Raw genomic sequence first — 72,089 nt, forward strand, 5'->3', positions numbered from 1 at the left:
TCAGCCCTAGTGATTCTCTTTAAGAAACTTTCACCTTCCTTAGAGTATCAGTCCAAATTTTGTTTGCAGATATCCAAAAGCTTCTGTTTATGCTGTTCCGTGAGTTGTTTCAGTACCCATCTCCTACAAAATTTTCCAGACCTAAGTCTGTCATGGATTACTTCGCTTTGAGATGTTAAACCATCCTCCCTATAGTCCTGACCTTGCTCCATCAGACTTTCACCAGTTTGGTCCCCTGAAAGAAGCCCTATGAGGACAAGGATTCCCTTCTGATGAAGTGAAGACAGCAGTGCATTCGTGGCTTGCAGCTCAGCCTGAAACATATTTAAAAAATAAATTTATTTATTTATTGGCTGCATTGGGTCTTCGTTGCTGTGCTTTGGCTTTCTCTAGTTGCAGAGAGCGGGGGCTACTCTTCATTGTGGTGCGTGGGCTTCTTATTGCGGTGGCTTCTCTTGTTGAGGAACATGAGCTCTAGGTGCATGGACTTCAGTAGTTGTGGCATGTGGGCTCAATAGTTGTGGCTCACAGGCTCTAGAGCACAGGCTCAGTAGTTGTGGCATATGGACTTAGCTGCTCCGTGGTATGTGGGATTTTCCTGGACCAGGGCTCGAATCCTTATCCCCTGCATTGGCAGATGGATTATAAACCACTGCGCCAACAGGGAAGTCCCCAAAACATTTTTTTTTTTTACTCTTGTACCAGTTTTTGAGGTACACCAAGGTCAATCATCCGTATTTATACATATATAAATAGGGAGGGGATATGGGGATTTGTGCCTAAAACATTTTTTTAATGAGGGAATATGAAAGCTTGTTGACAGATGGACAAAGTGTATTGAAAAGCAAGGAAATTATGTCAAAAGATGATGTGTTTGTCTTTTCTAAAAGTTAATTAAAATAAATTCTACAGCCAGAGCATGGATAATTTCTGATTCATCCTCGTATATCACACAGGATATACAAGCTCTTAGTGATGGGCTTATGGGTGATTTTCATTTTCCTGTTTATACTTTTCAGCATTATATTTAAGAATGTATTCTTGGAGCAAAGGATTTCTGTATCTCAGCTTATCACTTTGGCGTATTTTCCAGATGTTTAAGAAAAACTTCTTTCAAATAAATGTTATAATTTTGTGCTGTAGGGAAATAGAGGCCTCTAAAAATCAAATTATTTTTTCCCAGTAATTTTCACATTTAGTAGTAGAAAGCCATATATGTGTAAAAGGGAATGAGAAGACAGAAATATATTCTATGCTGCATCAAACAAATGTCATGACAAATGCTCTTTCAGATGAACTTAAAGATAGTTGATTAAAGATCATTTTCTGCATTTCTAATATGTTCAGTATTCACTCATTTCTGTATGAAGCCACAGGTTGTAATATGAGGAGCACTGAACTGGATATCAGAGGACTTAGGATCCAGTACCACTTCTATCACTCCAGTCCAAGAGAGCTTGGCCACCATTCACCACCTTTGGTGATTCTAAAAGGAAGGATTTTCCACAATATTTATTGATTTTTGGTTGCACCTTTTTAAAATATTTGAAAATATGAATCTTGATTTAATAAAATCTTGGGTAGAATTCATCTTTAGTTCTGCCCATTTGGAGCTTACAGAATACATGCTAACCAGTGATTGTATTTTATTCAATCCCTGGTATCTTTGAAGCTGGGGACATAAATGGTCACAAGAGAACCAACCTCAGTAGCTGAAAAAGCGACATGTTTTTGGTCTGGCAAATAGGAAGTAATCTCCCATTAGAAGCAAATTTTATATCTACATATACACACACACATATATATGTATATGTGTGTATGACAACTTTTCATGTAAAGACGATTGATGGTATTTTTTCTTTTTTCGATTGATGGTATTTTAATGAGCATTTTGATTCTAGGAATGCCGTGGCCTCAAAAACTGACAGCAGATGTACTTTATGAATAACAATGAATCTAGTCAGCACAGTACCATCATGTCATTTGCTCAATGGGAATATCCAGTGCTGTATCACAAACGTTAAATTGTTCTCCCTTAAAGGAGGTAATATCATGCAAGAAATTCGAATCCTGTATTAAATGATCCCTCTTTTCTCTTAATTACAAATGTAGCATCCCCTCCCTGTTTTTCCCCTCATAAGTTGCTTTTTGTTTTGGCTCCCTGACTCAATGAACTTAGTGAATCACTGGGTGCAGTTTGCTGTTTAACTCAAAAGATATATTGATTGGCAGACTCATATATTTTTCCCCTGTTTTACAAACAAAAAACAAAATACAGAAAGAAGAAGAAGGGAAGAAAGGAAACTTTAAAAATCACATTGAAAAATTATCATTTTGTTTGGGCACAAAAATGAACATCCTAGAGCTGTGAGCTAAGGAGAAGGGGAGTGGCTTGGGTAGCACGCTTTGAATATGATGCCACCTTTCAGGTGGCTTGCATTTTCATGGCTGGGAGACGGGCATCTTAAAAAAAAAGCTGGCTATTGCATATAAAGTTTAGAGAATTGAGTATTGTCTACTAAAGCAACAAGATTTACGAGAGACGTCTGGCTCAATTGCATTAGGGGAAAAAATGATTTCAAAAAAATCGCTTCCCTGCCTTTTAAAATGAAAACCATCTGCAATGAAAAATTCAAAATGATAAATCTTTTCCTTTCACACTGCTACTGATAAATGGTTAGTTTTCGTCCTCTTTTTGGAAGGGGCAAAATAGAAATATAGGAGTATCTGATATTTGTATACACAGACCTTTTATTAGATATCTGTATACTCTTTTTCTGGAGTTTTAATAGGATTCTAAGTTTATTGTTATTATTATTATTACTATTATTATTGCTGTTGTTATATGATATTATGAGAGCTATTGCATGGAAACTCCAGACTGTAACTTTTTGGAGTTGACATTCAATAACATTTGATCTTTCTTACCTATGAAGAAAATCTTATTCTGTCTCAATAAATATAGTGATTTCAAATTCATAGGGTGTATTTAACTCAAGATCTGTTCAATGTAATATTTTAAATTAGTTAATTTATACAAGTTTATATTTATATTTGATGTTAAACATTCAATGATAGAAGCTTTTAACCATACAGTATACTTTTCATGTTGATAAAAAAAATCTACAAATTCTAGCATTTATTCAAAGTATAAAAGAAAGAAATCCCTCCATAATCATCAGGTGCTCACATACAGATGGGTGTGAGCAAACATACACAGAAGTAGGGTGGTGACTGAAGTAATAAAGCTGCATGTCAGCCTTTCTCTCTCTCCTTTTCCTTTTGGTTCTCTACTGTAAAAGCATTTAGGCAAGTGTGTGCATTGTTTCATTTTTCCCAAATCATGACAAAGGGTAAGAACCTAATAAACAGCAATGACTGAACTCACATAAAATCATTCTCTATATTCTGTGACTCTCAGTTTATTAATCTAGAGTTCACTGAATCTCATGTGGCTTACTGTGAAGCAATAGTGAGTAGAACTATCTCTAATGGTGGTTTCTTTTCCTTTCCTCAAATATAGGGGCACCCAGGCTTCTTTGGAAAGATGGGAGTTTAATTGGAAATTCTGGTGCCTACTTTACTAGTCATGAACTAGGTAATTGTTTCCTAATGCAACCTGGCAGTGCCATTGAGGGCAGATTATACAGAGCTGCCGTCCCGAGGTATTCTAAACAAGTGACAAATCATTAACAGCAAGTCTCTGGATCTCCGTGAGTGAGCTCTGTGGCTGCAACTGGAGGGAAACAAGACCAGAGTGGAGCGAGGGAGATCTGAGTAGGCAGAAGCTGCTGCATTAATGACTGGCATTGCCAGCACTGTGTGCTGGGGATGACTGCGGCATCCTCACTTTCACCTTCTTCTCAGAGGTGTTGCTATGGGTACCATCTCAGAGATGTCACAGGAAAAAAGAGCAGGAGGTAGACTGATGAACAACATAAAGAAGTAAAGGATATGCAACAGCATAGCAATATGAAGACATCCTTCCCATACAGACGAGTGTGTTGCATACTTCGATAGGGACCCATTAAACATGGAGGATGGCAGACAGAAGAGCTGGTTGAATTGTCAACAAATGACAAATAAAAGGTGCTTTGGAACTATTTTATGGCCCCAATTATCCATAAGATAATAGTAGTACTGGACCATTATCACTCAGGGTACAATCTTTTATCACTAAAGTAATTTATGAGGCCCTGGGAATTGTATGCATGTGTGGTATATGGGTGTTTTTGTGATATGGAAAGACTTGGGAAAGCTGTTCATTATTTTAAAGGCTATGTTTTTCTGCACTCTTCAAACTCCTGCTCCTTCCCATGATCAGAGATTCTATGAAGGTGTCAGCTCCCTAGCATTTTGACCCTGAAACTAAACTTGTTGTAACCTTCCCTCCTGCAGTATGTTAATCATCATTAGCCTAATTCTTTCTCTTTCTCTCTGTCATACATTAGTCTTTGAGTAAAAGTCAGGAAAAAATTATTAGAAGCATTTTAACAAATTGCAGCATTTCAATGATTATGTCACAGTTGTCAGATTCCTTCCTAGCAGAGTTGGAAAAGTGACATTTTCTTAGTCTCCCAAGTTTATTCAACTTATTAAAATAGCATAAACAATGTTGAGGTGGAAAACAGGTTTTTCTACAAACCTTTATTATTGTGTTATAATCATAGCATCCAATCATGTATATATTTATAGGGGACATTTTTAAAAATGCTTTGGTAGAAATGTAGAGCAACTTCCTCTCATAGTTTGTTTGGAAACTCAAAGTTCATATTTTATAGGTCATGTGGCATTCAGCCTTTCCAAACTGGCTGGAATAGTTTCTGTAAAGATATAGCTAGAATTTTTTGTTTTGTTTTGTTTTTGTTTTCTTCCCTTTTCTTTTATTTATTTATTTATTTTTTACTTTTGCTCTACCATTTTAAAATCATGGTAGCTGCTCAGAATGTCAACCAAAATAACATTCATAATCTGAAACCATAGCCCGTTATTTTCACACATATATCATGTAACTGTCATTGGAAACCAAATTCGGGGGTGATTTGACCAAACTCTTGGGAGGCTATTGCAGATACTTTTCTATAAAAAATATGTTTTTACTAAAATCATACAAAAGGACCCTTGGCCCTGACCCTACTTCATATTTATTTTTTGTAGGCATCAATTTACTCAGGCAAAGAAATAGGAGAAGTTTTTAGAGAAAGATGAGGTCCTAAATTTCAGACACCTCTCTTTTTCTGGCTCTAACTTAAGGTATAGATCGTCGTTAGAACTAGAAGCAGATATTTATGGGAAAATGAAATTGAATTTGACTAAGCAGCAAGAACTGACAGATTAGAAAAAATAGAGTAGACCTAGTCTTTACTCATTAATTTGTTCATTTATTCAACATTTAAGGAAGAGCTCTCATGCACAAGGTATTATATTTGGTAGAGAGAAACAAAGACAAATAAAACACAGATCTCTCCCAAGGAGCTTGCATCTAGCAGACACAATCTTTAAATAGCTTATTTTATAATACTGTGAATAGCATGTGTGTATACTAGTGCAATCTGAGATGTCTAGAAATGAGTGAAGTAGTGAGGAGTATAATTCACAGAAGGATTTCCAGAGTTTCAAAGAAAAGGAATTATTTCATTTTCAAAGACTTTTTAGGTATAAAAAACAACTTGCAGTATTAAACACAAGATGAGCACATTGAAGCTGGTATTACAAATTTATTGCTAGACAGGGTATATGGGAGCCAATGTAAGGAATACGATTGGGAGAACCTTGGAATAGACCTCAGAATTTGGGATAGTACATATTACTGTTTCCACCTTGAAAAGAAAATGTTCTTTGCTAAAAGTCATTAATTATTCCTAAGAATTGTGCCATCTGGCAAGTAAACTTTAAGAGGTTCTAATAGTCAGTCCCGGGTTTGTACTGTATGATCTGGACCTTTTCTGTAACAGAGTTTCTTGAAGTCAATGATTGTCTTTTATTACAAGATTCAAAATTATTTTCCTTCCAACTATGATTTTAAGTTGCATCTAGTCCAACAAGAATAGTATTTAGGGAGGAATTGTTTGTTTTGAAAAGCTCAATCATTAGTTAACTTAAATTCTATCACTAAATTTGGCTTTTCTGTTTTGAATTTCTCTCACTTCCTGAGATTTGAAAATTGTCTGAAGATAGTAGAAACATTTGGGTAATATGAAGTTACTAGCTCAGCACTTGTACTTACTGAACAATTAATAGCACCACCTGTCATTATTAGTGACAATAAAAGTAGCACATATTAAATCTTGCAAGATAGCTAGAGGCCATCAAGTCATCCTCTTTAATACTACAAATTTCAGTAAATTTTAGAAAATGATCCAGCTGATTCAAAAGTTGAATTTAACGTATTTACAACCTCCAAATATATTACAAGGTGATTATAAATTGCTTTGGGATTTTTTTTATACTCAGAAACAAAAAGGGGTCAGCTTTAACTACAATGTAAAATTTAGAGCCTTTATTGAAATACGTTTTCAAGAAAGCTGCTAAAAATTTTTATGAAAGCATTAAATATACAAACACTTTTAAAGGACAGTGTTTATATACATACATATGTATATATATGTGTCTGTGTGTATGTGTATTTATACATATTTATATAAAGCATGCGTGAATACACACTCTCATATTTATCTGTACATATGTCTGCCCCTGCATCTGGAAGAATATATTTGTGTTTGTAGAGAGTCCAGTGTTCATATCCAAATGCAAATTTTGACTCTTTGAAGCAAATTTTCATATTTGCATTTCTTCCTTTCTCAGTAGTTTTGCCAGTTGGTGTATTTCTTTGCTTATTTCCACTTTTTCTTACTCTGCAGCATCCCCCATGAAGTGGCGCTGAAAGATCACGTTAGCACAGTTCCATGATGTGAAATACCACAAGTCTGCAATTTTTCGGTCTTGAGAGTATCGCTGGGTTGAGAGGATGGAAATCTTTCAGTAATTATACCAGTTTGTATTCGTCTCACATTTGGGACCAAATACAAATCCGATCCACTCTTTCTCCCCGTGAATATTCATAAAAAACAAAGTGCCAATTCTGGGCTAATCATGTATGGAACCAAACATGTTGGTTAAGTCCTAAGTACATACTGTATGTATGTATACATAAGAATATATATATTTATATACACTAATTTTGCCTGTGTCCTCCACTGTGCAATTTGTTTGTTTAGTATAGGGGTTGCTGTTATAATGTGTTAATAAGCTGCTGAAAGCTTGGCACCTATTACTTGAAATGACAGCTATGTTAGAAGCCTATTAACACTCATAGCAGCAGCTCTGCAGCTACTAGAAATGAATTTCAAAGAAGGTAAATGAACAAAAGTGATTTATATTTCTAAGGAAAGCAAATACCATGCCCAGAACCATATATATATTTTGGAAGTGTACAGTATATAAAATGAAAAAAAAACAAAAACCTCTTCCAGTTAAAGAAACAGCGGAAGAGAACTTTGGAGAAAGGAAAACTGCCTAAAAGATTTCCAAACAACCTTGAAGACATAAATGTTAAAGATACCAAGCATAACTTCCTCTCTTTGTTTCTATTGTATTTAAACTAGAACCATGTCAAACTTAGTTATAGAAATAGAACAGTATAGGTAGAGGAAATTCACTTTTCTCTCCATGAGAAAAATTTAAATCATCTGGATTTAGCTCAAACTTTTTCTCAGTCTCTGAACTTAGAAGAATACCATTTGTTATTGTTCTCTGAGACAGGGCACTTTATGAGTCAGTTCACCCTGCCTTTGAACTATTTTACTTTCGACTGTCACTGAAATTTTACAAGATGGCTAAAAGTCCTGGTTAAACCTTAGCCATGGTAATAAAAATGTGGTAAGTTAGGTTGGGAGTAGGTTTTTTTTTTTTTTTTATGATATAGCCTCTGTGTGTGTGTGTGTGTGTGTGTGTGTGTGTGTGTGTGTGTGTGTGTGTGTGTTGGGAAGGTTATATGCTGATGTTGAAGAGAGGATAGTTCCATAATTTTAGGGTAAACTTAGATAAAACTATTAATTTTTAAGGCCCTTGCTTTTGAAACCAAGTGAAAGGAAAAACATCAAAAGACTTTTACATTTCAACTTACACACAGAAGTTAGATATTTTAGACCACTATAAGGGTTTGGAGAAAACTAGCAGCCAAAGGTTATAATAAGCAGTTTCATCCCTAGAGTAATTTACATTATTACCTTTATCACTTTAATATTGATTGCAATGTCTTGGACACATAGTAGTACTATCTTTGAATTCATAGTATTTGAATCATCTTTCACATCTTTGTATTATCTGCACATTGATCCTCTGTCCTCTAAAAAATAAATCTTGAAAAGTCAAATGAAAGAGTAGCATTGACATATATACACTATCAAGTGTAAAATAGCTAGTGGGAAGCTGCTGCATAACATGGGGAGATCAACTCAATGATGGGTGATGACTTAGAGGGGTGGGATAGGGAGGGTGGGAAGGAGTCACGGGAGGGAGGAGATATGGGGATATATGTGTAGATGCAGCTGATTCACTTTGTTGTACAGCAGAACCTGGTACAATGGTGTAAAGCAATTATATTCCAATAAAGAGCTAAAAAAAAAAAGGAAGAAAACAAGTGTATACTCTAAAAATTTGTATACATGTAAACTCAGAACCATTCTGTGTATGTATGTGTGTGTGTGTGTGTGTGTGTGTGCATGCACACACATGTGTTCATACACTAGTAAGGCTTACGTTTGGGACAGATTACCCTAATGTTAGAGGAAAGAGGTCAGAAGAAGGTCAATGCTTCTGTCACTGAAACGTAAGGCAAAATATGCTCTGAATATTGTCCAAATGGAACTTCAGTTTTCCAGATAGGGAGACACTATAATTGCCCTTTGGGACACTAACTAGAAATGCTCTTATTTTAAGTTCCATTAACCAAAACTTACATTAACCTGACCCTTCTATAGAATTAACAATACAATGACAATTGATGCTCATTATGATTATGCTAAAGGGACTCAAGTAAGGTGAATTTTTGCTTTTCAACTTACTAATGGTTTAATTATGCCCAGTCTTGTTACTATAAAGTGATTTTTAAAAAATGGGTTCTAACATCTTAAAATATATAATTTGTGTATGATATAGGTAGTAACTCTACTATTTAAGGTAGTTAAATAACCCAAATACCCTACTCCATGTCTAGTAGAGAACAGGCCAAAACTTAAATGAAGCTGCATTTATTGGAATTTTTTAAAGACTTGTATTCAGAAATGCCAATGACCAGCCGTTTGTGAGCTGCCCAATATTATAATGTTCTAAAATGATCTATGAAATAGAATCTGGTCATTTAAACGATAGCAACAAAAACAAAGACTACATAACATTAACATTTCCAGTGGTAAAAAATTAATTTTATTATTTTACTTTTAAAAATAATTACTTTGTTTAAGACTTTTATTAAAAATATAATATGTATATGGAAAAATTTATGAAGCAAATGTGTATAGTTTAATGATTTACCATGAAGGAAAAACCCAGGTGGCCACCTCTCAGGTGAAGAAGTAGCAATTGCAGCATCTTAAAAACTTCTTTCCAATCACTGCCTTCCCCTTGCCTCCCATCACGGTAACCACCACCCTTAATTCTTTCCTTTTACTTTTATCACCTAAAGTTGAAGTTTAGTTTTATCTGCTTTTTAAACTTACATAGATACAATCGTGCATTGTGCATTCGTTTGTGTCTGACTCCTTATAAAGTTCTATGTTATTGCAGGAACTGTACAACATTTTATTGAATGGATGGATATTTGGGTACTTTTCAGTCTGGAACTATTTCAAACAATGCTGCCTTAAACCTTTTACGTGTTTTCTGGTATACATGTGCATGTGCTTTTGTTGGGTAGATGTCTATGAGAAGAATTGCTGAGAGATTGGGTGTATGCATGCTCAACTTCAGAAGATAATATCCATCTGTTTTTCAAGGTGGCTGTACCACTTTACACTTCTGTTAGGAGTCTTGATTTCACTACTTCCTTGTCATCATTTGTTATTTTTAATCTTTTAAAATAATAGTCATTCTTGTGATGTCTTATCGTGGTTTTAATTTCCTCTTCTTTTATGAGGTTGAACACTCCATGTATGTTTTGGTTTAGTTTTTCTGAGTGGCAGTCTTTTTGTTATTGATTTGTCACAATTTTCATTTTTTAATGTTTTGTAAAGGGGCCCTTTACATGTGCTCCAGGTATTCCACTGTGTGGTTTGTCTTTTTACCCTCAAATTAGTGTATTTTGATGAACAGGTAATCTATTCAAATTTTTAAAAATTCAGTCACTTTTTTTAAAGTTAATTTTTTCTAGATATTCTATTTAATTAAATTCTCAAATTTATTGGCATAACATTGTTAATATCTGTACCATCCATAGAGAAGTCACTTTTTAATATTGATATTGGTTATTTATGCCTACCATTCTTTTATGTTTTATTGGGGTTTATCAATTTTATTAGTCTTAAAAAACAAATTTGATTTTGTTGATGTTCTCTATTATATATTTGTTTAATTTGCAATTTCTCCCCTTTTTCTTATGTACTTCCATCCATTCTCTTTGGGTTAAATTTCTGTTCCTTTTGTAATTTAAAAAGACGGATGTGTACTTCATTGAGTTTTAGTTTTTCTTTTCTTCTAATATATGCATTTAAAGCTATAAATTCCATTTACAAATAACTTCAGCAACATTCCATAAGTTTTGAGAGGTCATAGTTCATTATCATTTAGCTCAAAATATTTTCTAATTTTCATTTTTATTTTACTTTCACCCACGAGTTATTTAAAGTATATTGCTTAATTTTCAAACATATGAGTATTTTCTAAATTGTTTTCACCAATTTCTAGTTTATTTGCATTGACATCAGAGCATGTAGTCTATATGGTTTCAGTCTTTTGATTTGTTAAAATTGCGTTATGACCCAAGAAGTGGTCAGTTTGGGGAAATTTTCATATATGCTTGTAAAGAATATGTATTCTGAAATAATGGCCATGTTTAAATATGTTTATGATCATATTGTTAAATAATTCTATATAATTTCTAATTTTGTCTGTGTGCTTTATCAAGTTACTGAGAAAAATCTTTCATTATGATTGTCCATTTGTATGTTTGTTTAGTTTTGTCAGTTTTTACTTTATGTATCTGAGGCTGAAAAGGGCATAAACATTTAGAATTGCTATAAATTTCTGCTGAATTATACTTCTAATCATTACAGTGTCCCTTTAGGTCCACCTATGTGGCCGCAAATGGCAAGATTTCATTCTTTTTTGTGGCTGAGTAATATTCCATTGTGTGTATGTGTGTGTGTGTGTGTGTACCACACATCTTCTTAAGCCAATCATCTGTTGATGGGCACTTGGGTTGTTTCCATGTCTTGGCTATTGTAAATAATGCAGCTATGAACATTGGGGTCCATGTATCTTTTCAAATTAGAGGGTTTTTTTTCCAGATATATACCTAGGAGTGGGATTGCTGGATAATATGGCAGCTCTATTTTTAATTTTTTAAGGAAACCCCATACTGTTTTCCATAGTGGCTGCACCAATTTACATTCCCACCAACAGTGTACGAACATTCTCTTTTCTCCATACCCTCTCCAGCATTTATTATTTGTAGACTTTTTTTTTTAAACTCTTTATTGGAATATATTTGCTTTACACTCTTGTACCCATCTCTGAGGTACACGAAAGTGAATCAGCTGCATCTACACACATATCCCCATATCCCCTCCCTCCTGCGACTCCCCCCCACCCTCCCCATCCTGGCCCTCCAACGCATCTCCCATGAAGTTGATCTCCTTTTGTTATACAACAACTTCCCACTAGCTATCTATTTTACAGCTGGTAGTGTAAATATGTCTATGCTACTCTCTCACCTCATCCCAACTTCCCCTTTGCCCCTCACCCCAGCCCTGTGTCCTCAAGTCCATTCTCTACTTCCGTATCTCCACTCTTGCCTGTCACCAGTTTCATCAGTACCATTTCTTCAGATTCCATATATATGTGTTAGCATACAGTATTTGTTTTTCTCTTGCTGGCTTACTTCACTCTGTATGACAGACTCTAGGTCTATCCACATCATGACATATAGTTCAATTTCATTCCTTTTTATGGCTGAGTAATATTCCATTGTATATATGTGCCACATCTTCTTTATCCATTCATCTGCTGATGGGCAAATAGGTTGTTTCCATGTCCTGGCTATTGTAAATAGTGTTGCAATGAACATTATGCTACTTGTTTCTTTTTGGATCATGGTTTTCTCTGGGTATATGACCAGTAGTGGGATTACTGGGTCATATGGTAGTTCTATTTTTGGTTTTTTAAGGAACCTACAAACTGTTTTCCATAGTGGCTGTACCAGCTTACAATCCCACCAACAGTGCAGGATAGTTCCCTTTTTTCCACACTCTCTCCAAAACTTATTGTCTCTAGATGTTTTGATGATGGCCATTATGACTGGTGTGAGGTGATACCTCATTGTGGCTTTGACCTGCATTTCTCTAATAATTAGTGATGTTGAGCATCTTTTCATGTGTTTGTTGGCCATCTGTATGTCTTCTTTGGGGAAATGTCTATTTAGGTCTTCTGCCCATTTGTGGATTGGGTTATTTGCTTTTTGGGTATGAAGCTGCAAGAGCTGCTTGTAAATTTTAGAGATTAATCCTTTGTCCATTGCTTCGTTGGCAAGTATATTCTCCCATTCTGAGGGTTGTCTTCTTGTCTTGTTTATGGATTCTTTCACTGTGCAAAAGCTTTTAAGTTTAATGAGGTCCCATTTGTTTATTCTTGATTTTATTTCCATGATTCTAGGAGGTGGGTCAGAAAGGATCTTGCTTTGATGGATGTCATAGAGTGTTCTGCCTATGTTTTCCTCTAGGAGTTTTATAGTGTCTGGCCTTAAATATAGGTCTTTAAGCCATTTTGAGTTTATTTTTGTGTATGGTGTTAGGAAGTGTTCTCATTTCATTCTTTGACATGTAGCTGTCCAATTTTCCGAGCACCACTTATTGAAGAGGCTGTCTTTTTTCCATTGTATATCCTTGGCTCCTTTGTCAAAGATAAGCTGCCCATAAGCTGCTTGGGTTTATCTCTGAGTTCTCTATTCTATTCCATTGATCTTCCTTTCTGTTTTTGTACCAGTACCATACTGTCTTGATCACTGTGGCCTTATAGTATAGTTTGAAGTCAGGAAGCCTAATTCCACCAACTCCATCTTCCCTTCTCAAGATTGCTTTGGCTATTCAGGGTCTTTTGCGTTTCCATACAAATCGTAAGATTTCTTGCTCTAGTTCTGTGAAAAATGCCATTGGTAATTTGATGAGGACTGCGTTGAATCTGTAAATTGCTTTTGGTAGGATAGTCATTTTCACAATGTTTGTTCTTCCAATGCAAGAACATGGTATGTCCCTCCATCTGTTTGTATTGTCTTTGATTTCTTTCATCAGTGTCTTATAGTTTTCTGTATACAGGTCTTTTGCCTCCTTAGGCAGGTTTATTCCTAGGTATTTTATTCCTTTTGTTGCAAGAGTTTCCTGAATTTTTCTTTCTGTTCTTTCATTGTTGGTGTATAGAAATGCAAGAGATTTCTGCACATTAATTTTGTATCCTGCTACTTTACTAAATTCATCGATTAGTGCTAGCAGTTTTCTGGTAGAGTCTTTAGGGTTTTCTATATATAATATCATGTCATCTGCAAAGAGTGACAATTTTACTTCTTTTCCAATTTGGATTCCTTTTATTTTGTTTTCTTCCCTGATTGCTGTGGCTAACACTTCCAAAACTATGTTGAATAATAATGGTGAGAGTGGACACCCCTGTCTTGTTCCTGACCTTAGAGGGAATGCTTTCAGTTTTTCACCATTTAGGACGATGTTGGCTTTTGGTTTCTCATATATGGCTTTTATTATGTTGAGGTAATTTCCTTCTATGCCCATTTTCTGGAGAGCTTTTATCATAAGTGGATGTTGAATTTTGTCAAAAGCTTTTTCTGTGGCTCTTGAGATTATCATATGGTTTTTATCTTTCAATTTGTTAATATGGTGTATCACATTGATTGATTTCTGTATATTGAAGAATCCTTGCATTCCAGGGATAAACCCCACTTGATCATGTTTTATGATCTTTTTAAAGTGCTGTTGGATTCTGTTAGCTAGTATTTTGTTGAGGATTTTTGCGTCTATATTCATCAGGGATATTGGCCTGTAATTTTCTTTTTTTGTGACATCTTTGCCTGATTTTGGTATCAGGGTGATGGTGGCCTTGCAGAATGAGTTTGGGAGTGTTCCTCCTTCTGCTATAATTTGGAAGAGTTTGAGAAGGATAGGTGTTAGCTCTTCTCTAAATGCTTGATAGAATTCGCCTGTGAATCCATCTGGCCCTGGGCTTTTGTTTGTTGGGAGATTTTTAATCACAATTTCAATTTCCGTACTTGTGATTGGTCTGTTCATATGTTCTATTTCTTCCTGGTTCAGTTTTGGAAGATTGTACTTTTCTAAGAATTTATGCATTTCTTCCAGGTTATCCAATTTATTGGCATATAGTTGCTTGTAGTCGTCTCTCATGATCTTTTGTATTTCTGTGGTGTCTGTTGTTACTTCTCCTTTTTCATTTCTAATTCTGTTGATTTGCATCTTCTCCCTTTTTTTCCTGATAAGTTTGGCTAATGGTTTATCAATTTTGTTAATCTTCTCAAAGAACCAGCTTTTAGTTTTATTGATCTTTGCTATTGTTTCCTTCCTTTCTTTTTCATTTATTTCTGATCTGATCTTTATGATTTCTTTCCTTCTGCTCACTTTGGGGTTTTTTTGTTCTTCTTTCTCTAGTTGTTTTAGGTGTAAGGTTAGGTTGTTTATTTGATATTTTTCTTGTTTCTTGAGGTAGGACTGTATTGCTATAAACTTCCCTCTTAGTAGTGCTTTTGCTGCATCCCATAAGTTTTGGGTCATTTTGTTTTCATTGTCATTTGTTTCTAGGTATTTTTTGATTTCCTCTTTGATTTCTTTAGTGATTTCTTGGTTGTTTAATAGTGTATTGTTTAGTCTCCATGTGGTTGTATTTTTTACTGATTTTTTCCTGTAATTTATATCTAGTCTCATGGCACTGTGGTCAGAGAAAATGCTTGATATGATTTCAGTTTTTTTGAATTTGTCAAGGCTTGATTTGTGACCCAAGATGTGATATATCCTGGAAACTTTTCCATGTGCACTTGAGAAGAAAGTGTATTGTGTAGTTTTTGGATAGAATGTCCTATAAATATCAATTAAGTCGAGATTGTCTAATGTGTCATTTAAAGCTTGTGTGTCCTTATTTGTTTTCTGTTTGGATGATCTGTCCATTGTTGTAAGTGGGGTGTTAAAGTCTCCTACTATTATTGTGTTACTGTTGATGTCTCCTTTTATGGCTGTTAGCATTTGCCTTATGTATTGAGGTGCTCCTATGTTGGGTGCATAGATATTTACAATTGTTATATGTTTTTCTTGGATGGATCCCTTTATCATTATGTAGTGTCCTTCCTTGTCTCTTGTAATAGTCTTTATTTTAAAGTCTAATTTGTCTGATATGACTATTGCTACTCCAGCTTTCTTTTGGCTTCCATTTGCATGGAATATCTTTTTCTATCCCTTTACTTTCAGTCTATATGTGTCCCTTGGTCTGAAGTGGGTTTCTGGTAGACAGCATATAGAAGGGTCTTGTTTTTGTATCCATTCAGCCAGTGTGTGTCTTTTGGTTGGAGCATTTAATCCATTTACATTTAAGGTGATTATTGACATATATGTTCTATTACCATTTTCTTAATTGTTTTGGGTTTGTTTTTGTAGGTCTTTTCCTTCTCTTGTGTTTCCTGCTTAGCAAAGTTCCTTTAGCAATTGTTGTAAGGCTGGTTTGGTGGTACTGAATTCTCTTCACTTTTGCTTGTCTGTAAAGCTTTTGATTTCTCCGTCGAATCTGAATGAGATTCTTGCTGGGTAGAGTATTCTTTGCCGTAGTTTTTTCTCTCTCAGGACTTTCAATATATCCTGCCATTCCCTTCTGTCCTGCAGAGTTTCTGTAGAAAGATCAGCTATTATCTTTATGGGTTTTCTCTTATATGTTATTTACTGCTTTTCTCTTGCTGCTTTTTATATTTTTTCTTTGTGTTTCATTTTCATTAGTTTGATTAATATGTGTCTTGGTGTATTTCTCCTTGGGTTTATTCTGTATGGGACTCTCTGTGCTTCTTGGACTTGATTAATTATTTCCTTTCCCATGTTGGGGAAGTTTTCCACTATAACCTCTTCAAATATTTTCTCAGACCCTTTCTTTTTTTCTTTTTCTTCTTGGATGCCTATGATTCGAATGTTGGCGTGCTTAATGTTATCACCAAGGTCTCTGAGACTGTCTTCCATTCTTTTTATTCTTTTTTCTTTTTCATGTCCTGTGGCAGTTGTTTCCCCCATTCTATCTTCTAACTCACTTATTCGTTTTTCTGCCTCAGTTATTCTGCTGTTTATAACATCTAGAGTATTTTTAATTTCAGTTATTTTGTTATCTAGTACTGTTTGTTTGCTCTTTCATTCTTCTGATTCCTTTTTAACTGTTTCTTGTAGATTTTGGAACATCTTTACTATGATAACTCTGAATTCTCTTTCAGGCAATTTTCCTATTTCCTCTTCATTTATTTGGTCTTGTGTATTTTTACCTTATTCCTTCTTCTGTGGCATATTTTTTTGTTGTCTCATTTTCCCCCCACTTTAGATGGGCAGGATTGTGTTCCTGCTGGGTCTTGGTGTTAAGTTGAGAACCTCTGGGAGACCTCACGGTAAAGGATATTTCCTGGGAACTGGGTTTCCCTGTTAGTCCAATGTTTTGGCCTCAGAGCTCCCACCTCAGGAACGCAGGCCTGACACTGGGCTTGTGTATCAAGATCCTACAAGCCGGTTGCTGCGGGGTTCCTGCAGTCTGCTTGGGCCTCAGGTCCCCCACTGGCCTCCAGTAACTGTTCTATTTGTGGAGAGACGCGATCTCCGTGTCTTCCCACCCCACCATCTTGACTCTGCCCTCTGTAGACTTTTTGATGACTGGTGTGAAGTGATACCTTATTGTAGTTTTGATTTGCATTTCTCTCATAATTAGTGACGTTGAGCATCTTTTCATGTGCCCATTGGCCATCTGTACATCTTCTTTGGAAAAATGTCTATTTAGGTCTTCTTCCCATTTTTCAATTGGGTTGTTTTTTCAATATTGAGTTGTATGAGCTGTTTGTATATTTTGGATATTAAATCCTTGTCAATTGCATTTTTAAAAGATATTTTCTCCCATTCTGTAGGTTGTATTTTTGTTTTGTTGATGGTTTCCTTCACATTCTTTTTAATCATCTGACAATCTTTGTCTTTAATTGAAGCATTTAGTCCACTTACATTTAATTTATTTATTGATATTTGGCTTGAATCTATGATTGTTTGAAGTGGTTTCTATTTGTGCCATTGGCTCTGTGTTCCTTTTTCTCCTTGCTATTTTCTTTTGGAGTAATAACTTTGCATAATTTTACTTTGATTCTGCTGGCATAGAAGATATAAGTTCACTTATTGTCCTTTTGATGATTATACTAGAAATTACAGCATTCATCCTTTTTTTTTTTCAGCATTCATCCTTGACTTACAAATTACTAATATTAATTGACACTCTTATCCTCTTCTTGAATAATTTAGTTTCATTTACCCTCTCCTTTTATATATAAATGTAGATGAAAAATTTAGTTATTTTTGTAGTAAATATTTATTAATATTTATTCTAATATTTGTGTTCTATAGGTTTCCAATTTTTCCTCAGTTTCCAACTTTCCACCTAAGATTATTTTTATTCATATGAAGAAAGCCCTAGACTATTATTTATTGTAGGTCTGTTGGTGACAAATTCTCTTAGTTTGTCTGAACTGTATTTAGTTCTTATTCTAGGTGAATAATATTTATTCTGGAAGAATAATTATAGAAAACTAGGACTCTAAGTTGACAGCAACATTTTTTCCTATACCTTATGGATATTTGTGTGTTATCTTCTGGCTTTCATATGTTTCTGTTGACAAATAGGCTATAATCTTCAGCTTTTCAGTGGTTTTGCTGTTATATCTCTTGGGATACCTTTCTTTGTATTTATTTTTGTGGGGTTCATAGGGTTTCTTTTTCTTTTTAATTAATTAATTTCTTTATTTATTGGCTGCATTGGGTCTTTGTTGCTGCACATGGGCTTTCTCTAGTTGTGGCAAGTAGGGGCTACTCTTCATTGTGGTACATGGGCTCCTCATTGTGGTGGCTTCTCTTCTTGAAGAGCATGGGCTCTAGGCACGCGGGCTTCAGTAGTTGTGTCACATGGGCTCAATAGTTGCGGCTCATGGGCTCTAGAGCAGAGGCTCAGTAGTTGTGGCTTAGTTGCTCCGTGGCATGTGGGGATCTTCCTGGAGCAGGGACTGAACCCATGTCCCCTGCATTGGCAGGCAGATTCTTAACCACTGCGCCACCTAGGAAGTCCCCATAGGGTTTCCTGAATCTATGGCTTGATATTTTTCATCTATTTAATTTAATTAAATTAATTTATTTATTTTAGGGAGTGGTTAAACAGTATCTCTATTTGGAAAAGGGGTTACCACTCAGAACAGGTTTTTAATGACAAGGCTCTGGTCTGTTCCAGCAGGGAAGGCCTTATATGATATAACCTAGATATATTCTATCTTGTACTCCCTTCTTCCCATCCTCTCTTTCTTCTTTCCCTACCTCTTTCTTTCCTTGTTAACTTTTCCTCCTAACCTCCTATATTCTAAGTTACTGCATATTTCTTGGGCCAATATCCCCCAAGGTTATATGTGGCTTATTGGACATCATTAGCTTTCAAACTTTTCTTCAAAGCCTCATGACCACATTGGGGAAGAGCTGGCAGGGTGAGACCCGCTTTCTTCTGAGAGCAGGGGTTTCAGGGTACAGCTCTGCAGTATTTCACATCCTAGCACCACCACTTACAAGCAGTGTGACATTGAGCGATCACTTCATTTCTGTTATATTTCAGTTTTCTCATAGAGTCTGCATACTGGATTGTGAGCTGGGGATGCAGTGGATATCTTTGCAGGTGACTGAAATCGTCCTCCTGTTGGCATTCGCTGGGTGCATTTTTCTTCACTTTTAAAATGCTCTCAGCCATCATGTCTTCAAATGTTACCCTTGCTTCACTCTCTTTCTTCTCTTTGTCAGACATAGAACTGTATATTCCAAACTGAAGATATTTTAACTGTGTCATCTACGTCTAACCAGATCTACAGGATCTATACTGAGCCCTTGTGAGTCTGTTTCTAATGTGGTTTTTACTATTTTTAAAGTTACATTATTTTTGTCTCTCCATGTCCCTCTTTAGTTTTTTTTTTTTATTACATGCAAAAAATCGTTTACGGAAATAATACAAAAGGGAGCAGACAGCAGTATCAAGCAGTATCAGCAGTATTTCGTCTTGTGGAACTGAAAACCACAGCCACAGAAAGATAGACAAAATGAAAAAGCAGAGGACTTTGTACCAGATGAAGGGACAGGATAAAACCCCTGAAACACAACTAAATGAAGAGGAGATCGGGACCCTTCCAGAAAAAGAATTTAGAGTAATGATGGTGAAGATGATCCAGGACTTTGCAAAAAGACTGGATGCAAAGATCAAAAAGTTTGCCAAAGACCTAGAAGAATTAAAGAGCAAACAAACAGAGATATGCAAGATAATAACTGAAATGAAAAATACACTAGAAGGAACCAATAGCAGATTAACTGAAGCAGAAGGGCGAATAAGTGACCTGGAAGACAGAATGGTGATAATCACTGATGCAGAAAAGAATAAAGAAAAAAGAATGAAAAGACCTGAAGACAGCCTAAGAGACCTCTGGGACAATGTTAAACACACCAACATTCGCATTATAGGGGTCCCAGAAGGAGAAGAGAGAGAGAAAGGACCCAAGAAAATATTGGAAGAGATTATAGTTGAAAACTTCCCTAACATGGGAAAGGCAATAGCTCCCCAAGTGCAGGAAGCACAGAGAGTCCCAGGCAGGATAAACCCAAGGAGAAACACGCCAAGACATACAGTAGTCAAACTGACAAAAATTAAAGACAGAGAAAAGTTATTAAAAGCAACAAGGGAAAAATGACAAATAACATACAAGGGAACTCCCATAAGGGTAACAGCTGATTTCTCAGCGGAAGCTCTGCAAGCCAGAAGGGAGTGGCATGATATATTTCAAGTGATGAAAGGGAAGAACCTACAACCAAGAATACTCTACCCAGCAAGGATCTCATTCAGATTCGACAGAGAAATCAAAAGTTTTACAGACAAGCAAGAGCTAAGAGAATTCAGCACCATCAAACCAGCCCTACAACAAATGCTAAAAGAACTTCTCTAAGCAGGAAACATAAGAGAAGAAAAGGACCTACAAAAACAAACCCAAAACAATTAAGAAAATGGTAATAGGAACATACATATCGATAATGACCTTGAATGTAAATGCACTAAATGCACCAACCAAAAGACACAGACTGGCTGAATAGATACAAAAACAAGACCCATATATATGCTGTCTATAAGAGACCCACTTCAGACCTAGGGACACATACAGACTGCAAGTAAGGGGATGGAAAAAGATATTCCATGTTAATGGAAATCAAAAGAAAGCTGGAGTAGTGATACTCATATCAGATAAAATAGACTTTAAAATAAAAAATGTTACAAGAGACAAGAAAGGACATTATATAAAGATCAAGGGATCCATCCAAGAAGAGGAGATAATTATAAATATATATGCACCCAGTATAGGAGCACCTCAATACATAAGGCAAATGCTAACAACTATGAAAGAGGAAATGCAAGGCAGAAATAGAGACACAGGTGTAGAGAACAAACACATGGACACCAAGTGGGGAAAGCAGGGAGGGTTGGGGGGGAATGAATTGGGAGAATGGGATACCAAATTTTACACTCTAAATATATGCTGTTTATTGTCTGTTAATTGTATCTCAAAAGTACTTTAAAAAAAAAAAGAAATAATATGAAAACTAGGATGAAGTCTTCTTCTAGATAAGCTTTTATTTGCTTCTTCCAGATGCCTGGAGGATTTTCTATAGAAATTTTCATTCAGGAAAGTTCATCCAGTGTCTGACATTGGGTTTCTTTAAAGCTGCCATACAGCCATTCCAAAGTCTTATTTAGTTCTAGTTTATCCTTGCTTTTACAGTACAGCTTTTTCAGATCCTCACCCAAAGCAGGGGGAGTTCATTTGAGCCTCTTTCCCTGGAGACCCCTGGACTGATACTGGTCCCTTATACATAAGAGGCTTCCCCTTCTTAAAATTAACAGGTGCCCTCAGAGGAAAAGGGGCCCTCAAAATACACTTGTGTCCCTGGATCTCTGTTCTTCCCTAGATCTTCACCTGATAAGTCTTTGCTACTTTACTAGCTTAGCTATGCCTTTAAACATATATTTTTTGATGTGTATTTTGTTCAGCCTCTGGACTTCCTCAGGAGGCGGTTTAATATGAATTCCCTAGTCCGCTATTACTAAAGGTGGAAGTACTCTCTTTACATTTGTCTGGAATCTTTCTCAGTCTTTTATGTGTTTGAATCATTTATTGGTTAGTGTTTAGATTAAATTTTACTTGGGAAATTATTGATATTTATACAAAGTAAGCTGGAGCACATATGTCAATATTTTATATCTTGTTGATCTAAGTCTTAACCATGATGTGTGTCTTGCCTCAGGTTCAGAGGCAGGTACTCTGATGAAGACTCTTGTAAATGTTTTTTCTTGGGAAGTGTTCTTGGGAAAAACTGGTAGGGACCTAGAAGAGAAGGATGCAAGATCCAAGAACTGCAGCTTTGGCATAATCATGCAGAGGGGCTCTGAAGACCATGGTCACACCTCAGAAGAATTCAAATTGGGGCAAAAGAAGCTAGAATACTTTGACCCATGTATCTCTCAATCATTGTTTAAGAGGTGTCCCCAAGGTGACATAAATACCTATACTTCCTGCTTTCCAGTTACAGATGCAGAGACTGTTTGCAATAAAAGCACGCTGGAAGCTGGTATGCATGGAGTTAATAAAGGAATCTAAGGAGATATGTGCAGGGTAATGGCAGTGGCTGCATTAACTTATAAGGCTCTGTCAATGTGGTTCTATGGATGCAATTCAGAGGGTCCACAAACTTCACTGGGAAGAAAATATACTTGTATTTTTACTAACTTCTAATAAAATTTAGCATTTTCTTTAATTATGAGAGTAGTAATATTATCAGTACCTGTAAAGCAGTATTTGTCCCTAAGTGGCACAGGACCTAGCAGGTAGTAAATTACTCAATATATTTCATTATTTAATGTATAAAATAAAGAATACTGAAATTAGGTTAAAATTAGTCTCTGAATTATCCACATTTCTAAAGTGAACCTTCTATAATTTGACTAGAATGCAAACATGTTGCTATCATCTCTGATCATCCACTGTAGTATTAGGAGTATAATAACAATCTATTTTACTAGTCAAAGATATGATGAGGATTAATTTCAAAAGAAATTTGGTTATGTCCAGAGATTTAGTTAATGTTATATAAAATCATCATTACTAGTGTGGGATATTTTCCTTATAATAATTGAGTATAAAGGGTTCCCACATTATTCTTTTATACCCACTCTGGGGTCACTGTAGAAGAATGGATTAGAGAGTGGATGAGAGTGACTTTAAGCACTTAGTATCTAAGATTCCTTAGATTTTATAGCAAACTCCATGGCTCCAAATATTTAGGAAGGGAAAGAAAAGAGAATCATTTTAAAAACTTGCTTTAACATATAATCAAGCTCTTCTAGTTAACCTTTACATTGCAGTTTGAAAGACAAATATTTTTTAGCTAATTAACATTGGACATTTTTCTAAAATTAATACCTACACAAGGAAAGGATGTCATCCACAGCACTGTAGGACAAAGATGTTGTCCAGAACCAGAAATTTTTAAAAAAAATCCAAAATTCCCTTGTCTCTGGTGAGTCAAATATCAACCCAGAATCAGAGACGAAGAATCCTTTTGAGTGTTATTCTAACATTACTTGTGGAATATAGTTTTGTATCAGGAAAGCTATCATGGATCCCACCTAAGGCAATTGCAATACTGAAGAGCCCAAGCCTAATGTTATAGGTCAGTCAGGTAGTTGTAATGGTTTGGCACCATAAGAAAGCAGCGCAAATAAGCTATTAAGTATATTTGATTTATTTTGTTTCCTTCTTGATATGAAATATGCCTGTCCATTTTATGGAAAGCCAACTTTTTCTTTAAAGTGGTTACTTTAAAACTGTGGAAAGATTCTCAGAAACTTGGATGTTCTGTGAAGACTGATTCCTACTGATTCATCTGTCACCTCAAGTTTATGTTTGCTTGGAGTTAATATGTACCTTCTTAGAAAGACTGTTCAACTCCAGTCACTTCCTGAAGTTAGTAACTAAATCTCAGTTACATTCCTAGCAGACTCTCATTTCTTTCTGGGCTTTCTTCTCTGGGCCAGGAGCTTCCTTGTATATCAAAGGCAGCTTTCTGTAGAGAAGGGAGACGTGAAGGGGCAGAGGAGCCTGGAACCTGACCCTGTGTTACTGCTTCTGCTTGAGAAAGCTGGGAAGTTAAAAACACTCACTAAATAATTCCCTTTAAATCAGAAGAAAAATGATTTTTTACAGTTAACAGTTAGATGCATGATGATTAATGTTTTCAACCTTGAGGGCAAACTCTGCCTGTTTAGTATGAATTTTTTATTTCTGTGTTTCAAGTGAAAAATATCCTAGGGTCCTTTTGAATTTCAAACAATTAGTCCAAATTCAAGATGTGTTAGGTTAATTGTATATTTTTAATCTAATTTTAATGTTCTTTGACTGTGAAATTGGTAAGCTAGCATTTATTTGCTCTTGAAACCTTTCAAAGTTTATAACAATTTTTATCCTTTTTAAATGATATTAATGCTTAATGATAAAAGCCTGGCCTAAGGAAGAGATAACATTTAAGAACTATACCAACTCATGGGGCCAGGGTATTAATTGTCTATCTGGTCTGCTTTCTTCCCATGAGTATGCAATATATGTCATGGAATTTAGTGTGGGGCTCCCTCCTCTGGGGACAACTGACTCAGTTATAAGTGATAGAGTAGGCAGATGTGAATGCCATCATTAGCTGTAACACTAGATTTCACAGAAAGACAAAGGGACTAATTTATATGGTCTTTGAATGAGAGAATAAGAGGTAACTGCCTGTTTTTCCTGATAGGAACATAGGGATAGACCTGAGTTAGGATCCCTTCTCATCTGTGTTACTCTGAGCAAGTATAAATTTCCTCAACTGTTAAATGTAGAAAATAAAACCTACCTTAATATGTGTACATTAAAAAACAAACCTAGAAGGTTATACAACAAAAGGGTAATAGTAGTTATCTTAAGGAGGTGATTTTATTTGTCTTTTACCTTAGATACATTTAAACATTTTTTAAACAAGAAAAAATATATAATAATCTTGTAGGACTATTTAAGGTTTGATTGTTCTCAAAAAATTTTTTTATCAATAGAGCCTCTTTTTGAAAAGGCATCTTATGTGAAACTTCATTACATAAATATATGTGTATGGAGCTACTATGCTGACAAAGGCCCATGCTCTGGCCTTATCTTCCTTCTTCAGGTAATCCCTCAGGCATCTTCATGAAGCTCTGAGCTCCAGTCAATAGCGATAGAAACCCACTTTGATATGGGTTATTGGAGACCATGAAAGTAAAGGACCTTCAACAATGCTAGCCATGTAATATTTACTCAGGTGATTCTAACTATTAATGTTATTATTGTCAACAATTGTTTTTAGACTTTATTCTGGGAGGAAGTAATATAATTTACAAAAGGGAAAATGAGATACCACATCTTTTCCTAGAAGAGCATTTACCAATTCCCAGTCTGTGGTGCTTAACTGGTGAGTCCTTGTTGCTGGTCCAGACTTTCTGTGTTAGGCCTCCTGGCCGATCAGCCAGTGTTTCTTGCTCAGGATTACATAGTTGTACTTTTTCCAGTCTAAGCCATACAGATAAAACAGTATGGGGGTGGCCGAAGCGTAGGCAGCCACGGGGTGTGGAGCTGGCTCACATCTCCTCTTTCCACTGGGGCTTCCTGATGACTTCCCTTAAAAGCTTAGCCTTGCCCTGGGTCTCAAGGTCATATTCGACCTTTAGCATAAAAATGAAGAAAGTCTGGTTTACCATTTGGTGATTCAGCATTGATATCCTGACTTATCATTGACATTCTTGAAACGTCTCCCTCAGTTCTGAAAACCAGGCCTCCTACGACGCGCAGGAGCTGACTTATATTGGCTCATAGAAATCAATTTTTCATTTTTGAGGAATTATGTAAGCTGGTGGATGTTGCATAGTAGCTTGAAATCAGCCATGTTGGGAGTATTTACATGATAGAAATTGCCAAACTCTAAAAAAACAGAACTTTCCTCTAAACAGTCAGTTGAACATCTACCAGAATATCACTGGTTTAGGAACTAGCCATCAACTCTTGCTCTGGTTCTCATAACTGGATTTTTATTCTTTCCTAGACCAAATTTCTGCCTTCACATCACAAAAAGATTTGGATCCTTTATTCTCATCAGATTTCACTCCAATGGCAAGAGGTTGATTCTTATATCCCAGCTATAAGCTGGGACCTGCTCCCCATTATATGCTCACAGATCTCTCCCAAGGCCTGTCTAGCTAAGATTTATGACTATATCACCATTGCAGTAGTCCCACCTTGTTTGCAGTTTTCCTTTCTGTAGTTTCATTTACCCATGGTCAACCACAATCCAAAAATATTAAATATAAAAGTCCAGAAATAAGCAATTCATAAATTTTAAATTACACGCCATTCTGAGTTGCATGATGAAATCTTGCACTGTCCTACTCTGTCCTGCTTGGGAGGTCAGTCATCCCTGTTACCCACCATTAGTCACTTAGCCATCTAAGTTATCAGATCTACTATTGTGGTATCCCAGTGCTTGTGTTCAAGTAACCCTTATTTTTATTTAATAATGGTCCCAAAGTGCAAGAGCAGTGATGCTGGCAATTCCACTATTCTCTTACTGTGCCTAATTTATAAAGGTGTGTATGTATAGGGTAAAACAGTACATAGAAGATTTGATATTATCAGAATTTCAGGCAATAAGGGGTCTTGGAATGTATCCCCTGTGGATAAGGGACTACTGTACCTAGATTTTCTTGTCTCACTGGTATGGGTCTTGAACCACCATCCTTCATTCCCTGTCATGTGGTAATAGATCCCTTAGTGCTTGTCCTAATGTTCACTTATTAAGTTCCTCTTTAACTGATGTATTTTATCTCATAGTCTGGAATTCCTCCCAGTCTGTGATTCTGGGTCTGCTTTGTCCTAGTCTGTCTCAATTAACTGAAATAACTCGATAGTCTTTCTGTGGAATTTTTTAAAAGTTTTGAATATACTCCTCCTAGAAATCTTTTTCCATATTATTAGTTTCTAAATTATTTAAATGTAGTTTGTTAGTGGTTTTATTTTTAAAACCTAATTTAGCATTTTAATAAATAATAACATTTAATATCCATAATGAGGATTCACCATATATAGTATTTAATTTCTTAACACAGCGTCTATATTTTCTCATAAAATAACTAACGTTAATTGTTGCTCTCCATGTCCTAGACACTGTTCTGAGTGCTTTGCATGTATTAATTAACTTAATCTTACAGAATTCCTGTGAGCCATGTACTGTTATCATCTTCATTTTACAAATGAGGAAATTGAGATAAAGAGAGGCTGTATGGCTAATAAGTGGCAGGGTGATGGTTTGAACCAGAACCATCTGTCTCCAGAGCCGTGCTTTTAACCATTCTACTATTCCGCCTTTTCCTAAAATGAGGCACAAAGCTATTGCTTTTGAGAAACTCCATATTCTTCTATTGTTACTGTTGTCAGCTCACCCCACAAAGGGGAGAAATGAGGAAGGTGTAACCCAAGAAAAGATCATCAGACTGAAAATTCCCTCTTATATCCAAGGAGAGTTGGGGAAATGACTTAATAGAAGGACTATTAAACTACATAGACTCACAGACTAAGAAATATATATACTACCTTGCTCTCTGTTCCTTCATTTTAGTTTTTTCTCCAATTATAACAATATTTAATAATGTGGCCTGCTATAGCAGATGCAGAAGCTTGGGGAAGGAGTGGTATGCTGACTTAAGGAAAACATCAAACAAAATTCAATATAAAATGTGTATTCATAAATGTGTTAAAATTATTTTTATTTTATTTGAAGATAAAATTAAATATATAATATAAAAATCTGTTTTCATTATAATGTTCATACTGTTTGGTAAAACTGAGGTTCTGGAGTATCATTAAAACTAGGATAATTCTGAAAATTTTTCTGTAATGATATTTTTGCCATTTACCCTCAGAAAAATAACACCAAAGTACATCTATCCAGGCCATGACATTTGGCATCTTGAGTAGGAAATAATGAAAGTGAATTGTAGCAAGGCAAGGAAGAAGAGGCAATAATTTTTAATCCAAGAGTGTCTTCTGGAAAGTTCACAGGTGAAAGTAAAACCTAGCAGATTGAAAGGCCTCAGGAATCATCTGCATTAAAAAAAAATGCTCCAGGTGATTCTTATGAGCCTCATAGTTTACAAACTACTATTCAGCAGGTCAAGCTAGCAGTCTAGCAAAGAACTCAGTAGTTCACTGAATATTCCTAATTGCAATTCTTAGTCTCACTCGCAGGGTGAGACTCTCAGGGTAGAACCCAGAAAAACAGAAATCAGCGGATAATAAAGGAACATTTGTAAATGTAAGTCCATGTGTAGAGGTTGTAGCCTCCTTTGGGCTCTCATCACAGCTGCTTATCAATGGAGTTCATGGAGAAAAAACGTGTGAAGACTATGGAAACACATTAGACAGGCAACTGGAGTCCCTAAAATGTGATTTCCACTTTGGAATATAAGCAGGAGACAGACCCAGTGGTGAGCCTGGGCTCAGTTTACCATGTTAACCCATTTTCTTCCATCTTACTGCCAGAAGAATAGTGGAAGAGAGTTTTTTGGGTTTTTTTTTCCTTGCATATTGTCAGTGGGAGAAATGGTTGATCCTCTTGGGGATATACTTAGATTTACTCTGTCTAGTCCAACGGATGCTATTATCATCAATTTCATCAATTTCCAGATGAAGAAACTGAGATTCAGATAATGTGAATGCTGTGAATATATAGCTAATATATGGTGGATTTGAATTACAGACCAGGTACATGGTTCCTAGTGTTTGAATAGTACCTTCAGCCTATGTTTGTCAATTTTTTATGGAAAATATTTTGTAGAAAATATTTGTCCATGATACTCATGCTTAATATCTGTTGAATTGAATGAGAATGAGGGAAAGACCCTGGCAAGCATTTGTAGCGGAGGCAAATCTTGTGTGCTTTTTCTTTCTTCAGTTGGCACTTTCTCTCTCTTCATTGCTCTCTGATCTGGTGCCTGAAACCACCACTTGTTTCCTAGATGCACAATGTCTTCTGCTTTGGTTTTCTACCTGTTCCATTCAGCACACACAACACCTACTCCCCCATTTATGCTTTGACTTTCTCTCTTCTTCACAACATAATTTACTCTTCCACTATCCTGGACCTTCAAGACACAAAATTCTGCTGTGTGATGGTCAAATAAACTGATCCTTGCTGTTCTCTATTTATAAGGTATCAAGTAATATCTAATCCAAGTTAAATTAAGCATTTCTTTAAGGAAGTACTTCCAGGGCTATAGAAATACTAATAGGAGTTCTATTTTCAGTCAGGGATGCTTTGGTATCTTTAAATCTAATAGGCAGAGGCTTAATCCACTTATACATAGGGCCAGCCCTGAACATTGGCATATATTTAAATACCCTCTAGAGACACTCAAGTCTTCAATGCTGCACACATAGAGATTCAAACCAAGCATACACACTGACATTTTCCTGCCCCTGCTTCCCTAGATGCTCATAATATTTAAGGCCGAGCTGATGTTGGAAACTCCCCCGAGAAGGGAGCTGCTCCTCTGTGAGTTTGCCTAATGGAGCAACTGGCATTTCTTGGTCTGCCAGAGGAGTGCTGAATGCAGTGACTTTGCAAAGTCTCCAGGGGTTTCAGTTAGCTTGGAGCCCAATAGCGCAGTCTGTTCAGTCCAGATCTAAACCACCTAAGAAATCAAGTATGTGGAAAACTGGGCACTCTTCTTTCTCTCCCATCTCTCAGATGCAAAGTGCTATCTGATTTGCAAGGGGCATTAAACAATGAAGAATAACTGCTACTACTCATATTTTAGAATCAACAAAACATTTTCACAGGCACATTCTCCTTTGATCCTCACAAGCATTGTTTTTCTTTCTTTAGATCTGGGATTATGATGAGGCTATACATCTGGGATTATTCTAGGACTTTTTCAAGGCCACCTAGCTGCAGGTGTGACAGAATTATTTTTTAAGATTTTAAGTTGCAATTTGTTCTCATTTTTTCCAACCTCATCTTGAAATGGTAGCCTGGCCTTTTTGTTCTTGAGCCGTTTGTGATGTGGTCAAAATCAAAGTAACCCAGCTTTGTTTTCTAACCTGAACTCTTTAAGGGAGGTATTCCAGGGAAATGGAGAGCAGTGAGAGCCTTGGAGGGGAGGGAAATGTTTGCTGCAGTGAGTATGAAGGGAAAGGGAGATTTTCCCAAAGGAGAAGCAGCAGCCATCTGAGATACCTTGGAATTAGTGCTTTCACTTCTTTACAGAGCCTTGGGGTGGAAGCAGGACATCAGGAGGAAATGACTGTGTGGTTCACCTGAGGAGGTTAGAGCATAGGTAACAAGGTTCCATAAAGATATTCTGCCCAAGAAGGTGGGCACATGTCTGTCTCTTAGGGACCAACATGGGCTTGGACAAAGACCATGTCAGGGGTGATCAGAGAGCAGAGAGGCCATCATAAATATCTGTTTTGCAAATATTCAGAAACATTGATGTCATCCTGGCCTGGGGAAAGATACACTATAACAACTGGGATTAAATTTGATGGGACAGGAATACTGACATTTGATTTGTTTGTTAGGTAAAGTTTAAGCCTATTAGGTTGGAGAGATCAGAATAGTAAATTTCATTGTCTTTCTATGGCATTTACTTCTCACAAAATTTACATTTAGATGGCTCTCAATAGGCAAGACCCAGTCATCCCACTGTTATGTAGGCTTGTGGCAAAAGAGAAATCCACCCCTTGTCCCTTATCGGATTTTTCAGTATTTAATTCTGTGGCCATGAACCACTTTTTGTTACTGGATAACTTGATCTGTCAGCTAGTATCAAGGGTCTAGGATACCATTTGGGCAAGGCTAAAGGCACAAATGCATCTCATGAAGTAAGTGGATCACTTTCTTCAGTGGGGATAATAACATAAAACACACTGGAGGAGACTGGAGAGATTGCTTAAAAATCAAATCGCTTATTAGATTTTCCAGCTCCTTGAACAACTTCTAATATTTTATAGACAGAGCCATCTACATATACCCTCTGCCTTTTGATGGTAAAACATAACAATTTTATTGTTATGTTGCTTCATAGCAGAAAAATTTACATGACTCTGTGTTTCAGTAAAAATCTTTGATCCCCAACTTAAATTAAGCTGAAGCTAAGAACTAGCCTATATATTTACACATGGTATTTGGTCATTACACTAAAACAAAACAAAACAAAACAAAAGAAAACAAAACAAAAGCAGGAGGGTTGAACAGAAAATCTCTCTGTCCTGCTTATCTCTCATCTCCTCCTTCTCTTCCTCCTGTCTTCTCTCTTCAGTATACAGACCTCAGAGAAACACTGCAGAACCACAAATTACTATGGGGTGCAACTCCTACGTAATAATGACATCCCGTAAGTTAGCAAAAATCTGCCAACATCTGCAAGCTCCTCTACAGAGTTGTGAGCCAAAGTTAAAAATCATGTGTGACAGTGCTGTGGAAAATACAATTGATTCCAGTCTGATTGTGTCAGTTCCAAACAGAGACAATATTGATGATGCTGAACAGTAATCTTATTGGGCTTGGACCCAGCTGAACATTGGTCTTTGTCAACTCATTATTCCGCTATCAGAGGGATCTCCGCAGATTGATCTTGCCAGCACTTCTTGATGTGTCTCACAAATCACTGTTCTCCTGTTGGCAGGCAGATTTGAGTATTGCACAGTAATTGCTGGGCTTTCTTCCCTCTCTCCCGACCTCAATCCCTGCTAGGAGACAGCAACTACACATTGCAAGTCATTGTCATATGAAAGACCAAAAAGTACTAACAAGATAGAGTAGGTAGGTGTGCAGTCCTGGTGATGCCAAGAGCTATGGCCATAGCAGTGATATTTTTTGATTGGCAAAATAAAGTATTGAATCCTCTTTTCTTGCCTTTAGACAGTTAATTAGAGAGATCCCTGAACTTTTCAGAAGACTGCAGCATTGCCTGTAGGAAAGTTCAACTCTGCAGTCCAAGGGTCTCGTTTGGGTGATTAATGTTGTCAATGCATTTTTAGCAAGTTTGAAAAGTGTGTTGTCTCATAAGTAGGGGTAAGTGGGAAGAATAAGGCAATGAGCATAACATTTTGAACAAGTGACACAATTTGACATTCCCCTCTAGACATAAAAGCCTTCAAAAATCAAAGTTATTAATCTAGTTAATCAACAAGATACCAAAATACAAATGGATTTCTGGTCTTCCCAGGTGAATTGGTCAGGATAAAGTCAGACCTTTATAATGGTCTGGCAGTTAGTTTTCTGCTTGGATCATAGCCTCTGACAGGCACTGTGTATCCATGTATTTGTTGGATTATCTGGCTTATGGGAGGGGAGCACCACCAAGGATGATCCAGGATTACGTAGTTTTAGAATGTGTATTTGACATCACATATGTCCTCAATCATAAGGATTTGTCTCATGCCCTGGGAATTCGTAACACTTTGAATCACTGATAGAAATTTAAGTTCCAAACTTTTTAGCAATAATGATTGCTTAAAGGGCCCATAACGCTATATCACTTGTAGTTTAAACAGCAAGAACTGCTTCTGTGGTGTTTACACATATGAGAGGTGAACACTGAGCCTGCTGGCTGAGATTGCTTCTTTTCTTCTGACTCTCTTTAACTTTTACACTTTCTCCACTCAGACCTGTATCTTATGAAGAATTACCAGAAAGAGAGATCTTTTGTGAACTTACTGCAAGTTATAACTGGTTGTAATAAAGTTTTTGTATATAGTATTTTGGAGGTTCCTGATAATGATGCCTGTGGAATTAGCAGAATCCCCATTGTGACTTCTTCCTTGCTGTCTGCCATTTCAGGAGTCGATAGTATTCTTTTGGCAGGAGCCATTCCTATATAACAAACTCCATCACGAAGCCTTTTGGTGATGCACTGACCTTGGTTAGAGAAGCTGGAGGTTGTGCTTGCATTCTACTCCTTGCATAGGGCTGTTCTCTGATTCCTACTCTATGCCAAAAACTATAGTCAACTGAGAGTTCATATGATGAATCAGCCTAATAAAAATTGATTTTTCTTTATTGACTTGACTCTATTTACTTTTCACACCCCTCCTGGATTGGAGAAGGTAATTGAATATTGGGATTTGAAGTCCTCCTGCTGAGATGGCAGGCTGCATAGGGAGGTAAAAATAAGCAAAAGATAGTTAATTGGGTCCATGTATCAGGCTTAATTATTCCAGCAGAACATGAAAGCAAGAATTACACCAGAGGATTGACAGTGCAGATGATGGAGAGTTGACTGTTTAGAATCCACCTGACACCATAATCAGAGGGTCACCAGAGGTGAGAGTGAGGGCAAAGTCACACTCTTCCTCACCCTTCTTCAAGGACACTTTTATGTGGGTGAAAACAGCACAACTTGATCACCCTGGTCAGCCTTGAAGTTGTGCTGAGATGAGGGGACTATCTCAAAGGTTTCTCTTTATCTTGGATTTAGGTGAGAATGTTGATGTTCCTGAGCTGATGGGATATGTGAAGGAGCACCTAATTGAGAATTTGTGTCTTATTTTTTACTATTGATGCATCATAAAAGAGGAAAATACATTTTTCTCTCCAACTTCAAAAACTGGCAGACTTCACCACATCAAGAAAGTTGGTCACTGTAAATAGCAATCACTATAATTATTAGAATATACCGATAGTAGTGTTTAGTGGTTTGAATGCTCAAGAAATCATTGTTTGTCATCACTAAAAGAAAATCAGAAAACAAATGAAGATTTAACCAAATGACAGCAACAAAAAGTCCATACCTAAAATACTATTTTCTTTTTGCCTATTTTTTCATTTTATTTACATACTTGAGAGGTTGAATTTTATTGTTTGTTTCTGGCAATTTCTCATGCCTTTTTTGGGAAATCTACCTTAAGTGGTTAATAGACATTTATACAGAATTCTTGAGGATGAAAAAATCCAGGATCAGAGGAAATCAGGGGAGGGGGCTTGGCATGATTCTCTTAGGCATGGTATTGATGCTTTCATGAACCACCAATGCAGTTGAGGATGTTGGATGACTTAGCGGTTTCTTGTGGCCTTCAAAGTTCTAAGAAATAAGATACAATAATACTTCTAATGTTTAGAAAATGTAATGCAGGCTTTCGTCTTATTCCAAGATGCCATTTTAAATGGGAAACTAAAGGACAGCACAAAGATTCTATAGTTCTCAAAACACCTAACCCAGAAAGCCTTGTTAAATGCATTTCTTGAATCCCTCTGAATGAGTCCCTCAGTACCCTCCTTCCAGATCAGAGATATCCTATTAGCACCTTGGCCTGAATACCAAAAAGGTATAAAATTCCTGATTTGAGACCTATACTTCTTGTATTAGGAATCAATACTAACTTCATGAGTATGTGACCTGTGCAGTCAGACAGGGCTCCATGCTTGCTTCATGCTCTGCTGCTGCCATCTTGAGTTTCTTAATAATATTTGAACAAAGAACCACACATTTTCCTTTTGAACTTGTCCCTACTCATTATGTAGTCAGTCCTATCAGGAACCTCTGGTTTGCTCTCATACTAAGTTGCTTTATTCCTTCTTCCATCCTTTATGAGCAGAAGGAATATAGAGATCTGTAGGCAGAGATATATAAAGGAATTGTTTGGCCTTTAAGCATGTCTCATGTCCAGCTCTCCAGACTTTCACCCAGGGAGCCCAGCATCATGTTCCAGGTCATACACAGAGCCATCACATGACTCATCAAAATCCCTTCCCAATGCTCTTGGCCATACTCTTCCAATGGGACCACTTTTTATCCTTTAAAGTAACAAGTGCATTTAAAATTAAATTTCCCATAAACATAAAAACAGTAAAGTGACTTACAAAATAAAAATAGTACCCCTTCCTATTTGAAAACTATAAATCAAATAAATCTGAAGCCTCATAATAATGTTCCTCAGATAGAGATAAGAACATTGCCAGAGCAAATAGCCACCTTCCAGATAAAATGCTCATTCTAATTTCTAAATCTTGCCTACGATTTTACCATTTGCAGATGTGTAACAAAAATTATTTTGTCTCTCATAATATTTGGCATCATAGCTATCAAAACTTAATTCCTTAAGGAGTGTATCCAGGATATGTTTTTGATAGCATTGCCAGTCCATAAGATGGGACTTCAGACCTGGCTTTGTCAAATGAGTTGTCCTTTGGAATTCTCTCCAACATTTCTCTCTGTGGTGTTGTGCCCAGCTCACTGCAGAGGCTCCCAACAATTACTATTCCTACTTTGCAAATATTTGCATGATTAATTTTTCCTGATGTGTGTATTTCTAACCATGAGTACAAACAGCTTTTCACTTCAAATAAGCGACGAGGCACCCTGAGGGGCAAGATCATACATTTTTATGAAGTTGCTGCTGTGGAAATTTATAATTTTTGCAGAAAATTTCACTTTTTTGCAGCAAAATGAAAATTTAATACCTGTGAAAAATAATTTTCATTTAATAAAATAAAGTGACCACAAGAATTAAAACATATGTAGATTCTTATAATTTTTAGGGGGAGTGTCAGTACTCTGTTCTCTCTGCATTTACATAGCACCTTTCCCAACAGTAGTGGGTACTTATAATTTTGAGGATTGAGTGTGCCTCTATTTCCACAAGAAAGAACTCTTGGGCAGCTTCACAAGTTATGAACATAATAAACCAAGAAAATAAAATCTAGGTTATTAAACACTTTGAGAAAAATACTCTAATGTGAAGAGTCAGTGCCAGAAATTTCTGTGATAATGGGAAAATCATTAAGACATGGAAAGCATTGAGGACAACAGAAATTCCTTTTACAAATTTCTAGTAAAATAAATGTGTCCTTTACTTTGATTTTATATTTTGAGTGATCAAGACAATTTAAGAGTCTGTGAACTTTTAATCCAAGAGTCTTTGACCACTTAATTCATGTTAGGAGTTTTAAACTAGGTGACTATTCTAAATGTTTGTCTGAAGTCAAGGCATTGTTTCCCAAGGTTAGTTCTGACATAATCCATAACCACCTTCAGGAGGTACATGAGATGACTTTAGGTACTACAGGGATGAGAACTTTTTAACTATATAGATATTTTAATGAGTTATATATATGTATGGATATATAGATATAGATAGATATAGATATAGTGTGTGTGTGTATAACGTTTTTAGCAAATCCTATTAGCAGTACCTTGGAAATATCCAGTATGTCATGCCACCATCTTCACACTATATTCATGACCCATCCACCGCAATGTCTCTGCTAAATTGAGACCATAGTCTCCTAACTGATCTCCCTGCTTCTACCCTGCCTCCCTGCAGTTTATCTTTCTCATGGGAATCAGAGAGAAGCTTTAAAAACATAGGTTAGGTCCTGATTTTGTCAGCTCAAAATCTTGGCTTTCTCGCTCACTCATAAGTAAAGCCAACGTCCTTGCCATGGCCCACAAGCCATGCCAGGTCTTTCCTTTGGCTACTTGTCTGATTTTATTTCCTATCAATCTGCTCAAGCTTCCTTGCTATTTCTCCATCATGCTGAATGTAAGTTGGTTTCAGGGCTTTGGAATTTCTTTTCTTTCCTCTGTCTAGAATTCTCTTTTCCAAACTATTCACAAGGCTCTCTTCCTCACTGAATTCAAGACTTTGCCCAAAATCACCTGATTTGGCCCCTTCCCTAGTGCCTTTACTCTCTATCTCCTTCATTCTCCATCTCCTCTCTTTGTGTTTCTCCATAGCTCTCATGCCCAGTGGTAGACTGAAGAAATGGCCCCTATTTGTCATCCCATCCTGTACCTGCCCTCTTTGCCATGTGACTCTAATCTCCCCCACTCTGTCACTGGGCTTGGCTCTATGACTTGCTTTGGTCAGTGGTCATGTTAGCAAATATGATGCAGGCAGAGGCTTGAAACAGTGTGTGCTTGTTTCTGTTTGACTGTTACTCTTACACACTTTCTATGAATACCTACTGGAGGATAAGTTTCCCGGAGTAAGACTGAATCACCCACTCATCCCAGCCACAGCAGTCTAGATAAGCCCACAGCTGGCTGACTTTTGGCTTTGTGAGCAAATTCAGTAGAGACTAGGAAAGCTGAATAGCCAAGCCCTAATACATGACCCACAAACTCATGGAGGAAATAAACGCTTATTATTACTATTATTTTTATTTTTTATTTTTTAAAAATTTTTTATTGACGTATAGTTGATTTAAAATGTTGCATTAGTTTCAGGTGTACAGCAAAATGTTTCAGATATATATCTATAATATATATATATATAAAATATATATACTTTTTCAGATTCTTTTCCATTATAGGTTATTACAAAATATTGAGTAGATTTCCCTGTGCTATACAGTAGATCCTTGTTTGTTATCTATTTTATATATATTAGTGTGTACATGTTAATCCCAAACTCCTAATTTATCCTTCCTCCCCTCTTTCCCTTTGGTAACCACACGTTTGTTTTCTCTGTCTGCAATGTTTGCAAGCACCTTTTATTTAAATGCAGAAACTTTGCATGTTTTCTTGTTTTCTTAGATCTCTTCCACTCCACTTCTACCACATAATTCTATTCTTTTTTTTAAGAACTTTTATTGAGATACAGTTAACAGACAATAAACTGCATATATTTAGAGTATACAATTTGGTATCCCAATCTCCCAATTCACTCCCCCCTCACCCTCCCTGATTTCCCCACTTGGTGTCCATGTGTTTGTTCTCTACATCTGTGTCTCTATTTCTGCCTTGCAAACTGGTTGATTTGTACCATTTTTCTGCATTCCACATATATGTGTTAATATATGATATTTGTTTTTCTCTTGCTGACTCACTTCACTCTGTATGACAGTCTCTAGGTCCATCCATGTCTCTACAAATGTCCCAGTTTCATCACTTTTTATAGCTGAGTAATATTCCATTGTATATATGTACCACATCTTCTTTATCCATTCTTCTGTTGATGGACATTTAGGTTGCTTCTATGTCCTGGCTATTGTAAATAGCGCTGCAATGAACATTGGAGTGCATGTGTCTTTTTGAATTATGGTGTTCTCTGGGTATATGCCCAGGAATGGGATTGCTGCGTCATATGGTAACTCTATTTTTAGTTTTTCAAGGAACCTGCATACTGTTCTCCATAGTGGCTGTTATCAATTTACATTCCCACCAACAGTGCAAGAGCATTCCCTTTTCTTCACACTCTCTCCAGCATTTACTGTTTGTAGATTTTCTGATGATGCCCGTTCTAACTGGTCTGAGGTGATACCTCATTGTAGTTTTGATTTGCATTTCTCTAGGAATTAGTGATGTTGAGCAGCTTTTCATGTGCCTCTTGACCATGTGTATGTCTTCTTTGGAGAAATGCCTATTTAGGTCTTCTGCCCATTTTTGGATTGGGTTGTTTGTTTTTCTGATGTTGAGCTGGATGAGCTGTTTATATATTTTGGAGGTTAATCCTTTGTCTGTTGATTCATTTGCAAATATTTTCTCCTATTCTGAGGGTTGTCTTTTCGTCTTGCTTACAGTTTCCTTTGCTGTGCAGAAGCTTTGACGTTTCATTAGGTCCCACTTATTTATTTTTGTTTTTATTTCCATTACTCTAGGGGGTGAATCAAAAAAGATCTTGCTGTGATTTATGTCGAAGAGTGTTCTTCCTATGTTTCCCTCTAGGAGTTTTATACTGTCTGGCCTTACATTTAGGTCTCTTATCCATTTTGAGTTTATTTTTGTGTATGGTGTTAGGGCATGTTCTAATTTCATTCTTTTACATGTAGCTGTCCAGTTTTCCCAGCACCACTTACTGAAGAGGCTGCCTTTTCTCCATTGTATATCCTTGGCTCCTTTGTCATAGATTAGTTGCCCATAGTTTATCTCTGGGCTTTCTATCCTGTTCCATTGACCTATATTTCTGTTTTTGTGCCAGTACCATACCGTCTTGATCACTGTAGCCTTGTAGTATACTTTGAAATCAGGAAGCCTGATTCCACCAACTCCATCTTTCCTTCTCAAGATTGCTTTGGCTATTTGGGGGCTTTTGCATTTCCATACAAATAATAAAATTTCTTGTTCTAGTTCTGTGAAAAATGCCATTGGTAATTTGATAGGGATTGCACTGAATCTGTAAATTGCTTTGGGTAGTATAGTCATTTTCACAATGTTGATTCTTCCAATGCAAGACCATGGTATATCCCTCCATCTGTTTGTGTTGTCTTTGACTTCTTTCATGAGTGTCTTATAGTTTTCTGAGTACAGGTCTTTTACCTCCTTGGTTAGGTTTATTCCTAGGTATTTTATTCTTTTTGTTGCAATGGTGAATGGGATTGTTTCCTTAATTTCTCTTTCTGATTTCTCAGTGTATAGAAATGCAAGAGATTTCTGTGTGTTAATATTGTATCCTGCAACTTTACCAAATTCATTGATTAGCTCGAGTAGTTTTCTGGTGGCATCTTTAGGATTTTCTATGTATGGTATCATGTCATCTGCGAACAATGACAGTTTTACTTCTTCTTTTCCAATTTGGATTCCTTTTATTTCTTTTTCTTCTCTGATTGCTGTGGCAAGGACATCCAAAACTATGTTGAATACTAGTGGCAAGAGTGGACATGCTTGTCTTGTTCCTGATCTTAGAGGGAATGCTTCCAGTTGTTCACCATTGAGAATGATGTTTGCTGTGGGTTTCTCATATATGGCCTTTATTATGTTGAGGTAGGTTCCCTCTATGCCCACCTTCTGGAGAGTTTTTATCATAAATGAGTGTTGAATTTTGTTGAAAGCTTTTCTGCATCTATTGAGATGATCATGTGGTTTTTATCCTTCAATTTGTTAATATGATGTATCACATTGATTGATTTGTGTATGTTGAAGAATCCTTGCATTCCAGGGATAAACCCCACTTGATCATGTTGTATGATCCTTTTAATGTGTTGTTGGATTCTGTTGGCTAGTATTTTGTTGAGGACTTTTGCATCTAAATTCATCAGTGATATTGGTCTGTAATATTCTTTTCTTGTAGTATCTTTGTCTGGTTGTAGTATTAGGGTGATGGTGGCCTCATAAAATGAGTTTGGGAGTGGTCCTTCCTCTGCAATTTTTTGGAAGAGCTTGAGAAGTATAGGTGTTAGCTCTTCTCTAAATGTTTGATAAAATTCACCTGTGAAACCAACTGGTCCAGGAATTTTTCTTTTATTGGGAGATTTTTAATCACAGTTTCAATTTCATTCCTTGTGATTGGTCTGTTCATATTTTCTATTCCTTTCTGATTCAGTCTTGGAAGGTTATACCTTTCTAAGAATCTGTCCATTTCATCCAGGTTGTCCATTTTATTGGCATATAGTTGCTTGTAGTAGTCTCTTATGATGCTTTTTATTTCTCAGTGTCCATTGTAACCTGTTTCATTTCTAATTTTATTGATTTGAATCCTCTTCCTCTTTTTCTTGATGAGTCTTGCTAGAGGTTTATCAATTTTATTGATCTTCTCAAAAAACCAGTTTTTAGTTTTATTGATTTTTGCTATTGTTTTCTTTGTTTCTATTTCATTTATTTCTGCTCTGATCTTTATGATTTCTCACTGTCTACTAACTTTGGGTTTTGTTTGCTCTTCTTTCTCTAGTTTCTTTAGGCATATGGTTAGATTGTTTATTTGGGATTTTTCTTGTTTCTTGAGGTAGGATTGTATTGCTATAAACTTCCCTCTTAGAACTGCCTTTGCTGCATCCCATAGGTTTTGGATTGTTGTGTTTTCATTGTCGTTTGTCTCTAGTTATTTTTTTTATTTCCCTTTTGATTTCTTCAGTGATCTCTTGGTTATTTAGTAGCACATTGTTTAGCCTCCATTTGTTTGTGTTTTTTACAGTTTTCTCCCTGTAATTGCTTTCTCTTCTCGTAGCATTGTGGTTGGAAAAGAAGCTTGCAGTTTTGTTAAATTTACCAAGGCTTGATTTTTGACCCAAAATGTGATCTATCCTGGAGAATGTTCCATGTGCACTTGAGAAGAAAGTGTAATCTGCTGTTTTTGGATGTAATGTCCTATAGATATCTATTAAATCAAGCTGATTTGTTTTGTCATTTAAAGCTTGTGTTTCCTTATTAATTTTCTGTGTGGATGATCTGTCCATTGGTGTAAGTGGGGTATTAAAGTCCCCCACTATTATTGTGTTACTGTCAATTTCCTCTTTCATAGCTGTTAGCATTTGCCTTATGTATTGAGGTGCTCCTATATTGGGTGCATATATATTTATAATTGTTATCTCTTCTTCTTGGGTTGATCCCTTGATCTTTTTTAATTACTTAGTTAATTAATTAATTTTATTGGCTGTGTTGGGTCTTTTTTGCTATGCATGGGCTTTCTTTAGTTGTAGTGAGTGGAGGCTACTCTTCATTGTGGTGCGCAGGCTCCTCATTGCCATGGCTTCTCTTGTTGTGGAGCACGGGCTCTAGGCACGTGGGCTTCAGTAGATGCAACACATGTGCTCAATAGTTGTGGTTCATGGGCTCTAAAGCACAGGCTCAATAGTTGTGGCGCATGGGCTTAGTTGCTCCACGGCATGTGGGATCTTCCTGGAGTAGGGATCTAACCCACGTCTCCTGCATTGGCAGGTGGATTCTTAACCACTACGCCACCTAGGAAGCCCCAATCCCTTGATCTTTATGTAATGTCCTTTCTTGTCTCTTGTAACATTTTTTATTTTAAAGTCTATTTTATCTGATATGAGTATCACTACTCCAGCTTTCTTTTGATTTCCATTAACATGGAATATCTTTTTCCATCCCCTTACTTGCAGTCTGTATGTGTCCCTAGGTCTGAAGTGGGTCTCTTATAGACAGCATATATATGGGTCTTGTTTTTGTATCTATTCAGCCAGTCTGTGTCTTTTGGTTGGTGCATTTAGTGCATTTACATTCAAGGTCATTATCGATATGTATGTTCCTATTACCATTTTCTTAATTGTTTTGTTTTTGTTTCTGTAGGTCCTTTTCTCTTATGTTTCCTGCTTAGAGAAGTTCCTTTAGCATTTGTTGTAGGGCTGGTTTGATGGTGCTGAATTCTCTTAGCTCTTGCTTGTCTGTAAAACTTTTGATTTCTCTGTCGAATCTGAATGAGATCCTTGCTGGGTAGAGTATTCTTGGTTGTAGGTTCTTCCCTTTCATCACTTGAAATATATCATGCCACTCCCTTCTGGCTTGCAAAGTTTCTGCTGAGAAATCAGCTGTTAACCTTATGGGAGTTCCCTTGTATGTTATTTGTCGTTTTTCCCTTGTTGCCTTTAATAACTTTTCTCTGTCTTTAATTTTTGTCAATTTGACTACTGTATGTCTTGGCGTGTTTCTCCTTGGATTTATCCTGCCTGGGATTTTCTGTGCTTGCTTGACTTGGGTGGCTATTTCCTTTCCCATGTTAGGGAATTTTTCAACTATAATATTTTCCAATATTTTCTCGGGTCCTTTCTCTCTCTCTTCTCCTTCTGGGACCCCTGTGATGTGAATGTTTGTGCATTTAACATTGTCCCAGAGGTCTCTTAGGCTGTCTTCAGGTCTTTTCATTCTTTTTTCTTTATTCTTTTCTGCATCAGTGATTATCACCATTCTGTCTTCCAGGTCACTTATTCGCCCTTCTGCCTCAGTTAATCTGCTATTGGTTCCTTCTAGTGTATTTTTCATTTTGGTTATTGTGTTGCATATCTCTGTTTGCTCTTTAATTCTTCTAGGTCTTTGGTAAACTTTTCTTGCAACTTTTTGATCTTTGCATCCAGTCTTTTTTCAAAGTCCTGGATCATCTTTGCCATCATTATTCTGAATTCTTTTTCTGTAAGGGTGCCTATCTCCTCTTCATTTAGTTGTTTTTCTGGGGTTTTATCTTATCCCTTCTTCTAGTACAAAGTCTTCTACCTTTTCATTTTCTCTATCTTTCTGTGGCTGTGGTTTTCAGTTCCACAAGACGAAATACTGCTGATACCGCTTGATACTGCTGTGCCCTCTTGTGAAGGAAGCTATCTAGGAGGCTCGTGTGTGCTTCCTGATGGGAGGGACTGATGGTGGGTTGGGCTCGGTGAGCGGAGCTCAGTAAAACTTTAACTTGCTTGTCTGTCAATGGTTGGGGCTGTGTTCCCACCTTGTTGGTTGTTTAGTCTGAGGCTACCCAGCACTGGAGCTTACAGGCTCTTTGGTTTGCTAATGGTGGACTCAGGGAGGGCTCACGCTAGTGAGCACTTCCCAGAACCCCTGCCACCAGTGTCCCTGTCTCCTAGGTGAGCTACAGCTGCCCCCCACCTCTACTGGCAACCCTCCAACACCAGCAGGTAGGTCTGGTTCAGTCTCCTGTGGGGTCACTGTTCCTTCCCCCAGGTCCTGGTGAGCACACTGTTTTTTGTGTGCCCTCCAAGAGTGAAGTCTCTGTTTCCCCCAGTCCTGTGGAGGTCTTGCAATCAAATCCCACTGGCTTTCAAAGTCTGATTCTCTGGGGATTCCTCCTCCCATTACCAGACCCCCAGTTTGGGAAGCCTGATGTGAGGCTCAGTACCCTCACTTTTAGTGGGTGGATTTCTGTGGTATAACTGTTCTCCAGTTTGTGAGTCACCCACCCAGCATTTATGGGATTTGATTTTAACATGATTGCACCCCTCTTACCATCTCATTGTGGCTTCTCCTTTGTCTCTGGATGTGGGGTGTCTTTTTTGGTGAGTTCCAATGTCTTTCTGTCAATGATTGTTCAGCAGTTAGTTGTAATTCTGGTGATCTTGCAAGAGGGAGTGAGTGCATGTTCTCCTACTCCACCATCTTGAACCGTCTCCTAAATGCTTATTATTTTTAAGACACTCAGTTTTGGGGTGCTTTGTTATGCCTCATTATTATGGCAAAATATAGCTCATATATCCCCTAATGACATATTACATTTTTGAAATGTATCTACTCCAGAATATGAGTTCCTAAGAATAAATGTTCCTCAGTTATAGTTACTTTTAGTAGATGATGTTTGGCATATAGAAAATATTTATTTAATAAAAGTTTGTTGAACTCAATGCATTTTATGGATAATAATGCTTAGGTTAAGTATGAAGCAGGCAGTCCATGACAATCCACCTAGGCCATAAGAATTGCAATTACAATTGTAAGATGCTCTGGAGTCTGGGGATTGAGCAATTATAATGTTGGTCTACTAATGATTAAAGTTTGGTAAACAGTCTTAAGGTACTGGAATGTTATATAATATCATGTTTCAAATTTTCCTAAATAGTCAAGCAGAGGTAGGGATTTGCAGCTGCTTTCTGTGGAACTTCCCTAGACATTTCCTCTAATCCTAAAATATGTCGGATAAGCAACTTGGACATAGGGTGCTTTAATGAATCCAGGAAGATGCTGCGATGATATTTTCAGAAATGTATAATCACAAAGAACTTTCACCACTGCTGCCTAAGATTAAGGGATGAATAGTTTGGAATAGCTTTTTGGTTAATTAACATTTATTGTTAAATACAACAATTTATTGAACACCTAGTATATATATACATAGCCTTGATCTGGGCACTGGGGTTGCAAAATCAAAAGACATAGTTTGTTTATTAACACAGCAAAAGAATCACACTAATAAAAAATTGCTCAAAACAATTAATGACATGTACCAGGATAGGGGATGGGGGCTACAAAAAAAAAATATATAGATCTCTCTAGTCAGGTACTAGATATAGCCTGAACCTGAGTCCTTTTCTGATCTCATTCATTGAAGTATCAAGCCCCATGACCCACAATCATTTACCATTGAACACTTCAATAATAATTTGTAATTTTTTTAAATGCTTAACCATAGTTGTCAATTATCATGTATCCAGTTTCCAGAAATCAAAAAGATAATTGAAAATATCTAAGTAGCACACTCAGTCACAACAGCAGAGCTTAAATGCAAGACTTCCCTCATGTAATTTATAAGGCAGGAGAAGTGACTTTCTTCATGTTTTACTACTGTGATCAGAACTATTCTGTACCTGTTTTGCAGAACATCATTATTTAAGTTAATAACATCTTGAGTATGGCCCCACATACATTTGTGCTACCTGGTGAATTTGATATTTTGTTGTCATTTTTCACATTAGTCAGTCGTGCCAAGATGGACTGACTGACCTTTGCATACTTGGTCTCTCCCAAATATATGTGTAGTATACATGTATGTCTAGTACATGAAAGCTCTCCTTTGACATGTCCTTTACTGTTTTAAAAATTTTGTATTAATTCATAAATTTATTTTAAGTATCAGGTAGAATGTTTTGAAGCCAAAAAATGACTGGCCTGGACTGCTGAGCTCCATGATTTACGTGTTCCTTGAATGTCATAGAGTGACCATATTATACATAAAATATGCACCAATCAAAGAATTATATGTAAATCAGATTGATGTTTTATGAAATTTCTTCCTTCTCTATTTTATTTGTAACAAAGGTAGTATATATATTTTTAAGTTAAGGTGTTTTAGCTGCATGACAACTTTTTCCACTTTGGAACTAGAAAAATTACAATTCAAACTCAATGTTAATATGCATGGTGGATATCTTGGAGGGAGAAAGTATAAGTATGCATGTTTCCTCAATGTATTTCAATTCAGAATCTGTCTCCCCACCCCCAGTGGTACACCTAGATCAACTAATATTTTATAGAATATGGTTTCAGAAATTCTATGTAATGTATGTGTATTTGAATCATAGCTTATACCCAACCAATAATAATATTTCAACATTTAGTTAACTAAATAACAAGTTCAACTTTTATTAAGCACCTACTGTGTTTCTGACTCTCTTCTGGGTTTACAAAGATGGTCTTGATACTCTTTATAATTTATTTTGTTATATATTTTCAATATATAGACTAGGTTGGGGTAGTACTGACCAGAAGCAATCATAAAACAAAGATACACATTTCAATTTATAAACCAACTAGTAAAGGTAGCAAAACTTGTAATTTGGTTGTGAAAACTGTAACACATGAAAGGCAGGGGCTGGATGTGTTCCTCCATTTCCCTCTCGCTCTTTTTGTGTGTGTGTGTGTGTGTGTGTATTTCTCCTTCTATCACTATCTTTCCCTTTTATTCCTGACTCTTTTGCTGCCTCAATTTAGTGTTAAAATGAATACATGTATGTTTTTCACTATCTGTTAAATCAGTATTTTCTTAAATATTGTACTAAGTCAACCTGGTCATATTTACCTGGCATTTTGCCAATTCAGCTTTGCACTCATTGAGGGCAGGCAACTTTCAGAGCACCTTATCTTGCACAAACTAGTTGTCCAATAGTTATTTGGTAATTTGATTTGATTGAGTCATCACTTCTGTATACCAGTAGTGCTCATGACATCAAGCATTACTAATCCCATTGGTGGCCCCCAGGGAAAAGGGAGGTAAATGTTGCTGTACTAACATTAACAGGAAAGGGTGGGATACAGTTCCCACTGGGGAGACTATTTTAAGTGAATTTTGAAATTGTTGACCTGGCTGGAGAGAAGGTATTTTTTGAACTTAGACTGATATGATATATTTAAACATATATGCTCCTATTTCTCAGGCATCTGTATCAAAGATTTTTACCATGGTTTAAATCTGATTCAGGTGGTGAAACATCTGGAAATCATGATGGCATTTACTGAACATCATAAAATGTTGACATATAAAGCTAAAATTGTGTAATGTACCATTTTGTGCTAAATCACAGGCCATCTTATGCTAGATTCTCCTATAGATGAAGAGTGGCAGGTGCCAAATATATAAGAAAAACTACGATGGAAATACTTTAAAGAAATTTGATTTTCAAATTAATGAATTGAGAAAAAGTCTTCATTCTTCAGTTTCGGTCATGAAACCTCCAAGTACATCTACCAGAACCATTGTTTAAATAGCCTAAATGTGTACCCAACAGAAATGTGACATTTTAGTTAAGAGCAACTCTACAATATTATATTTCATAGGCTGAAAGATGGAAGTACTAGTCTGGATAAAATTATTCCCCATTTTTAAACTAAAAAAAAAAAAAAAAGCAAAATTGGTTACAGCCCTGTTTCTGCAGTTAGAGAATTAGAAGAATTTGGGTTAGTTTGGCTCTTTTGTTTTGCACATTGCTAATCCATCTTGGTATTTCGGAAAAAAAAAAGTTATAAGGAGAACATCTGTTGCTATTCATGTCATTTTTCATCTACATCAGCTTCCATAGTAGTTTAGAAGGGCCTCTCTCCCTCTTTTTAAAATTGTAGTCCTTAACCAAAATTCTAAGGATTTTGCATTGCCTTTTTCATTAAAATTATTAAAGCAAACTGATATTGTTCCTCTTATCCTTTCCTATCTCTGTGGATAAAACTGCTTTCTTCCCTTTCATACTCCTCACAGGTGAGGGCTTGCCCTCTTCTCCTCTTCCTGCTCCTTCTCCTCCTCCCCCAAACCCTTCTATATGTGCTGTGCTTGTTTTCCTTTCCAGTTTACTTAGGTATATATTTTCATATTTACTGCCTCTCTGTATCCCATCCTTCATTACCCAACCCAATCTTAAATTTCTTATTTTTTGCTCCTTGGTTTTCAAGCTTGGTAATTTTGGAATTAAATAAATAGTAAAAAGCCTTTTCCTCTTTCATTCACAAGCATCAATTGAGCACCTACAAATGCCAGGTGATGTTCTACATACTGAGCATAGGATCCCCATCAAAACTGGTGAGGTTTCTGGTTGAATGGAGCGTATATTCCAGTATAGAGGCTAGGGGAGGATAGACAATTAAGAAAATGAGGTAAATTTAAGTGTTATATAGGGTTGTCAGATTTAGCAAATAAAAATATCAGGTGTTGAGATAAATTTGATTATCAGATAAATAACAGATTTTTAACATAAGTATGTCCCATACAATATTTGGGATAAAATTAAAGTGTAGTAGAGATCGATTGGGACAGTTCGAGGCACTTTTGCAGCTGTCCTTTTCCCAGGGACATACAAGTCCAGTTTGCACCCATATTCATATTATTCTCTTGTGTACAGTCTCTCACTCCTACACTCCAATCTCAGCTGATCTAGAGTTTGCTCATTTTCAGGTTCTGTTTTCTTTGCACATTTTCTTGCAATGATGCCAACTCGCATCACTCTCCTCTTTCATAAGTCACCTTTACAGTTACTCCCCACGTTACACCGTCAGCATGCAAACGGACGGGTCTAGCCCAGTGTCTCTATCCTGGGATCAGTCTGCTGCCACATTCATGCACTCTCCTGTATGTGTATTCCTTGTATCTCCAGGGTGCAAGTGTAAGAACTGAGAGCAGAGGCTCTGGGGTCAAACAGTTCAGGGTTCAAATCTTGGTTCTGCTACTTACAAGGACCTCACACCGGCTGCGTCTCAGTTTCCTAATTTGTAAAAAGGGGAAAATAATGGTCTCTCTGTCACAGAGTTCTTATAAATATTAAATATAACTATGCATGTTGAATACCTGCCTTACCCATGTTAGATTTCCTCCTCATCCTCATTATTATGATTATTATCATATACATACAATTTCTAGCATAGTGCAGATTTGGGCAAGATTATTAACCAATACAAAGCTTCATTATTAAGTGAATATCGAAATGAACAATGCCTCTATAGTTTTGCTAATTTCTTATATGTACCTGGCCCTTTTTCTGGTCACAATGAGCAGTCAGGAAAAAGTTTCTTTGTAGTCTTTTAGCAGAAAAAGAATTTATAGATTACATTAACTGGGGAATGAAAAAAAGGGAACATATGTATAAGCACTACCATCCAAAAAAAACCCCCCCAAAACCCAAAACTATAATATGTGAATTAAATGCTACTCATGCCTATTGTCTCTCATCTCCTTTGAAAAGTAAATTTCCAGAGGGTAGAATCAATTTCTTTTGTAAGAGGCCATTCTCTTAAATGCAGAAGCTTTGAATCACTGCTAAAAGTATTTAGTGACAATTGTGGTGATGGCCCCCTGATGATCTGCCAAAAAATTGGATTCTACAGCAGGTTTCTATATCTGCCATTCAGCAGGAAATTACTCATTTTATATTATGCTCTTGTAACTGATGTTTTTGGAATTATTTGTTGTAGTTAGCCAAGTTTGTAAATTGAATTCTGCAACATATCTTCTGATGTTATGAAAAATAAAATCTTTTGAGCTGAAATAGTGTATGTTTGGTCTTGCCAAAGAAATATGGGGGAAGCCCAGAATAAAATATGTCCATCTGCATGAGAGATTAGTGGAAATGAAAAAATCATTATTGCTATAAGTCTGCAGGATACTTACACTATTAAAAGTCTATGGTACAACTTTTAAATATGAGAATTATGAAATACCTCCGAAATAGCCCCCTAAACTGTGGTGTAGCCGAAGATGAAAACTCCATTAGCATAAAACCCAAAATTTATTCTGAATGTGGTACTCTCTTTTGGAAAAAAAAAACCTTTGAGATAAATAATAGCATGTTAGAATTAAAATGACTATAAGACCATGGCTAGAAAAGAGGATCATAATGAGATTTTCTCCCCTTATTCTCAAAAACTGGCTTTAAAAAGTTCTGTCCTTTTCTTAGGTTATATGACTACTCTAAATTACATCCAGAAGCAAACTGTCTTCTAGAGAGGCCTGTAAGTGGTCGTGTACACCACACACACACACACACACACACACACATACACACACACAGATTTTGAGCTTAAATGACCATAAAACTTGATTTAACAACAAAAATAGAATAAAATTTGAATTACCATTATTCTCATAATCTCTTCAGGAATTTAATTACTATATGTGACTGAAGCTAAACTTTTAATTTTTATAAATTGAATTATACTTTTCTATTTCCTTTTATATTTGAGATGTCTTATTAGTTATTTAAAACCCAAATCATAATGAGATTTAGGGACAAGGTATATTTGTCACCAGTGTTTTACATAGTGTGATATTTGAGCTTATTCCATTTTTAGGTAATTTCCCCAATTCTATTTTGAATGCTAGGGATCTCTGTTGGGTGATATGAAGAGAAGGAAAAGGCCTAACCTTCTTCAAATATCTCTCCTAAATGCCTGCATGTGGCATCATTTGCTCCTCCTTTCCTAGGTGGAATTCTGAATATTAGAATAATTGGAGGGATAAACAAAGGCTTCAGGAGCAATTACATTCCCTCCAGAAAGCTGATATGCATGACATCAGGGCAGAGTGTGTGTGGGTGTGCTGGGGCGAGGGTTGGGGAAGAAGTTTCCTGAAAATGCCCTCTGATCCCCATGAGGACCTGCTGCTTTTCTCCAGATCAACTAATAGTTGGCCAGTGAAGCATATCTGATCTAATAGATTTAGGATTTAGAAAAGTCTCAAATAAGAGGGACACGGAAGGAGTAGCAGAACGTTGTATAAGAAAAATAGAGCTGGTGCAAATGAGGAAGGAGGTAAAGGACATGTTCTGATTTCGTACTTCCTATATGTGGAAAGCAGGAAACCAAATAATCTGGGAAATAATCAGGGAAGCTAAATAATTTGGCAAAGATGCTGCTAACTGGGCAGACTGATATTTGAACCTGGCTTAAATGACACCAGGAAGGCTCTTAATAAAATTCGTAACCAGACTAAAAATAATCTGCATGATGTCTGCTCCTAGAAGAAGGGTATATTTGGGAGTTAATTTACAATTTATTTTAAATTCCTCATCTCCAACTGCCTTGAGAGAGAAAGCTTCATTTCCTTTGCCCCAAGTTCCCCCAGTGGGCACTGGCTGGTCTTTTCACTAAGCAGCCTGCAGTGACCTGCCCTTGAAGTGCTGGTTTAACAACCTTTGCCCAAGCGCACTCTGGCTCTTTGTACATCTTTAATAGTTTCCTTGACGGACTATGAAGAACTGCCAGATGACAGTTCTATTTCATTTTTGTCACTGCCTGGTGCTCCTTTTTTCTCTCTGGCTTTTTCTCAAGGGCATGATTCTATAAGTCAATGTGGCAATGTTCACAATGGGTATTGCTCTTTCAACCACTGTATATTGATGCAGTGCGAGCAAGTCACGGACATGTCAAGATTTCAGACCTTCAAAAAAGTAATCAAGGAGTATTTTATAAACTCTAATGTCCTTTCCATTGAAAGCAAATTGAAACTGGGGATTGGGATCTGATATTAAGGGTTTACTTTAAAACACTGCTGCCAGAGGCATAAAAAAGCGCCTTTGATTAATATACCATAGGATTGTGTTCGCTTGGAAAAAGCACAAGTGATGTGCTTTTGTTCCCCAGGTTTTAAATAAAACATTTGTCATTCTTGCACGCTGTTTATTACTAATTGCACAATTATTTTATTATACAGCACCAGATAAATATGATTTGAAGCGCCTTGTGCATTTTCTATGTTTTAAGTAAACAATCACTCCAGTCAAAAATTATTTATTAAATTACATGATACTTTTCTAAACATAATGGAGATGTCAAGACTTTTTTATTAGTGAGGCATAATGAAATAATTCAGGAATTAGTAATAAATTTTTCCTCTTGTAATTTAGAATAAAGAAAAAGCAATAACTAAGGCTTTCTTTAAGAATGTGAGATTCTTAAAATTATCTCATATAAAATTATGCTGATAAATGTCATTTGTTTCCTCAGCAAAAGCAAAATGAAATGGCTTCTCCTTCCTTGTCATCTCTGCTGGATCAGTATAGCTATCATACACTGCATGGATATGCAGTTTTCTTTATGTATTATTTCTTTTGATTATCTCAGTACCAAGAGGGCAGATTAGCTTCAAATATTAGTACCATGGTATTTTCAAAAATATGTTCATAATGATCATTAACTTTCATATGTTACCAAATTTCAGCTTTTATACGAAGACTAGGAAATATCTTTAAAAGCTAAATGATACCTTTTTATGACATCATGATCAGTACATGCTTAGTATGACACCTACTGTGAGGCATCCTCTCAGGCACTGTGAGGGACATGAAAGCAGAACAGATGTGGACCTGCTTTCAAGGAGCTCACAGTCTAGCAAGGGGGATAAGGAATGTAAATGGATTATTAGAGTACCAACTAAAAAGTAGACATAGGTAGAGTGATATGGATTCAGAGGAAGGAAAGAATACTTATGGCTTGGGAGAAAGAGATATGGGAGGGGCATGAAAGGGAAACTATCAAGGGATTGACAAGTGGGCTTAAAAGATGGGTATTAATAGAAACAACTAACATTTGCCGAGCTCTTATGTTACCAGACACTCTTTGACTCTAAAGTCCTTTTTCTTAACCATTAAACCATAGGATGTAGGTATGGAGGAATGACACGTATCCTTAGCAGAGGAAACATTATGAGCAAAAGCATAAAGAGGTCTGAGTTCTCTCTTTGAAATCATTTGTAAATAATAATGTAAGTACTGGTGCATACAGAAGGTGGAGCCACACTTTTACACACACCGGTTAGAGCACTTTCAGCTTGTAATGAATGCCAACAGCAATAGGAGCCCTAAAAATAGACTCTGCTAGCTTCACTATATAATGTTTTGACCATGCAATCATATATTTATTAACAAAATGTTGTTCTCTAGTCTTCCGACTGTGAAATTCTAGAATTAAGCACCAAATATACAATAGAATTAGAATCATAAGGAGGACATTCAGGGCCCCCCTTCTGAGTCTAGCCTCAATTTACTTCTCCAATCTTATTTTCCTCTTCACACCCCTTATCCTCTAGTCAATTGTTGCTGTTTTCCCCATGTGCCTAGTCCTATCACACAACCCACTGCTCTTGTATGTCCTTGGGATTCTAGGAGTAGGTCAGCCTAGAAAGTCTTCCCTGTAGCAACTAGAGCTCTTGGAACCGCATTAGATTTGGGGATGTTGAGTGGCATGTGTCCTGATCTGGAGGATAAATTCTCAGATCTTTTGTGGGTGCTTACATTTCCATTACATTTATGAGACTGCTTATAGTCCCAGGACTGATTTGGAAAGATTGTGGGCCTACAAGTTAACTAAGTCAGCTCTTCCTCTCAGCCACTTTCAAGGGTCACACCTCTTTATATTAGAGAATAGAACCCTTTATTTTTCCTACCTCCAGAGCTGTTCCCTTTCTAGCATTCCTCATCAATTCTCTATTTCTGGTGGTCTAGGTATCACTGCTCACTTTCCTGCTTTTCATTGTTAACTCTCCTCTTTTCTAACACTGGGAAATTCTAGGAAAGTATCTTTCTTCCTGCTGCTACCATGTAGTTCAGCACCCACTACTTAGAAAGTCCTCTGGATCACTCTACTCCTATAAATTTACCCAAGAGAAATGAAAACATACGTCTATACAAATCTTTGTAGCAAGTGTTTATGATGACATTGTTAAGAAACCACTAACTGTTTTCCAAAGTAGTTAACCATTTTGCATTTCCACCAGCCATGGATGTGAGTTTGTTGCCAAATTTAGCAATGTCAGTACTTGAAATTTTAGCTTTTCTACTAGGTGTGTAGTAGTATCTGATTATGGCTTTAATTTGCATTTCCCTAATGACTAATGACATTGAGTATATTTTCATGTGCTTATTTGGCATCCATATATATTATTTGGTTAAATTCTATTCTTTTTTGAATATTTTAATTGGTTTGTTTATTTATTATTGAATTGGTTACTTCTAGCTTTTGGCAATGACAAACAAAGCTGCTACACGTTTTTGTGTGAATGTAATTTTCAGTTCACTTGGGTAAATACCTAGGAGTGCAATTGCTGGCTCATATGGTAAGTCTATGTTTAACTTTATAAGAAACTGCTAAATTGTCTTTCAGTTTGGCTACACCATTTTGCATTTCTACTGGTAATTTATGAGAGTTTCTACTGGAATTTGAGTTGGATTGCATTGAATATATACCTCAGTTTGGGAAGGATTGACATACTAACAATATTGTCTTATAATCTTAAGAATGATATATCTCTACACTTATTAATCATTCTTAATTTTTCTCAGCAATATTTTGTTGTTTTCAGTGTATAATTCTTATACACCTTTAATAAAATTATCCCTAAGTTTTTACATATTCCCTGATATTGTAAGTAGTATTTTTAAATTGAAATTTCCAATTGCTTGTTGTTACTATACATAAATAAAAAAATTTATATTGAATAAAATATTCTATATAGATGGTCATATTTTATGCAAAAAAATTTTTATTTCTTTCTAATCTGTCTGCCTTTCTTTTTTTTTCTTCTTTCCTTATCAGCAAAGACCTTCAGTATAATGTGAATAGAAGCAGTGAGAGGGGGAATCCTTTCCTTGTTCTTGATTGTACAAGGTCTTTCCCCAATAGGTATGATGCTAGATGTGAGTTTTTCGAATATACCTTTTAACAAATTGAAGAAGTCCTTTTCTATGTTTAATTTGCTGAGTGTTTTTATCAAGAATGTTTGACAAAGGGGTCAATACATCAATAAAACACAGCAATCCTAACTGTATCTGCCCCTAATCCTTACTCTGAAATCTGCTTTGTCTAATATTAATATAGCTACTCCAACTTTCTTTTTATTAAATTTAGCATGATATATTTTTTCCATTCTTTTACTTTTAACCACTCTGTAGTTTATATTCAAAGTGTGATTCTAATATATGTGTACAGTTGGGTCTTGGTTTTTTATTCATCAGAAAATCTGCTCTTTAACTGAAGTATTTAGACTATTTATACTTAATGTAATTATCATTACATTATGTTTGGACTTAAATATACTATCTTACTATTTGTTTTCTCCGTGTCCCATCTTTTTTGTTCCTTTTTGGGGGCTTTTTTAAATATTAATTAATTTTTAATTTTTATTTTTCCATTTCCTCTCTGTGATTGGTTTATTAGCTATACTTCTAAGTTGGTTGTTCCTCATTGCACAGATTAGACTGAGCTTTACAATGGTTAACCACTTGTCTGATATCACAGAATAGTTAAGCCAAAGCCCTTACAATAGCTTCCAAGGCCTTACATTCTCCAGCTGTCAGTAGCTCTTGGACATCATTTTTTGTACCCTCTCTGTCACTCACTCTGCCCCAACCACACTGACCTCTCTGCTGCTCCTCAGGCATGCAAGACACACCCCAACTAAGGGGTCATTGGCACTGACTGTTTGCTCTATCTGGAAGTCTCTTTCCCTAAGTATCCACATGTCTAACTCATCTCCTGCAAGTCTTTGCTCTAATGTCACTTTTTAAGGGTATAATATTTAAAATTTTATCCTTCTCCTCAATCTTCACTGCCAACCCTTCTTACCCCACTTTATTATTTTTAAAAAATAACATATGCAATTTTTTAGGTATTATGTTTATTGCATATATCTTTCTTTCTTCCAATAGAATGTAAGCTCCATGCAGTCAGGAATTTGTTTTGTTCAATGATCTATTCCAACACCTAGAATGGTGCCTGGCACATAGTAGGCATTTAACAAATATTTATTGAATAAATGAAAACATTGGCAAGAGTAAAACACAGAAAGTAAATTTACTGATTACAATGAAGTATAGCTATGTAAAAACACTGCAAAAACTATGTTTGACATGGGATTGTATATGAATTTTATTCTGAAAATGCCATTCAGTATTGTTAAAACTCTATAAAATAAATGTAATGTAGATAAAGCCAAGTATTTCTTGTAGTAAGAGGCCATGTGAAGAGAGAAATAATTGGAAGACAGAAGAGTAGGAGGTTGCCTGTCTGCTGTGATTCTAGGGGTTTTGAGCAAAAACCTTTCCTAAGCATTTTTCCTTTCCTCTTTCTCCATCATCTGAGAGAGTCTAAAATTCCTATATTAGAGAGGTACACCTTTCAATTTTATGGCATTTTTTTTTTTGATCTTTAGGCATTGCTATCAAAATACAAATACTTCTGAAAGGGGTGGTAATATACTTTAATCTAGTATAAATTTACACTTTGGAGAGGATTTATTGACATCATGTTTAAAGCAAGTGTTTCTAAGAATGGGACCTTTGTGCTGACAAATAAAGCCTTCCCATGGCTAACTTGACCATCTTCATAATTCAGGCCAATGCAGACATTTTATTGGCTAGTACAGCCATGGTGTGCATACTTTCGTGTGCACATCCTGATGAAAGGGAGATTCAGAGGGACTTATTGGTAGGCACATTCCTTTTTGGAGTATTAAAAACCAGATCCTTTTATACACGAAGCTTCATCTTTGTTAGATGAATATAGCATTTACTTTAAAAAAATTAAACAGATAGTGGTTTGGATTAATTTATAAAATTTAAAGGTAAGATGGACCTTGGTAGGCAATGGCAGAAACAAGGTTGTGTGCCTGCTTTTCTATTTACAATGTAATGAAACCTTTAAATCCAGAGGTCCTCATGATTTTGTTAACTTCTTATTTATCTGAAGAGATACCAGAGGTGATGGAGGCAGACATCAGCAATTATAACCCATCTAGAAGAGAACACACATGAAGGTGGGATGAGGTTTATGTGTTTCACCCAGAATTATGGGAGTTTGAGTGATTCTCTTAGATTTGTAAAGTGAACTAAAAATAAAACTTTGCCATCCCCCCCGCCCCCACCACCATGTGGCCCTGATTGTAAATGAATGGTCAACTGACAATTTCTTCGAGAACTGAGAATTTCTCAAAAGGATCTACTGAAAGATGAGAAAATAAATGAATGCCAAGGCATAGGAGTAAATTTTTTAAGGCAGACAATTCAATTACTCTTCCAATGAAATATTCTATCATTTTTATTCACATCCCTCATCCCTTCTCATATTTTTCCAGAGCCTCTCTGAGCCAATATTGGATGCCTGCTTATATCTTAAGGGTCTTTAGATCTGTAGGCGTTCACTGTTGAAATGTAAATGGTACTGAGAGGACTGTGCACAAGCCTTCAGAAGTGGATTGGATGACATCACCCTGAAAGCAATACAGGGTTTTTAATACAGGAGGCAATACTGTTTAATTTTCCTTTGTATGGTAAGAGAGATATCACTTATGGTTTACTTTTCTTCTACCTCATATTTTGGCTCTTTATTCTATGGTTGACTCATAAGCAAAATGGGATACCACGGTTCTGCAATTCCTTTTAATTTCTGAATTATTCAGGTTAAGTACAGTCGATAGTCTATTCAAATATCTATTATCTGACTTCTTTTTTGACCACAGAGATCCCTAAAACCTTACTATTTATCGTACAGATGGTAACAGTTGACCTTTATCCAATACTTCTTATGAGGAAGGACCCATGCCACGTCCTTTTTTAAAAAATAAACCTCTAGTTTTAGAATAATTTTAAGTTTACAGAAAGATTGAGAACATAGTACAGAGAGTTCCCATATACTCTGCACCGAATTCCACCTATTAATAATTAATTATACATACATGTAATGGTACATTTGGTACATGTACATTAAAATGGTACATTTATCATATTTAATGAGCCAATGTTGATAAATTATTACCTAAAATTCATTATTTATTCAGATTTCCTTTAGTTTTATCTAATGTCCTTTTTCTATTCCAGGATCCTATCCCAAATAAAACGTTAGATTTAGTTGCCACATCTCCTTAGGCTCCTTTTGGTGTGACAGTTTCTTAGACTCTTTGTTTTTGATGATCTTGACAGTTTTAAGGAGTATGGTCAGGTATAGTTTGTAGAATGTTCCTCTATTGGTATTATTGGTATTTTTCTGATGTTACTCATGATTAGACTGAAGTTACAAGTTTGGGGAGGAAAATAATAGAGTTAAAGTATCATTCTCATCATGTCAGATCAAGGGTTCATGCTGTCAGGATGACATCATTGTTGATGTCAGTCTTGACCACCTGGCTGAGGTAGTGTGTGTCAGTTCTCTCAAGTGTAAAGTTATCATTCCCCCCCTCCCTAACCCCCTCCATACTGTTCTTTGGAAGTCACTCTGTACAGCCCACATTTAACAAGTAAGGAGTTACGTTCTACTTCCTTGAGGGTGGAGTATCTACATAAATTATTTATAATTTTTCTACATGAGGGATTTGTCTGCTCTCCCCAACTTATTTATTTATTCCATGATTTGTTATATCAATATGGACTCATGGGTATTTGCTTTATACTTTTGATTATAATCTAGCACTACTACTTTATTTATTTTCTTGCTTAAATTGTTCCAACTTTGGCAATAGGGAGCCCTATTGATTGGCTCCCAGATCCCTTTAACATGCCCCGATTATTGTGGGTTTCTTTTCTTTTTTCTTTTTTGGGCATTTGCTTACTTTCTGACACTACGAGATTCTTCAGCTTCATGTTGTGTGTTTCCTGTCTCAGTCCTAAACTCAGCCATTTCTCTAGGATCCCTGGTTCCTTTCAATGGAGAATTAGAAACCAAAATATGGGTGCTAGATGTTCAAATTGCTACTTGGGTGTTGGTTTTGCCTCTCTTAGCTGATATAGCAAGGAAACATATGCGTATACCAACATCTGTATATACACATATTTATAAATATTTCTACATGTAACCATCAATTTCTATATTAAACTAAATATGAATTCATACTGATTTTTCTAACTCAAATTCATTGCATCATGGATCATTCTATCTTCAACCTTTTGCTTATAAGTAGTGGTTGCAAAATTGTTAACCCATGCCTCTATGAGAAGCAACTTAATCAACTAGAGTACAGTACTTATGTGCAGTTTCTGTTGCCTTCAGTCATGCAGACTCTACTCATTTCCATAGTTACAAAGGTAAAGACCTTTCCACCCTACCTTCTTCAGTGAGGTTGTTACATATAGTTGTCTTACAGTTCGATTATTTTGTCACATTCTACAGTTCATTCTGGGAACCTCTCACATTCTAAATGGTTTTTTAAAAAAATGTTTATATATTAAGGTTTACTTTTGTGCTACAAATTTCTATGAGTTTTGACAAATACATCTTGTCATCATTGTATCCATCATTGTATCCATGGATACTTGTATGCATCATTACAGTATCATACAGAATAATTTGCCCTAAAAAAAAAATCACCTGAGTGCCACTTCTTAATAACCCTGCCCTGAACCCCTGTGATCACTGATCTGTTTACCATCTCTATAGTTTTGCATTTTACAGAATATTATGCAATTGAGATCTTAAAGTATTTAGCCTTTGCACAATGGCTTCCTTCACTTAATAATGTACATTTAAGTAATCCATGTCTTTCTGTGGCTTGCTAGCTCATTCCTTTTTGTGTGTAAATAATATTCCACTATATGGATGTGCCACAATTTGTTTATCTGTTTTCCTTTAAAGGACATCATGGTTGCATCCAGTTTTGAGTGATTATGAATAAAGCTATAATAAGCATTTACATTAAAACATTTAAATTTATGTGTAAATGTATTTACATTTATATATTTACATATAAGCATTGCAGGTTTATGTGTGGACATGGTTTTCAAATCAGTTGGGTAAATATAGACAAGTGTGATTCCTGGATTTTATGGTAAGCCTATGTTTAGCTTTATAAGAATCTGCCAAGTGGTCTTCCAAAGTGTCTGTAGCTTTTTCATTCCCACTAGCCTTGTAATTTCTGTTGAAAGCTGGGCATATATTGAGTAATAGAAACTGAGGTAAATAGGATTGATTGTGAGGATTAATCTGTCTAGTAGTTGGTCAATGTTTAATGTTTGCTGTGGCTCTAGATGTAAGAGGCGAATTTCTCAATAGTCATAGTTTTTGTCTCCTTTCTTGACTTTAGGCTTCCCTAAATACTCCTCCCCAGAGAGAGTCTGCAGCGTGCAGCTGGTCAGGTATGGGGGAAGGGAAGTATTCTATAATCTTGTGAATAAATCTCAGTCTTTTAGTGAGCCTGTGTCTCTGGGAAGCAACCTTCACCTGGTATAGCTTTCTCTCCATCCCCCATTCACTTCTTTGGCTTCAGCATTCCTAACATATTTCCTTGAAGCCCTGACCCTGGTAGACTTTTCTTTTTAATCTTCGGTGAGACAGGAAAGCTGTGGGGGAATATCCCCCAGCTGAGATAAGGTTCTGGCTAAGTGTTCTCTCCTGGAGAGTAGGCCTTTGTTATGGAGATGGTCTGGGTTTATTACAGAGTGATTACTTTTGTCTAACTACTGCCAAAGCCAGAGCCATGAACTAGGGGATCTTTTGCTGATTTTCTCCATGAGAACCTTGTGATTCCTGGAGGTAAAACCCATGAGAGAGTGGGCACCTTCCTAAGACTGCAGTCCCCAAGAATTTCTCACCTTCATGTTAGTCCAAACTCAGCCTTCAACAATTCATCAAAATTATCATTTAAGTATTCTTACTAGTTTGTGACTGCAGCTGTTCTGTCCCAGGTAAGCAGATGTTGGCTGTGACCACCTAGACTTGTTTGTCTTTCCAGATTGTGTGTGCTGGTTTGCCTTCTGACCTCAGTTCTCTTAGGAATCCAAAATAGTTGTTGATTTTTAGTTTGTCCAGCTTTTTCTTGTTTTAGAGACAGGAGTGACACTATCCAAGCTCTTTCCATGTTGGATCTGAATCTAGAAGTCTTCCATGCCAGGATCTTTACACGCATTATTGTATTTAATTTTCTCAACAAGCAAATTGAGTACAGACATACCTGGTTTTATTGTGTTTCACTTTACTGTGCTTTGCAGATACTGAGGTTTTTTTTTTTTTTTTTTTACAAATTGAAGGTTTGTGGCATCACTGCAAGTCTGTTGGAACCATTTTTCCAATAGCGTTTGCTCACCTCATATCTCTGTGTCACGTTTTTGTAACTCTCACAGTGTTTCAAGTTTTTCATTATTATATTTGTTGTGGTGACCTGTGATCAGTGATCTTTGATGTTGCTATTTCAAAATGATTACAGTTCATGGAAGGCTCAAGTGATGGTTAGCATTTTTTAGCAATAAAGTATTTTAAAATGAAGGCATATACATTTTTTTTAACAGTGCTAGTGCACACTTAATAGACTGCAGTATAGTATAAACATAACTTTTATATGCACTGAGGAACCAAAATATTTGTGTGATTCACTTTATTTCAATATTTGCTTTATTACAGTGGTCTGGAACCAAACCTGCAATGTCTCCAAGATGGTACCTGTAGTTACTGTTATAGCCACCATTTTATATATGAGAAAAATTAATTGACCAGTTGAATCTTACATTTTGTAAATGAGATTAAAAACTAAAATCAAAATGCTATGAAATATTAGAGAGGGAAAAGAAAAGATAATTTCTTAGGAAAATGCAACTACTCAAAGTGTTGCCTACATCTGGTTTTGCCAAAATTTGTTTGATGGTAACGTTATAGATAATGGCTTCTTTTAAAAATCAGTGTTGAATAATTTAAAATTAGTTCTTTTGTTTTTTGTTTTTTTAAAGCAGAGATTAGTTATAACAGTAGGTTATTTTCTGCCTAGGATAACACTCACGTATGTTCAGGTTGCATTATAGCTTCATTTTCATGCTGTAATTTCTACTCATGTTACTGCGTGGAGCTAAATTGGACTCCATGTTAGATCTGTTTCTTTGACTTTAACCTTTGCTATTTGTTGCTTTTGTTATTGTAATCATACATGATGGCCTGCCTCTGGGAACACTGCCCCTTTGCCTGAATGTGGAACTAAAGTGCCTCTGTTCAGCCCACCAGCAGACAATCTGCCCTGCCCACCTGTGTGAATGGCTGAAATTAACGTATCCCCTCACTGAGGCTGGTTATTCCCTGAGATCTTTTGTGAGACTGATGGCCCTTTAACTTTACTTCCCCACAGCCCCTCCCTCTCTGGTTCTATAAAACAAACTAGCATCCAGACCCCAATAAGATGGTTTTTTAAAGACACTAGTCTGCCATCTTCATGGATTGCCGGCTTTCTGAATAAAGTCGTATTCCTTGCCTCAAGACCTCATCTCTGATTTATTGGCCTGTCGTGCAACGAGCAGTGCGAGCTTGGACTTGGTAACACTCATGCCTCAAGACTAGTTATTGGAAAAACTAGCTTGTGATGAGGTTCTTCTAGTAATTTCAAATAATGAAATACCTTGGAATGGATTCAACAAATACCAAAAATGCCTAATTCGGTAGTTTATTGTATTTTAATAAGCTTCAGAATCTTTCTTAATGTATGACAGTAGCAATTCTTCTATATTTGAATATATATTTTTCACTCTATCAGAGGCAACACAAAAGTACATATTCATAGAATAAAATCAAGAATGTAACATTTCTGTTCATTCTTATCTGTAAGTATACAGTAGTTGAAAGATGGATTGAAGAGGTTAAGTGATGTTTTCACAGATTCACTATGATGTATAAGATAAAAGAGAACCATTAAATTGTATATCTTATTTATGGGCAAACAGAAGTGAGCCCTATGGATTGTCAAATATTGTGTGAAATATAACTAAGCCTAGTAATGCATTTTTGCTAATCATTCTATTGTTTGTCTGAGCCTCAGCAGTAAGGTAGTTTGCTCAGTAATTGCCCGGTGTTTTATTTGTTTTCATGGCATTTAGGTGACTGTTTTCAAAGTTAATGTTTAAATTATTCTAATGAGTGGTTTGTGCATTCTTTTTGGAGACGGCCCTTGGTTACATGACACAGAGCCCTGGCAGCATGCTAAACCTAGGAAAGTTCATACAATGTCAAAAGCATTGAAGAACCTGGAGGGCAACAGAAAAAAACAGATATGCTGTTGTGTCCAGGTGATGAAAGTGATGCTATTTCATGGCCAGTTCTCTGAAGCAACCTGTCAGGCAGCAGACAGTTGACCTCTGAATGGGTAGGGATGTGGCCTTTGGGTTAAAGACCCTATTTCCACAGTGACTTTGTACTCATTACATACAGTTTCTGAGATATGAATTCAGGGAAAACTATACCTTGTGAGTACCAAGTATAGTCACCAAGAAGGGGTTTCTGCTGCTAATAGCTGCAAATTGACTGTGTCTAGGGGCATTTTAAGCTGAAGAAATAGGAAACACCATTACAGAAAGGGTAAATAGCTTCTGTACATTAGAAGCAAGTAATATATTCAGAAGTGCAAATAGAGGAACCAGAGCAATTAGTGTAGATTACAATCCTAAAGTAGATCTGAGATTCATGTGGGCATAGGGAAGAAAGGGGAAGTTTTCACAAATTTCTTGAAGTTATTGACAAAATTAGCCATGCACATCCATTCTGATGGGGAGAGAGGCAAGTGCTTTCATCACATTCTCCAAGGTAGGTATTCATTAACCAAAAAGTATAAGAAAGATTAATAAATAGTGAGTTAGTTACATCTTTGAGTAGATACTTTAAAAAATGTATTTATATCACTTAAACTGAAAGATGGCTGAAATGTCACTTTAGGGATAGGTAGACTTAGATTTGAACTAGAGCTCTATCACTTCAAATGACTTTGGGTAAATTGGAGTTCTTATTTGTAAAACAGGGACACACAATGATACCTACTTTATTGAGTTATTATAATTTTCTAATTGAGGAATATAAATGTGATTTTAAAACACCTAGCAGACTGCCTGGCATGTAATGGGTACTCAATAAATGTTATTTCAAAGGCAGGATTCAGGAGTTGTTATGATATCTATAATTTACTTTAAAATACTTCTGCCAAAAAAAACCCCCAAAAAACAAACAACAACAAAAAAACAAGCAACATGTGTGATGTATGTAGGTACTGCTTAGTTTGAGTCACATGCTATGCACTGTCCTAGTCAGAAATCCAGTTTTCAGGGGTGACCAGATGGTATCTTATCAGAAGGTCCACACTCTAGAATGTGTGTAAAGTGCTTTGATTGTATTTATCTTTGATTAGCACCAGATGCTAGAGTGAAACCTAGTGATGAGTTTTCCTTGGTGATATTTGTGGTTCATTAATTAGCATAATGGACTGCAGAAGTAGGTTTCACTGGTGAAATTAGTGGTATCTTGATATGTGGAATGTGTGGAATATTTTATAGATACCTCTGATACTTCCATAAATAGGAATTAAGAACCTAGCTGGCCCTTTGTAGCCTGCATCCTCAAGGATGGTCCTCCAGCTCTCATGTATCTAGCTGTTGGTGCTAATGTAGATTATCAGGGCTGTGAAATCCTGCCCCTGGAATACCACCCCTCTGCCTCCAGCAAGTCTCTCATACAGGTGCGGCATGCACACTTAAGATCAGAGAATTAAGGCTTCATTGAACTTCTGGAACAGGCTGTACAAACTGTTCTATGCCTGCTTGCTAGTAAACATTTAATAAATGTCAACATATCTGCGAGACTGGTCAGAAACATGCTCTTGTTGAAGAGGCTAAAGCTGTAATTGTATATAGTAGCTATAATTATATACCAAAAAGGTCAAAAGAAATGTCACCAAATTAGCTCAGGCCAATTTGCAGTACGAGTTAAAGAGTAAAGCTTCCAGGCTGAGCAAAGTAGGTTCACGCATAAGGAGCCCAAGTCCAGGCATCAACGAAAAGGGAGGATAAAACAGGCCCATTGGGCAGGTGACAACCAGGAGGGCACAATTCACTAAGATCAAAGGAGGTAGAAGGCCTCAAATGAAGGCAAAAGTGTCAGGAGGACTAAAGAACTTGAAAAGGCAGGGGAAAGGAAACAGGCTACAAAACAACTTTGATAATCTAAGGCAGACCTTTGTCTCCTCCAGGGATGTGGATACAGTTCCTACTAGGGCAATACCCATTTCGGAGCATCTGTAGATAGAAGTGAGTGAGGTAGACAAGAGAGAAGGGCAGCTGTTGGGTGGTATCTCCCAACACAGCGAGATCCTGACAAAGGTTCTATATTGTACCAATCCCTCTATCTCCTCTGTTATTCTTTCTATTCTCCTCTGTAGGTTTCTTGCCTTGAGGATGTGGAGCAACTAGAACTCTCATACATTGCTGGTAGGAATGCACAATGGTAAACCACGTGGAAAATAGTTTGGCCATTTCCTATAAGATTAAAGATGCAGTTACCATATGATCCAGCAATCTCACTTCTGGATATTTATCGAAGAGGAATGAAAGCATACCTTCATACAAGACTTGTATATGAATTGTTCATAGCATTTTTATTCATAAGAGTCCCCAGTGGAAACAATTCAAATAATCATCAACTGCTATATGGATGAACAAATTGTGGAACATAATACAATGGAAACTATGCAATGACAAAAATAATAAACTATTGATAATCTATTATTTGCCCCAATATTATAATGTATTAGTATGTTATCAACTTTGTTGCTTTGTGGGCAGCAGGGAGTAGGAGAATTCTTCTAAGGAATGTAGAGGCACAAAGGAAGAACATACCTGGTAGGGATTTTGGCCACAGAGACAAGTTGGTGAAGAAAATAGTTTTAGTTTGGAGGCTGCTCTGAAAATTCTCTAAGCAAGTCACAGCTGGTGTCTACTCCATCCATGAAAGGTGTCAACTTTGAACATTCAAATGACATACAAATGAGGCATTTTGGAAACCATGCCTTAAGAAATGGAAACTAAGCAATATTTTTTTTTCTCTATCTTCTTTCCTTTTTAAAAAGAACACCTACCTTCCTTTCCCTTTGAAAATAACTTATGCTAAGTTAATGAATAATAAAAAAAATTGTTTTTTAATTTGCCATGTCGAATTTTAACATGGCAATGGAATTTCCTTTGAGAACTCTAGTTACTGTGCCTGAAACCAGGAAAAAACATGGAAAATAAATCCTCCTTGGGGATCTGTAATGGAACCCCTAAACTTGTACATATAAGAGTCCATTGGAAGAAATACTATATCCAAGACCAAGAACATAGTCCCATGGCATTTGGAAACTGACATTTATAAGCAGGCTAGTAATCAGTGGAAAGGTTTTTAATTTAGGATTTAGTCAGAGGGTGGTTGATTGCCAAGACTTTAAAAGAAAGCAGTTTGTTTCTGTAGGTATAGGCCTTTATATCAACACATGGTTATTTTGTATCTCAATAATCTCTAGCTGAAATTAGCAGAAGAGTTTTCTTTAACAATAGCTATTGATGAAGTTTTCTCCACAAACTTGTGTTCTCCTAGTGAAAATTAACCCTGAATTCCCCCCTTTTCTGCAGGGTGGGAAGGGGTGGCACAGGCTTGCCAAAGGGAAGTATCTCTAACAATGGAATGAAAAGGTTTTAATATAGTGCAAAATAGAAACAATGAGTACACTGTACCTTGCTATAGGTACAAGTCTCTGCCCCATCCTCTGAAATAGGTTGTCCAGAGCCGCTGGATAACTACTAGTCAATTTAAAATCAATGTCTTTCATATAATGCATTTAGAGAAACTGGCATGATACCCAATGTTTTGCTTTCCCATCTGCCCTCCTAATGTCAGTGCTATGAGGCAAAATGAGTGGAGGGGGATAGAAATCAGGCATCGGAAGCAGTCAAATAGTCAGGCACACTTGGACATTCAGAGGGCATCTGGAATACACTAGGTAAAGTTATTGAGGCAACTGTCTCTATAAAAACTAGTGTTTTTTTTTTTAAAGAATAAAGACAAGCCACAGACTTGGAGAAAATATTTGCAAAACACACATCTGATAAAGGGCTTTTATCCAAAATATACAAAGAACTCTTAAAACTCAACCATAAGAAAACAATCCATTAAAAAGTATATAGGTGGAAGAAGTGAATAAGCATGTCACTGAAGAAGATACACAGATGGAAAAAATAAGCGTATGAAAGATACTCAACATTCTATGTCTTTAGGAAGTTTAAATTAAAACAACAATGAGATACCCTACTAGGTACAATACTAGAATAGCTAAAATCCCAAACACTGACAATATCAAATGCTGACAAGGATGTGGAGCAACATGAACTCTCATTCATTGCTAGTGGGAATGCAGAATGGTAGACCACTTTGGAAGACAAAGCCTAAGTTTGGCAGTTTATTACAAACATAGGCTTACTGTATAATCCAGCAACCATGCTGCCATGTATTTACCCAAGTGAATTGAAAACTTATGTCCACACAAAAACTCGCACTTAATATTTATGGCAACTTTATGCATTATTGCAAAACATTGGCAATTACCAAGATGTCTTTCAGTAGGTGAATGGATAAACTATGAAACATATATACAAAGGACCATTATTTATTATGTTAAAATAAACATATATTTTATATTTACATGAATATATTGCAATAAAGAAATGAACTATCAAGACAGGAAAATACATGGATGAGTTTTTAATGCGTATTGCTAAGTGAAAGAAGCCAGTCTAAAAAGGATACATACTGTATGATTCCAACTTCATGACATTCAGGAAAGAGTAAAACCAGAGACACAGCGAAAAGATCAGTGGTGCCAAAGTTTCAGGGGAAGGGTAGGGGAATGAATAGGTGAAGTAAAGAATATTCTTAGGGTGGCAAAACTATTCCATATGATACTGTAATGGTGCACACACGACCTTATGTGTTTGTCAGCAAATCCTAATGTAAACTATGGACTTCAGTTAATAATAATGTATCAGTGTTGGCTTATTAGTTGTAACAAATGTACTGCATTAATGTAAGATATGTGTGGCCAGGAGAAGGGGTGTAGTTGAACTCTGTGTACTTTCTACATGATTTTTCTGTAAACCTAAAACCTAATAGTCTCTTAAAATAAAAAATAACAAAAACTATGCTTTTTTAAAATTACTGGCCTCTAGGGCTAGTAATTCCACTGACAAATTAGGAGAAAACTTCTAAGCTTCCCTCCATGGTTTTTAAAGGTTATAACATGTGCTGACATTTATTATTCATTCAACAACTACTTACTGAGAGCCAATAGTGCCAAGTACTTACTGTTCTAGATTCTGGAGATATAGCAGTAAACAAAATGGATCAAGTACCTATCCCAATGGAGCTTACACTTTGTGAGGGAAGACAAATACATTAAAAAAATCATTAGGATAGTTTTCTATCATGATAATCAACGTGAAGAAAAAAAAGGAAATTTTAAAATAAAAGCATGGTAGTAGAATAGAGAGTGATAGGGGTAGAATCTGGGAAATCAACTTTAGTTAGGGTGATCCTGGGTGGCCTCTCTGAGAAGGTGTCTTAAATTGAGCCTTGAATGTTGACAAAGAGGTTGCATGGGGAAAAGTACACTAGGTTAAGAGACACAACAAGTTTAAATGACTGAGGCTTCAAAAAGACAATTGGTGTTACCACGTATGGAGAATAAAGTAGAGAGTGGCTGAAGATGAGGTTGGAGCAATGGGCCGGTGCTGGGACCTACTGCTGCTTATTTCCTTTATTCAAAGAAGCTTCCAGAAGGCAGGTTGTCCCAAAGTTCTTTCCAATGATTTTTTGGAAGTCAGTAAATGTGTACCACTGGACAAATCTTCAATTTCATTGTATTTATTCACCTGCTATCTACCAAGTGGCTGCAGAAGTAATGCAATAAGAAATTTCTGTATGAGCCAAGAACATTTCTTAACCATCACAGACTTACACAAAAATCTATCTCTGCAATAAGAAATTTCTGTGTGAGCCAAGAAGTGGCAACTACCATCCATAACACCACACTGTGTGGTACCTAATATTCTATAACTAAATGTTTTATTTATAATCATGAAATGTTTCACACATGATGAAAATAACAAAGCATATATCAAAATGCTCATAGCCCAGATTTAATAGAAGTTAGCAATTTGCCATTTTGCTTCAGAGCTTTCTTTGTTTTTGCTTGTTTTTAAAGATGTTATAGAACACAGTTATAGCCCAGTGTCCCATCCTTTTCCTTTCCCTTTCTCTCTTAGTTACTCTGAAGTTTGTACCATTTCCAAGCATATTTTAAACATATTCTATAAATATATTTTGTCCATAAACAATACAAAGTATTGCTTCATGTATTTTAAAATTTGTATAAACAGTATCATATTTCATATATATTTTGTTACTTGCTGTTTTCCCCTGGAAGTTGTTCTAGCTATATCTAGATTGATTTAAGTAAATAAGATTAATGATTTTAAATCGTGAATGTTGGTGTATGGTATTCCATAGTAAGAATAAACCACAGTTTATTTATCCATCCCCCTCGTGATAGGCAGTTTAACTACTTGAAATGGTGCCACAATGAAAATTTCTGTCCATTTGTCAGTCTTGCCATATGAAAGAGCTTCTCTAAGGTATGTACCCAGATATGGCCTTGCTGGATCATAAGGTACGTTCAGGTTCAATTTTATTAGGTGGAGCAAAAACTACTAGCTGCCAACCCTAAAACTCACTCTTCCTTGATTTTCAGTTTAGACACATGGTTGTCTGGAAGAAATATTTCCCACCCTACCTTGCTGCTAAGTATGATGATTTAACTAAATGTTGGCCAATGATATGTAAGTGGAAATGTTGTATGGCAGTTTTCAGTATATGACCTTAAAAGATAACTTCCATATATCTACTGACCTTTCCTTTGCTTTGTTTCCTTCATTGTTTCTGGTTTCAGAATTACAATTATGTTGACTAAAGGCCTAGGGACCATTTTGGACTAAGAGCATAAGGGCCCCACTGTAGGGAAGTTAGAACCGGAAGGAACCAGGGTAACTTCCTGGAGCTGTGTTACTAGCAACAGACTTTATTCCTTGAGATTTTATTGGAGAAATATAAACTTATGTCTTGTGTAAGCCTTTGTTGTTTTAGACTTTCTGTCACAGCAAACCAGGTGTAATTCCAACAAATGCAGTAATACTCCAAGTTAGTTTTCAGAGGTTGTACCTTTTAATACCCCCACGAAAAAAAATAAGCTTGTGATTATCATGTGTTATATCATAATTGTTCAAAGCATTTTATAACTATGTCTCATCTTTATCCTTACATACCATGTGAGAAAGAAGAAAAGTACATTGACGTCTCCACTCTGTAGTTCAGAGGGGCTAAACCCAGGGAAGTTCAATGACCTGACCAAGGCCTCACAATTTAGTGTCTGGTGATGTGTAAGGGTATCAAGGATAAATATGGTGTCTCACAGATAAATGCTGTGCTCCTGTCGGGCTATGTAAAGGGACATTCTCCTGAATATGATTTCGTTGTCCTGACAAACCTTACCTGTTCTACTCCCAATAATTCATAGAATGTTGTGATAAAAATCTATCGTGAGCTGCCCTGTTGCTAAGCAGGAGCATATTGAATTGTATGCTAGAATGCCCACTTTGAGGTTGGCTTGGACTGGAGTGAGTCATGTCAACTCAAGAAGCTAACTGGGTTACAGAGAAGGGGAGGGAAAGCGTACATTCATCAGAGGGCACCCGCCAATTGCCTGGTCTCTTGGCACTGCTTGCCAGACAATTTGCAGGCTGATCATTGGCACTGAATCTGAAAAAGTCACTGATCTCTATGCACAGCTGGAGGGCACTGGGCTAAAGAAGCATAATTTGAAAGGGATGAACAAAATTATACCTGATCCTATTTTAAATATAATTTTCTCCTTCCTTCCTTGCTTCCTTTCTTCCTTCCTTCTTCCTTCCCTCCCTCCCTCCCTCTCTCTCTTCCTTCCTTTCTTTTTCTTTCTTTCTTTCTTTCTTTCTTTCTTTCTTTCTTTCTTTCTTTCTTTCTTTCTTTCTTTCTTTCTTTCTTTCTTTCTTTCTTTCTTTCTTTCTTTATCTTTCTTTCACACTAGTATGAAAGTGACTTAGAATGAAAATGGAGCGGTGTCAGAACTATTTGACCTGCTAGGTAGGGTGGGAGAGGCTGTGCTGAAGGAGTGCCCAAGAACAGAAACAAGTTTCCTAGGAAATGTCCAGAAGTGGCTGTTGACTGGAACTTGAAATGGCCTGAAGCTGTGCTTCTGGCTAGTGTGCCCCTAAAAGGACTTTGTAAGCACATCGGAGGACACACTTGTATCAAGGGGCACTCTGGGCTTTGGTTGATGTCTGTCTAAGGGACCATGAGTTGCCATCTCCTGCCAAGAAGATGTTTGCCACCATCACCTTCTTTGTCACCTCTGATGTCAGGGTGAAAAGGGTCTTTGAGTAGAGAAGCATGTTTAGTACAGATATGTGAGAAGAAGAGACTCTGGGGAAAGAAGAGAGACAGACATTATGTATACTTTGGCCACTTATAAACTGAACCCTAGATCAGGTAACTTCAAATATATTCTCTTTAAAAATTCTTCTCTACCAAATGTGTTTTCAGCTATTATGGGAATTAAACTGCCCAATATTAAATCTATTTTCAACACCAGTAAAAATTATAAATAGAGAATAGCCTCTAAACCAAGCTCACTGTGCTACAAGACACAATCCAGTTCATATATGCCCAATAAATGCCAGCAAAGTTTCCAAACCAGAATTTAACTATCTGTACTTGATGTGGGAAGGTAACATACATACTTAATAAAAATGTAAAATCCAGGCCTCAGGGCTCAACAAGTTTAGTTCCTGCCTACTGAAATTCTCATTGGAAATAACATACTGTATGGAAAATGGAGAGTCTGAGGAAATGGAATTTCTACTGAAATTAGATAGACGGGTCTAATCCATTTAATCAACTGACACGAGACACTTGGCTCTAGTTGAACTGTAAAGACTTTGTCTTTATCTGATTCTGCAGCCTCTTACTGATATAGAATCAGCCCACGTAGGATGCCATGTGGGCTATGTTTTGAGAGGATCCTTTTGCAGTTGGAAGAATATACTGGACAGGGATTCTGGACACCTAATTTCCAGTTCTGGTATTTCCTCTAAGTAGTTCTGAAGTCATAGATGATCTTTAAGCCTCAGTCTCCTTTTTTATAAAATAGAGGAATGGAAAATACTCCCTAACATCTAGTCCAGCTTTAGTGGTCTACAGTTATCTCAGAGTTTACTCCACTGATTGAGATTGCTTCTGATAAGAGCATAATACAACAATGCAGTGGAAACTTTCAAGCATTTAACCATATCCCACTTACCTCTCCTTCCTGGATCTATTACAGTTAGGTAGGGACACATGACTCTTTCTGATCAATGGACTCTAGAAAGAATGTCTTTCTGGACTAAAGAATAGAAGAGCAATGTGAATTCTTCACTGTCTCTACTTGCCTGACATAGGAACCTTGCAAGCTAAATGTTGAGATAGCAGAGCCACAAGATGGAAATGATCAGATCACTGCTACTTGGAAGAGAGCTGCCCTGGAGAGCCATTGAACTTGCAAAGAACTTGGTAGAGTAAGAAATATATTTGAGTAAGTGAGATTTTGAGGTCTTTAACTGCAGTGTTATCTGGTCTGTAGACAAGAACCTCTCACTCACTGCCTCAGACTCAGGTGGCTTACCCAGGGGACCCATTTATACTCATGTAGCAAATGAATAATTATTCACAGGCAAAGTCGCACAATACATAGCAAAGAGAGTACATGTCCTTATCTATACCATTGAAAGAAGGCACAGAAAGAAATATAGAACTAGAGATACTTAACAGAGCATACAAAAATCACTCGAAAAATGCTGTTGAATGAAAGACTAATATGAAGTTTCCCCTCCTGTGCGTTTGATGGGAAAAGAGGATATCGGGGAAAATGAACTCATTGAGAACATCTCTGTATCCTGAGCACTGTAGCACATGGTAGTGCTCAAGAAGTGTTGTTGAATTCAGATGAATTGAGTGAA

Source organism: Hippopotamus amphibius, chromosome 2, assembly GCF_030028045.1.
Source record: "Hippopotamus amphibius kiboko isolate mHipAmp2 chromosome 2, mHipAmp2.hap2, whole genome shotgun sequence".
Classification (NCBI taxonomy): Eukaryota; Metazoa; Chordata; class Mammalia; order Artiodactyla; family Hippopotamidae; genus Hippopotamus; species Hippopotamus amphibius.